Below are 61,144 nucleotides of genomic sequence, written 5' to 3' on the forward strand. Positions count from 1 at the left end.
TATATAGAGATTTTTAAAATTTATTTATTTTAGTTGTAGATGAACACAATATCTTTATTTATTTATTTATTTTTATGTGGTTCTGAGAATAAAACCCAGTGCCTCACAGGTATGAGGCAAGTGCTCCACCACTAAGCCACAGCTCCAGTCCTGTATATTTTTTAAGGATCATCCTATTTCATAATACACATTGGGGATCTCCCTCACTGCCCAAAGAGACCCTTTTAAAGCATTGATTTTAATACTTTCTAGGTTGTTTATTTTTCCATGAATGGATCATAAATTAATTACACAGTCCCCTCTTGTTGGACAGCAAAATTGTTTACAAATGTTACTATTATGGTATTCCATGGGGTCTTTTAAAACAAAAATGAACAAATGTGACTAGAGTAGGGAGGTACAATGACCAAGCAGGACAGGACAAATGGGGCAGTGTACAGAAAAAGAAGTATGAGAAAAAAGAGTTGCTTTCAGAAAAATATTTCTGTCTGACATCATGTAAACCACACCTGGAGTCCAGGAGTTTTTCTGGGCTCTGCTCCCAGCTCTGTAGAGTTTCTGCTATTTGAAGGACATAAAGAAGCTTTATCCATCTGGGTCCTGTGGTGCTGGCCCTTTAGCTTTTCATTGTGTGTTTTGGTTATCTATTTATTACTGGACGACAAATAACCCTAAATCTTGCTGGCTTAAGGCAACTATCTTTTTTGCTTATAACTCCGTGGGCCAACCATTTGAACAGGGTTCTTTTTGTTGGTTTTTCTGTTCGACGTGCTGTTGACTGGGGTCATTCCCTTGGCTTCATTCACCTGGTGGCTACACAGGAAGGTGTCTGGCACCTCAACACTTCTGTATACGTCTTCTCTCCCTCCATGTAGTTAGCTTGGGCTTCTTTAACACATGGGACACGCAGAGCGGCCAGACATGGCAGCTACTTCCAAGAAGGACAATCTCGGAAGCTGCTATTTTAAGGCCCAGCCTTAGAAGTCACAAAGTGTTACTTCCAATGTATTCTGTTGGCCAAAGCCAGTCTCAGTGTCAATTTGAATTTAAAGAGAAAATGGACTCTACCTCTTGCTAGGAGGAGAGGCAAAGGATTTGAAGCTATCTTTGACGTACTCTCATATATATGATGAGGACAAAAGGATTATAAAATTCTTCTGCAATAAAGATACATGGAACATGATAGTGTTGCAAAATACCAAGTCCCAAGTATGAACTCAGCCAACCCAAAGAGAGGTTGAAGCCCAAGCACGATCCATAACTTAGCCTCAGTTCTGAGCAATGTACCAAGAGTGACACTGCCCAGGTGGTAAGTGGAAAACAGAGTTTCTACAGAACTCACAGCCCAGGAAATAGTGGTGATACCCTCCTGATCCATAGCCACCCCATGCAGTGCTGGAGAAGCCACTGGTACCTAGACATCCAGCCACACTCCTCCCGCTACAGTGGAACTTCACCAGGGTCCAGTGAAGCACTGGCTTCTCCTTGTGCAAATTTCCCACTCCCTTCTTTCCCAAGTGTATGGGATGTAAGTTAGGAAATCCTTTGTGAGAACATTTCTGCTAAAATAACAAACATCTGCTTCCTGAGACTGGCCAATGAAAAGAAAGTGTAGGTTGCCCACGAAAGTGGTCCATTTTTCAGTTAAGAGTTCATATTATGTTTCCATGGAGGGACTTGAAAAAAACCAAAGCTCTCTCTAGGCCATGCTGATCAACCCCATCCCTGACTGCAGTGGTACAGGGAGATTATGCTCATCCCCCGTCCCTGAAGAGAGCTGCTGGGATGTCTGGGCACTGACAGGGCCTAAAGTTAATATCTACTCATTCTTTGCCTGAATCCCACTTGATCACTGAATAACGCTAGTATGTGGTACACAGTGTCTCTGTGAAAAACCAGCCTCTATCTCAGAGCAAAGCTGTCCAAGGAAGGGACATGGCCTTTGTCCTTGGAGCACTCCTAGGCAAATTCCCACCCTGCTAAGTTGTTTATCTACAGGAGAGATCTGCTGTGCCAGGTGTCCCTGACTCAGTCAGGCTAGGTGGGGATCCATAGCAGCCCCCTAGCAGCCACCAATCAGCATGAGACAGGGAAATACCTGGGATGCCAGATAACCCTCCCAGTAGTTTATGGTGGTTGATAACATATTGGGAAACCATGTAGTTCAGCACGTACACCCTCTTGGCTTAAACCAATCAGTTCAAACGAATACCCCTTTTGTACTGACCAATCACCCCTACCTAACTTGTTCCCGCCAGTGAATGTGCTAATCATGTTTTAGAGTTGTTGTTTGATTTTCCCGCGGCTTGAGGTGATTTGTTATGCTGTATGTGAAGTCCCTGCCCTTTTCAAAGAATGTATATAAGCTCTGCTCAAGCTGTTCTCGGGGCTCTTTGCTCTTTACCTCTTCGAGGTAGGCTTGGAGCCCAGCATGCTGGACCCCCAATAAACCCTTTGCTGTTGCATGAGACAGTCTCTTGGTGGTCTTTTCCTCCGACGTTTGCCTGACCTTTACATCTGAAGCAAACCATTTGGGAGGTAGCAGGTGGGCAAATGGGCCACCTGATAGGCAGGGATTTGAACTATCTACAATCTATACACAAACTAGGCCCAGCTGTGAGGTCCCCCTTTTCTGCAGGGATATATAGATTGTGGCTTTTTTTAAAAGGGCTCAGACTTCATGTCTTTATTTTTACTAATCTAATCAGATAAAGGCAACCAGATCTTAAATATTTAATTTTTTTTTCACAGCTCAGCCTGAAGCCCTGTGCCTATTTGATTTATACAACTCATGTCTGGCTGATATTGGTGGATTGAGACAAATATTTTTTTAGAACTGAAAATGCCTCCATTTTTTTTTTTTCTCTCTCTAAGCCTTCTTCCAAGAACAAGCCAGCAATCTAGAAGCTGGGAATGGACAGAGCCTCACCTCCAAGGAGAAGGGATTAAGGCTTGTCTGTATCTTAGTCCTCTTTTATTTTCCTAGACCAAATGGGAAGGAATCAAGATATTACTTCACTCAATCAGGATCATTTGTAAACAGAACCACATTCTGCTTCACCGCCACTCACAATATTGAGAGTGAATTAGGGTACCACTGTCAGAGAAAGGAACAGTGCATAACACATGCCAAATCTTCCTTTGGAATCTATGCACACGTCATGACTATTGTTTGAGTATTGGGGTAAGTGCTTTGGGACTTGTATTAGAGGTCCTTGGACCTAGATACAATGTTCTGGACAGGCTGGACCAAATGTGGACAGAGGGGGACTGAGCTTCATGTGCTCCCCGCCACCCCACTGCACCCTGACACCTTCCGAACCTGGAGTTTAGCAGGTTCCATATACTGAACTTCACTCTGTGGCCTCAGAGAAAGAAAGTTCCCTCTGTTATGGAGGGATTTCTGTCCTGGGGAGAAATGGCTCCTTTACCATGTACCAGGGTGTTTGAAACAAACAAAAATACACACACACACACACACAAAAAAAAAAAACAGGAAAATTCAAAGAATTCCTGAACATTCCTCACCTCATTTGCTTGTCATTTTCTTTTTTTCTAAGTACTTTTTTTCTGAATCATCTGAGAGTAAAATATAGATAAGCATATATTTTCTGAAAAATATGAACATTCTTTCAGAACCCCATATATTACATCAAAAAATTAATATTTCCAGGTGTGGTGGCACACGCCTATAATCACAGTTGGCTCAGGAGGCTGAGATAGGAGGATCACAAGTTCAAAGCCAGTCTTAGCAACAGTGAGCACTAAACAACTCAGTGAGACCCTGTCTCTAAATAAAATACAAAATAGGGCTGGGGAGTGGCTCAGTGGTTGAGTGCCCTGGGTTCTATCCCCAGTTCCAAAAAAAAAAAAAAAAATTAATACTATTATCTAAACAACACATCTTTTTCTAATTTCACCAATTTTCCTAAGAATATTCTTTATAGCCAAAGAGAAGAAAAAATGGATCCCAACTCCAATCTAAGATTATATGTTGTCCTGTCTCTTTAGGGGTTTTCAATTAGAAGAATTCTTCAGACTTTGTTTGTCTTTCATGAGACTGACATTTTTGAAGAATAAAAGCCATTTATTTAAGCCAGGCATAGTGGTGCAGGCCTGTAATCCCAGCAGCTCAGGAGACTGAGGCAGGAGGAACGCAAGTTGAGACCAACCTCAGCCACTTTAGCAATACCCTGTCACAAAAAATAAGAAGGGCTGGGGGTGCAGCTCAGTGGCAAAGCACCCCTGAGTTCAGTCCCCAGCATAAAACAAAAACAAAACAAACAAACAAAAAATACCTCCACTGTCAATTTACTATTTCTGTCTTTTAAATCACTATTTTGTTGGAGATACTTTGAGATTGTATAAATATATCATTCCTTATTAAACTTTGACTATTACTGATTACCTTATACATTATTACTATAAAAGTCACCAATGGTGATATTCTAATTCTTTCATTTTTCCTATATTTAGTAGTTGAAACTTTACTGTAAGAGCTTTTTCTTTTCCTCCACTTATTTCTTTGTTTATATCACTATGGACTTTTCTTATTTTATTCAATGGGTTATTAAACTACTACTATCATCATATATATATATATATATATATATATATATTTTTTTTTTTTTTTTTTTTTTAAGTTTAGATGTCCCAGATTTCTCCAGAGGGAACTCCTTTCAGATGTCTCCTTTGTCATTTTAACATATCTGGATGGGACTATTTTGGAGGGAGGATGCTCCAGAATTCTGTCCAGAATATTTCCCCAAATAATAAGTTTTTAAAATAGCATTCAAAAATTTCACTTGTTAAAATTTTGACAAAACATACATTATTTGCCAGTGAATTTTATAAGGTTCTGATGGAAAAACAAAATGTTCACCAAATACATTTTTATCATACTCTTATCAGACTCACCTGGTATGTCAAAGCATGACCAGGACCTCTTGTCCTGGTCCTGCTGAGTGGTCAGTCCATTTCACAGTGGACCCACTGAGGAAGGATAGAGAAGAGTTGGAGATCTGAAAGAAGATGGGAGGGAGATGGAGAAGAAAAGGAAGGGGAAAGATAGAAGGAAAGATCTCCTCCCTCCATCTTCATTCATTCAGATGGTTCTGGCACCTACAGCCTCCTACATCCCCAGCCCCACTGCCCTCTCCAGGAAGTCAGCATCCTGCTGCAGAACACAGGATACATTTTCAGAGGTTAGAAATGATCACCTTCATCTTAGTCATAAAAGGGACTGGGACCTGTGTGTGTGGAAGGAACTTAAGTTCTATTTCCACAGAAAAATCACTGGAAGGGACAGAGAAAACACAGAGCTTGGGACAGCCCTGTCACCTGCCACCGCAACTCACACCACAGGCTGAAGGCGCTTCAGGCTGAATTGAGTGCTGGGGAAAGCCTGTGATAAATCAGCTCTGCCATTACTAGCCGAGGGTTGCTATGGCAATGGGAATACACTGTAGGTTTTAAGAGATGTAATTTTCTGTGATTCACTGTATATTTTTAGCCATTTTTCTTCCTGTATTATCTCCCTGTGGCAATTGCCTATTAATGCTGGTCTGCATTAGGATTGGACTAAATGGTCCATTCTCCAAAGTGACGAAAACCCTGGAGATCAGTAATTACAGGAGGGGTATGGCCCATGGACTTAAGGGTAAGCTGGTAGAACAACCAGATTGGTTCCAGACATGAGTTAATTACCATGGGCCATGCCACACCTAAGGAAGAGAGGAAAGAGAATAAAAGGCCTCAGAAGTGTAGTTCTGGATGGCTTGAAAGGGGAAACTGAGTCCTGCCACTTGATTCAATCAGTATGCTCAAATGGTGTCAAGGGCAGCCCATGCAAATCAAAACCCAACATCCCAGGCAACTAACAGCAGATTTCTGAACAAGGAACTATACAAGCATACAAAGCTTTTAAAAAACTTGGCTCATCTTGCTATTATTTTTCTTTCTCTCTTTCTTTTCTTCTGGCTCTAATTTTACTCTATGTGTGTGTGTTTGTGGTGCTGGAGATTAAATACAGGCCCTTGCACATGCTAAACCTAGGTACCACTGAGCTACTACACTACTAACCCCATAAATCTAGTCATTTATTGCACCATCACATTTTAGGGAGGGACCAGAGGAGACGAAAACAGAATCATTCCACTTAGTTACTTGGTAGTATGGTCAGGTGTCAAATTGCTTAATGATGGGGATATACTCTGAGGAATGCATCGTTAGGTATTTTCATCACTGTGCAACATCATAGTTTATTATATCCAAATCAAGTTGGTGTACCAATACACAGCTAGGCTGTATCATACAGCCTATTGCTCCTGGATTACAAACCTGCACAGCATGTCACCATACTGAACACTGTAGGCGACTCTATTCGTATTTGTGTATCTGAACATAAAAAAGATACAATAAAAATGATAGGATTTTTCAGGCTAGGGTTGTGGCACAGTGGTAGAGTGTTTGCCTAGCATGTGTGAGGCATTAGGTTCAATTCTCAGCACCACATACAAATAAATAAATCAAATAGAGGTCCATCAACAACTAAAAAGAAGAAATTAAATGATAGGATTTTTCAACTTCATTATAATCTTGTGAGACCCCCATCGTATATAAAATTCATCTTTGACCAAAACATCATTATGCACAAATGATCAGGAGTTGTATCTGTCTTTCTGTTTCAGGCAACAGAAAACTCAAATTAAGCAGAGAAAGAACTGGCCATCTCTAATAACCTAAAAGCCCAGGGGCTGGGGGCAGTCTCAGGCCCAGCTAAATTCAGAGCCAGAGGACATCATCAACATCTGGGCTCTCTGTCACAGCATTAAGTCCCACTGATATTTTGGCTTTGGGGCTATAATAGCAGAAAACTCAGCTGATAGAAGCCTCAACAAAGTGTAATTTACTTTTCTCACATATGAAGTACAGATATGGGTTTTCTTCTTATAGAACAAGTAGTCCAGAATAGGCATAGATGACATTTCTGTGTTGCAACTCAGTAATGTTACTGAGAACCCAGCCTCTTCTTTTCTGCCCTGCTGCACTGTTAAAGTCACATTTAAAGATAGGTAGTTAGTGTAGCTAGGTAAATCGGGTCTGATAGTGAGTCTAATAGAGAAAAATGGAGTCAAGTCTAATAAAGAAAATGGAGTCTGATCTGGGTCTGAGAAATCAGAAACTGCACCTGGAATATTGAAATGCTAATGTCCCCAAGGCCTGGGCCCATCCTAAAGAGGAGTTAGTGAAGCAACTCCCAGCAGATAGGGAAGTGCTAATCAATTCACCCTAGGCAAGAAGGGCCTAGGGTGATCACTCCTCCCCTCCACCCCCATCAGCCCACCTGTTTCCCACCTTTTGGCCTTCCCACCTGCATCCCCTATCACACATGGATAAAGGGAAATAAGCAAGATAAAGGACAGGAATGTAGAAGGACAAAGAAAACCTTAGATGTAAAAGGGAAGGGACTTCCTCCTTCCTGGGTGTGTGTGTGTGTGTGTGTGTGTGTGTGTGTGTGTGTCTGTCTGTCTGTTTCCTGCTATCCTTTAATAAAGCCTCTTAATTTCTACTCCACACTTGCCTCAGTGCGCTTCTCTGGTGTTGTACTTCAGCAATGGAGAAGCAAGGACTCAGGTAACCAGTGGTATCACTGTCTTCAGGGTTACTGAAGGATTGTTCAAGGCAGAAAAGAGAGAATAGCTGCCTCTGATTCTCATGTCTAGAAAACCAAATCCTTCCCCAAAGCCCCTAGCTGATGTCTGCTTGCAACTGAATGGATACATCAGTGCCATATGGCTACTCTATCCCCTGCAGAGGCTAGAAAGTGTGTTTTTAGAGTTTTCTAGTGCCTAAAGTAGAAGCAGTGTTTTTTGTTTTGATTAGTCCTCATATAATAGTCAAAGAACAAGTCACGTTCAAGACTGTGGGATGGTTCTGCCTCTTCATCACAAGGTCTGATCAGTAGCTGCACTGTCATTGTGCAACCAAGTGGGCAGAAAGTAGAAGAAAATGATAAGAAGCTTCCTTTTAAGAATGTGATACAGAGGGGCTGGGAATATAGCTCTGTTGATAGAGTGCTTGACTCCCATGCACAAGCCCTGGGTTCAATCCCCAGTACTACCAAAAAAAATAAAAAATAAAAGAATGTGATACAGAAGTTACACTCACCATTTTTCCTGCTCAAATCCCATTGGCCAGAATGGAGTCACATGATCACAACTAACTGCAAGGGATGCTGGGAAATGCAGTACTTGGGTACTCATGTACTAGCTAAAATTTGAGAAGCTCTGCTACTAACGTGAAGAAGGGGAAAAGTATTGTAAGGGACTGGCAAACGACGGAGGAAGAGACCACCAAGAGACCGACTCATGCAACCGCAAAAGGGGGTTTATTGAAGATCCAGCTAGCTGGGGCTCCATGCTCACTCAAGAAAAGAGAGCGGACAAGAGCCCCGAGCAGGGGTTAAGCAGCGCTTAAGTACACTTTTTGGGGAGGGCAGGGGCTTTGCATACATCAGAGCAAATCATCATGAGGCGCGGGAAAATCAAACAACAATTCTCAAACATGATTAGTACATTCATTGGCGGGAACAGGTCGGGCAGGAGTGATAGGTCAATCTTAAGGAGGGGGATACATTCAAACTGATTGGTTTGGGCCCCAGAGTGCCTACGTGCCAAACTGCCCTGGGTCCAGGTTCTTAAACAACTAAGTGGTCAAGGGGGGGGGAATTTCGTCACATATCTAATGGACAGTCCCGGGTATTGTCTTAACTACCTCAGGAATTTCAGGTTCTGTGTGCAGTTCAGAAATTTTACAATACCTGGTCCTTTACATTTTAACTCAGGCTTTGCAGCTTAGAAACTTTACCCTTTCATCCCCCACTCCTTTTTCTGACTACTTTTAATCTTAAAAGTGATGCATCATAATTATTGAAGGGTTTCACATTTCATGAGTTGTTCTGCATTCCCTGGAATCATTCTCAGCATGGCCTCCACTTTAGATTTCACTCGATATTAGACCGGATCTAACTACACTGACTACCTAACTTTAAATCTGGCTTCATTCCCCACTCTAATTTGGGAACTCCTTACTGCTGTAAGGAAGGGGGCGAAGAAGATCTTTCTGGCTTCTTCAGGCTGAAAAGGGACGGTGTGGGGCAAGCAGTTTGGAGTCCCCCTTTAAAATCGGGTCTATCGAGTGGTCCAAGATAGAAGACTGATTGAGAAGTAATAGACTGGAAGGCCATTTGAGTGACGGGTGGTCTATAAGAGAAACAAGAATTTATTAGTACTGGAACCATATTGATGCAGCATTAAATCCCATAGCACAGGAATATGCCAATGAGTATGATGGCAAAGACAAAGACTAACAATGTTTTCCACCAGGAAGTACCAAGAACCAGGAGCTAAGATATTGTTTTCATGACAAAGTTGCTGAGGACATGGCTTCATCTGAGCATGTAAATCTTTAAGGATATTTGTCACCTTGTCAGAAATGTCAGGGATGTAAACACAACATTTAACTTTTAGGGTTACAGATGTCCTTTTTTTAAGATACAGTTTAATAATTTAATGTCATCTGATCTTGCAAAATCCTTTTACTAGTATGACCTATGTCTAATAGAGAAATCTTTAATTCTGTTACTAGGGCTAAATGATCATACTAGTAAACACCAGGCCTACCTGTATAGGTTAGGGATATCTGTGGGCCTTAAACTAAAACTACTCTGGCAGTCCATTTTGGTAGTTATCAGGCATTCCTGTCTGAGAATCTCTTTTGTAGCCTCCAGTTTACTTATTTATAGAAGTTACATTTAACTATTATTATCATTTAAAATGTCCAGGAATATCTGTGTTTTGGCTTTGACTGTCTTTCCTAAGTGTTTAAGATGAAGCAAGTCAAACTGACTTTTATTTCTATCTATTGTTAACAGTCAGCTGAGTTTCCCTGGGAGTCCTCGGGGAACTTACAGCAGCTTCTCAGTTCTGCTAGTGCCATTTGCACTAGGATGGGTCCAGGCCTTGCTTGACCATGTGGCTTCCCTCGGAAGCATCAGGGATATCTCCCTTCTTTGATGACCCTCCTCTTCACAGCAAATGCACTGATTGGCTTTCTGTCCTCCACCGGTCTCATTAATCTCCCTGATCGGGAGGTTATTCGGCCTAGAGTTGCAGAGCTCTTTGGAGAAGTCCCCTATTCCCTGATTCAGACTGACTCAGAGGGCAAGAGCCAAATATTGGTTTTCTTGGCCCTTTTAATTTAACTAATTTTAAAACTTAATCTTAAACATCCAGCAAATAAGTTTCAACAGCCTTATATTAAGAGTACTGGGCTTTAATGTCTATCTCTCTATCCTGTAGGTGGTAACTCCTTATCTTAAATTAACCCAGGTTGTGTGTTCTTAAAGCAGTACCTCTTTAAAACATTAACAGGCAATCTTAAATCATTTATAAGAAAACTACAAAATACAATTATCAAGAGTAAAAACATTTAGTTTATATAATAGCTACCTTGAATTTTGGCAGGGTTATACATTATAATCCCCTGTTTGAGATCCTGGTAATCGTGACAAAAACCAACTTTTGGACACAACTTTATTATTTTTTTTTAATATTTATTTATTTATTTTTTAGTTATCGGCAGACACAACATCTTTGTTGGTATGTGGTGCTAAGGATCGAACCCGGGCCGCACGCATGCCAGACGAGTGCACTACCACTTGAGCCACATCCCCAGCCCTGGACACAACTTTAAATGTACTGAAATCTGGCCTACTTTTTTTATAGTTTCTTTCACATGAGGTGGGACATAGAGCCTTATCTCAAGTAAGGCGGGGCTCTTCATAAATCTTAAGTACTATAGTTTTGAAGCTGATCTTTGCTTTTTAGACATCATTTTACAAAGTTTACATAAATTGTTGTTCAAGTATACATGAATATTAGCTAACACAACATAATATCACATCTAAAACATGAATTAAAGAAAAGTTGAAAGCTTTTAACCTCTTGTAGAAAAGTAGCAAAGTATTTTTGTGTTTTGCAATAAAACCTTCACACAGATTAGACTCTCATTATCTTAAAAATACATTTAAATTGTATCTCAGTGTAAAAAGTAACATGGAATTTTATATAACTTATTGATAACAAGTCCTGTTATAGAACACAAATGATATAAATAAATCTTCAACATGTTTTTCTTTTTAAGCCTAAAATTACCATACAATTTTAGAACACCAGCTTGATATAATGCTCTTTTGAAGCTTTTACCTTACAGACTTGTATACCTGGAAGATATGAACACATTAATAGCACAATTACATTGATGTTTTTATGTTAACCAAGTTTAGCTTTTAAAGAAATAACATAGCACAATTTTCTAAAACAACAGCACTTGTTTAACCAGCTGTTTAATTTTTAAATTTTTTTTCATCTGTTAACCTCCTTTTGTTCACATTTTGAAAGAATACTTATAAATTTTTGAATTTAGACAGATTATTTCATAGACATCAACATTTTATTAGGGTCTTTTTGAACACCTAGAAAAACTTATAAGCTTAATTTTAAAGACATCTTTACTTTTATCTGTTTACCCAATTTAAATTGAACCATTTGAATCACGTGAATCAAGGATATTTGGATCCATTTTTAAAAAATTTTTTTTATGAGCGCTCCTCATATATCTGCCAATTGTTATATAATTGCATGATATATGGACATACACACATACAGACATACTGACATACAACACATAACACAAGTGTGCACACATACACAAGGCCTTGAAGTTGTTTTTTTTTTTTTTTTTTAGGTGAAATCTCACAGTGTTTAAAAAAATTTCAGTTGATCAAAAATAGAACTTATCAGAAAAACATTAACTTGCCTGTAGGATCAAAATTATGAGCTCAAAAAAATACAGAATCTAAGGAAAAGCAAGAGTCCTAAAAAAAGATGACTGGCCAGTAATTAGTAAATACCATACAATTTACTTTTTTGGTTTGGTCTAGTTTGAGTTCAGGTAAAAAGACACTTTTACTCTTTTTTTTTTCCTTGGATCTCAGATCTGTCCTCTACTGAGCCCCAGGCTTCTTCTATGTGCATATCAACTTAAGTCCTGGCTGAGGTCTGGAAGGAACTGGGAAAACTGGAATTCTGAGCAGAAACCTCATGTTTAAGGCATTTTATCTATAAGTCATCATAATTTACTATCCTTGCCCAAGTTAATGCACTGGTATACCTAGTGAAATTTTTTCAGGCTACCCAGTTCAAAATTGATGAAAAAATAAAACTGAATGATTGGGAGTTACTTGCCAACTTGGAAGTAGAGTTTTTTAATTTTTTATCCTAAGTATTTAAGTTTTTTAGCATGAACTATCTGAAATCTCAAACTAAACAATTACTTAAACCCAACTTTTAACTGCAAGATTGTGCAATGTTTTAGAAACCCATTCAGATACCAGATTGTTACAATAAAAAATTATCTTTTAAATACACATTTAGCCAAGGTCATCCCCAAGAAACAATCTATAATATCAACACTTTTCTGCATTCATTGTCCCCTTTTTTTAAGTAGACAGAGGTGGAGTAATCCTTAAAGTGCAGGTAAGGAAGAGGGAGTTCCCCAAGGCAAAATGGCCTTGGCAGCTGCTGGGAGTCCCCCAATCCCACCTTTTACTTACAGGATTAGTTCCTCTGGTCTGGTCTGACCCCAGGCACCAGGCATTTCCCACATCTCCTAACTTTTCAGCAGTCAGCTCCCAAAAAGTTCATCCTCTGCTTGCAGTTGTTTCGAGTGCTAGGCTTCCCCAAGAAGGCAGAGTGGGGACTCCTCTAAAGTCCCCTCTGGGGTGCCAAAATTTGTGACTGAAAATTCGGTTCCCATTCCCAAAGCCAATTAATGCCAATTTAATAATGAGGACAGGGTTTTGAGAAAAGTTAAATCGAGATATCAAAGTTCTTAGATCCCCAGCACGTATTTCCCTGTGCAGTGGGTGGCTTTGTCCCATAATGGGAGTTACTCAGGCAAAGACAGGGACAATACAAACGTGACACAGACAAAGACAAACAGTAAACGTTTAACATGAGTCCAAGACAAAAATTAGAACCAAGTAACTGGCAAAACCTGATGGGTTAGACCACAAAGACAGACAGTAAACTCAACCTGAGAAAATGAGTAGCCGGCAAGACCAGACGGGTTGGCAGCAGAGTACACCTGATGAGGGCACCTCCGGCCCTCTGCCTGATGAGGGCACCTCCGTCCCTCCCTTTCGGAGTCCTCCAAGGCGTCCCTTGGGGACGTGGCCTGTGGCTTCAGGACACGTCTGTCCACCACCGCCAGGGGGAACTCACCCTCTCCGCTGGCAGCCACTCTGCCAACCCTTAAACCGAACCTGAACGAAAAGCTCTGAGCGATCGCAAGAAAAAGAAGAAAAGGCGCCTTACTTACCCCTAGAGGAGTCCGTTGGGGTCTCCTTGTCCGGCGCTGCGGGATTCCCGGTCAACGCACCAAATGTAAGGGACCGGCGAACGACGGAGGAAGAGACCACCAAGAGACCGACTCATGCAACCGCAAAAGGGGGTTTATTGAAGATCCAGCTAGCTGGAGCTCCGTGCTCTCTCAAGAAGGGAGAGCGGCCAAGAGCCCCGAGAAGGGGTTAAGCAGCGCTTAAGTACACTTTTTGGGGAGGGCGGGGGCTTTGCATACATCAGAGCAAATCATCATGAGGCGCGGGAAAATCAAACAACAATTCTCAAACATGATTAGTACGTTCATTGGCGGGAACAGGTCGGGCAGGAGTGATAGGTCAATCTTAAGGAGGGGGATACATTCAAACTGATTGGTTTGGGCCCCAGAGTGCCTACGTGCCGAACTGCACTGGGTCCAGGTTGTTAAACAACTAAGTGGTCAAGGCGGGGGAATTTCGTCACATATCTAATGGGCTGTCCCGGGTATTGTCTTAACTGCCTCAGGAATTTCAGATTCTGAGTGCAGTTCATAAACTTTACAATACCTGGTCCTTTACATTTTAACTCAGGCTTTGCAGCTTAGAAACTTTACCCTTTCAGTATTTCTGAACAATTAGCTATCTCAGTGGAGGAGAAAAGGTTTGAATAAATGTTGGATTAGCCAGCCAACTACTTCTGCTTCTGCCTTCTCCTCAGAGTCTTACCTTTGCAGAGGTCAGACAGCTTCAACATCATCAGCCTCACATTCTCCCGGGTCCCAGTGCATTAAGTGAAAAAGCCCAACCTCTCTGCAGTCACCTGGCCAAAATTAACCAAGGGAAGCCATACAATTTTTCCGTTGTTCCTAAGTTACCTGCTCCACCAAATCACCAAGACCTTCTTGGGCTTCAGTTTGCTCCTGTGTAGGATAGACATAATAACTGAAACTACTTCACAGCATTGGTAGGAGAGTGCTGCTGGTGGCCATTGTCCATAGTGCATCCTCACTTGAGCTTTAACAATATCATTTATTGAGAAGACCTCAATAAATCAAAGTGAATGCTATTGCACAGCAGTCTATATTTCATCTCATAATACATTTGAAATTTAAAATATTTGCTTAGCACTTGCTAGGTACCTGACACTGGACTAAGCATTTTATATACTTTCTATTTTAACTCTTAGAATAATTCTGTGGGAAAGATACTTTCACTGTCTTAATAAATAAGGAAATTTAGCTCCTTGCCTAAGGTCCCAGTCAGGGCAGTGATGGCCATGAAGCCGAGATAAAGTTTGAATCCCCAACTCTGCTTCCTCTTGTGTACAAATAAGTAAAATCCACATATATGGGATCATGACGATCTTCCTGCTGACCGTGGCATCATGAGAGCACTGCTCAGCTCCCCCTTGGGGATAAAAGCTGCTGCAGTAATAGCAGGCTGATAGCTGCTCTGCCAGCAGTGGCACCTTTTAGATCCTTGGAGCCTTTGCACTGAGCTCTTACCTTCCCCTGGGCACAACAGGGGCCCCAGAACCAGGCCTGTGCTGCCCAGTGGTGACTCATCTGCTCTGAGGCTCCCCATCAGCCTGGCCAAGATGTTTCTGGAGCTGCGTTGCAGTCCAAGTTTCTTCCAACCCAGTCCTCTTTCCTCCCTCTCTCCTTTGGCATGTGTCAGGCCTGCACTGTTGCCTGAAGGCTCTCCCCACCTTCTCCCACTCCCTCACTTTTATCCTTCTGAGACATTCTCTTTTTTTTATTTTATTTTATTGTTTTAAGTAATCAATAAGTTTGACCATTTTTTTTAAGAGAGAGAGAGAGAGAATTTCAATATTTATTTTTCAGTTTTTGGCGGACACAACATCTTTGTTTGTATGTGGTGCTGAGGATCGAACCCAGGCCGCATGCATGCAGGCAAGCGCGCTACCACTTGAGCTAAATCCCCAGCCCCCTTCAGAGACATTCTCAACATTAGAGGTCTTGTATGCCTGGTTTCATCTTGGCTTCTGTTTCTCCAAGGACCCAAAATGACACACTTCTTGTAGCTGCCTTGACTCATTGCATGGACTACACCATTGGCTCATAAGTTTCCAAGATTCTCAAGTATTAAAGAATAAGTGAGAATGAAAATACTAATTTAAAGTAGGACACAATGGTGCACATCTGCAACCCCAGCTATTCAAGACACAAAGGCAAGAGGATCACAAGTTCAAGAACCCACCTGGGCAACTTAAAGAGACCCTTAGCTTAGTGGTAGAGCACCTCTGAGTTCAATCACCAGTATAAGCCACCACCATGACAAAATACATATATAGAAATACTTATATATAAACTCAAATTAGGGGGGTGGGGAAGGAATATCTAATGTAGGCCTATAAGGAGGTTCCTAGCTTGGCTTTTAGAAACTAAAGCCTCCTCGAAGCAAGTTTCTACAGAGAGGGGAAAATAGTCATTGCTGATCTTAAAAGGGTGGACACCCTTTTACGTTTTTTAAGGGTGTGTTGGAAGAAGAGGAAGGGAAGGGTCTGCTGCTTCTTGCCTGGGGTCACTCTGCAGGGTTGCTGATAGATTCCAGTCATTCTAATTCTCCATCCAGAAGCCTCCAAAGCTCCTTAGAAAAGGAATTGATTATTTACAGAAAGAGCAAAGACTGCTACTTAACTCTGCCAAAGGGAGAAATTGATCAATTATACAAAATTCACTGGCTTTGATGAGGATCTACAGACCTAAGTGAGATCATTTTTACGTGCCACGAACACCCTGTCCCCTCCTACCCCACTTCAAGGCCTATACAGGGACTGTTAACAGTAGCCACAGAATGGAGGCGCCCTACCAACATTAGTTATTTGCACCCCATAGTCTTTATCATAAAACTTAAAATTAGTTAACAAGATTTATTGATTGGGATATTTCACATAAAAATCTGGAGTTCTTGCTTTTCTTAAAAAAAAAAAAAAAAAAATCAGAAAATCTGAAATGCTAGACCTGCATGCCAAGTTCTTGTTTTACACAGTCAATCTCTATTACTCCCGTCCTAGGATACCCACTGGCACTGAAGTCATTTGAGTTCACAACACCAGTCTTAAACTACCCAGGACAGTGAACCTACTTGATTTCAAACACTCAGATTGAGATCATGAGGCCTGGATAGCACTTGGCTGAAGTTAACTGTGAGCTCTTTAAGAGAAATTAGTTACTAAGTGAATTAATAGTATAAATCAGATTTCAAGAGGGTTTTTTTTTTTTTTTTTTTTTTTAAGGAGTCTTCAAGCACTCCAGCAGGAATGGGATATCAGCACAGCTGGAAGCTTTGTCCACTTTGTCAGGAGAGGTGGTGGCCAGAGTCAGAGGCCCTGGGTTAGACATAGTAGGACTTCTGTCCTGGCTTTGCCCTTACTAGTGACATGACCTTGAGCATTTCCTTCACTCCCAGCTTAGGTACCTGGTGTAATAACAACAATAAGTAAGAGCCAATGTCTGCTGAGTGCTATTCTACGCAAAGCAGTGTGTTATGTGCTCTTTGTATATTTTCTTTTCATTTCACACCAAGCCCTGGGGTCAGGTACTAGTATTATCCCCAAAGCAGGAGATAGGTTTTGTAGTTTGTTCAAAGTCAGAGAGTCAGTCAGAGATAGAGCCAGTATTTAGAGGACAGACCCTCTAACTGCAGAACCCACCCCTCTGTTTGCTGCCCTCTTATGCCTACACCTGGATTGGATTGTTGCAAGATTTAAACAAAGACAGGCAGGACAAGTGTAAACAGCAATATAGTAAAGCGATGTTTATTATTATCACTTGAGCACTGCAGTTCTTTTTCAAAATTAATGCTTTACTTAAAAGGCACCAATTCAGTTCAACCCCTTCCTAATTCATTCAAATTAATGATTTCCCCCCATCTTTTAGGGATTATTAAGGAGCGGAACTGACACATCATTAGTCCTGTAGTGCCCTCTGCTGACAACAATTAGGAAAATTGTAAAGTCTCAATTGCAGGTGATATCAATCCCCCAGGTCCACCTTGAACAACTATTTTTGGTTTTATGAACTTGTACTGGGAATTGTACCAGCAACTATCAGGTCTAGGAAGATGAGGAGAGTGCAAGAAATTTGGCTCTAGCCAACCCTGTTCTGCATGATTTAGGTACAGGAGAAGGAAAACAGAAAGCCAAAGACAGAATGACCTACATTTCATCTCAGAATTAGCATTCCAAAGTAAAAATATTTATTCAGCACTTGCCGGGTGATTCTCATGGTGACATTAAAAAGAGAAGGCCAGGACTGGGACTGTATCTCAGTGGTAGAGCACTTGACCAGCATGTGTGAGGCACTGGGTTCGATCCTCAGCACCACATAAAAATAAACACATAAAATAAAGGCATGCTGTCCATCTACAACCCCCCGCCCCTCAAAAAAAGGCCAAAGCCAGACATCATGGCCATCCTCCTCTTCACAAGGCCACAGTGAGCCCAAAGTTACCAGGAAAATGCTACTCCTTGCCCGGGGTAGCAGGGGCAAGTCCTACGTTGTATTGTTTGCAATGTTTGTGGTATAAATACTCACATAATGACCAATTACAAGCAACCAGCACGATGATTCTCAAGTTTCTTGAAAATTTAACAATTGGTCTCTTGCAAGCTACAGGAACTGGCTCCAACATACTACTTCTTTGAATTCTAGAAAAAAAAATGTACCTTTGCATCTTCCTTCCCACTGGTCTGGACTCCAGAATTATCTCAGCTGTTACACATCTGACCAGCGGGGACAGATCAGCCTCACTCTAGCAAGGCTGACCCCAAGTGAGAAATGGGGAAGGCCAGCTGGAGCAGCCCCAAGCATCCTCAGGGGCTCTGGCCAAAGGCTCACATCTCCTTCCTCCTACTGCCTCTTCCCACTCTTTTTTTTTGTGTGTGTGTGTGTGTGTCTAATCAACTGAAGAATGAGCAACTGTCAGAACTATCATTCATAGCATCTGTAAAAGAATCCCTCCTTCTGCCATCCATTTCCCTGCCCCATCTCCAGTTCCCTCCCAAAATTCTCATAGATTTGGTCCACAGTCTTACCTCAGTCTAGAGCCCCATCCCAGCAGGATGGAAGGACCTAAGATTTTCTTTTCTTTTTCTTTTTCTTTTTTTTTAAAGAAAGAGTGAGAGAGAGAGAGAATTTTTCAACATTTATTTATTTTTTTAGTACTTGGCGGACACAGTATCTTTGTTTGTATGTGGTGCTGAGGATCGAACCCGGGCCGCACGCATGCCAGGCGAGCGCGCCACCACTTGAGCCACATCCCCAGCCCACCTAAGATTTTCTGATGTGAGAAGCTGGCCAGCCCTGGACCATGTGCCTCTCACTATGTCCAACTCACAAGGAAGAGCGCCCTGCCTGGGCCCAGCAAGAAAGAAGGAATGGGGGTGTGGGGGGATGCATGGCGGTGTCTCCAACTACAGAGGTGAGTCAGACTGAGCAAATCCAGCTGCCAGGAGCCAGACAGGACCAATCTCCTGCACAGGTGCTTTCGACTCACGCCCCCCTCCCCTGCCCCGCCCAAGATCAGCCACCAATAAAACCAGAAGTTTGATGAACCCTGTTAGCAGCAGCTACAAACCTCTGCCTCCCCAGGGGCTGGCAGCTCCCCTAGCTTGATCTCTCCCAACCTGCCCTGATTTCCTTCTGCAGCTTCAATCCACTCATCCCAAGGTCCCACTGACCCCAACTGAATTGGAAATCTGTAGCAAGAAGACTGAGTTCCACTTGTGACTCAGTACTCAGAGTCCTATGTCCTCAGAAGGTTTCTAAACCTCCTGAAGGTTCTCCTCTAAAGCCCTCATGGAAATAAACATCAGAATGCATTGTTGTGTGGATTAAATTAGAATGTAGTGGAAAGGACTTTATAAATCCGAATGTTTTTGAGACAAGTCTTTACAATTTTTTTTTGCCCCCTCTCCTTATGAAAGGAATATGTGTTCTTTGTGGAAATTCTGAAAAAATACATTTGAGTATACAAAAATTAAAATCACCCAGCGCTAACCATCCATATATGATGTGTTTCCCCCCAGATTTCCCCCCATGTTTACACAAATAACACCTTCTTTGAAAAGATGGTATTTATGTATCAAGGGCAGTGGTCCTACCCTTCAGCAGGGAACCACAGGCCTCCAGATAAACTGCCAAAAAAAAGAGAGAGAGAGAGAGAGAGAAAGACACACACACACACACACACACACACACACAGTATATCTCCATTCAAAAACAGTGGAAATTAAGTTCTACAACAACCTTCCAGACCCCCCAATAAGGAGACCTTGGAGATAGTTCCTGTTTTTCCTGATAGAAGCCTCCAAACTTTTGGTTCTGCAAGCCACTTTAGAAAAGCAACCTGGGGGGCTGGGGGGCTATGGCTGTGGCTGTGGCTCAGAGGTAGAGCACTTGCCTGGCATGCCTGAGGCACTGGGTTCAATCCTCACACCACATAGAGTTAAAATAAAGGTATTGTGTCCACTAAAAAAGAAAAAAAAAAGCAAGCTACCCTTATGGATCACCTTGTCTGCCTATCCTAATTTGTAAAATATTTTTTAAAATTAAAATTGGACTACTCTTCATTTAGTAAAGCCCATATCATTGTAGTGGTATTGTTAAAAGGCACATTCTTAGGCTCTGATTTGCTATAGGAAATACTTCTGAAAACCTCACATTTTTTGGTGGCTGATCGACAAAGCACCATGTAGAACATAAATGCCAGTTTGTTCCGCTGAGTTCTCCTGGTATCTGACAAAATGTCATCTTTCCATCAATGGTAACAAGATCATGCCTTGCATCTGCCCTAAAACAGGTGTTTTTTGACTGTCAGAAACTTCCTCAGCCTCTTCTTCTTTATAATGATAACAGCTGGCCCCTCCTGCCTGAGCCCATCTCAACCTGGACTTCCCCAATATCCCAGTCCAACCTGGGGGAAGAGTTGAACTCCAGGGTCCCAAGAAGATGCTCACATGACTTAAAGGACATTGTCAGGGAATATGTCCTGTAAAGTCCCAAATGTCCCCTGAGTGGCTGCCTGCCCTAGAAGAGTTTGTGGAGAAACATTACCAGCCCAGATGTTTCAGGCTGGATCGTGGCAGGACCTAGGGCAGGTGCTCTTCCTTTAAATGCCTACAACAAGCCCAGCAGCTTCCTGCACTGCTGCTCAACCCTGCTCCTCTCCAGACACACACAAGAGCAAGGAGCAAAGAGCATCCACTCCATCAGGATTCTCTGCTGAGAAAGAAGTTTCTGTGACTCCTGCCTCCAGAGATAATGCCTAGCCATATCCAGAGGACAAATCCTTCAGCATCTTTCTCTGGGCATGAGAGGTGGTCTGGTGTTCATGGTAAACACCTGGGCTTTGGAGTCAAGGGACCTGGGCTTGAATTCTGGCTCCATCATTTCCCAGGAAGTTTGGCGTCGGGCAAGCGCCTCTCCCTTTGTGAACCTGAAGAAGGGGCAGCGACTATACCAAGAGGTCATAGGTAAAAGCATGCTGTGTGGGTGCCTGGGGCATAATAGGCACTCAGGCAATCCCAGAGAGGCACCAGGGTTCCTGACCAGGTCCCTTTGCTCTTTGCTCTTTAGCAGAGCTGCAGCAATAGGATGAGTCAGTTCAGAAGGGCGTCCTGACTGCCCTCCCATTCCTGTGGCCAACTGCCTTCTATTGGTCCAGGTCTTTCCAGAGAACCAGAGCCAACAGGAGATATAGAGAGATATGCAAGAGAAGATTTATTATGGGAATTGACTGACACAATAATGGAGGCCAAGTAGTCCCATGACCTGGTGTCTTCAAGCTAGAGAACCAGAAAAGCCTGTGGTGTAATTCACTCCAAGATCAAAGGCCTGAGAAGTGGGAGCTCCAATGTCCAAGTAGACAAAAAGACGGTTGGACCAGTTAGAGAGAGAGAATCCTCCTTTCCTCTGCCTTACTGTTCTGTTTCACCCCTCAGAAGATTGAATGATCTTAACTCAGTGTATACCAATGTCAATGCTACTCTCTTCTGGAAACACCCTCAGACACACACCCAGAAATTCTGTTTTACCAGCTATCTGGGTATCCCTTAGCCCAGTTAAGTTGACCCATCATGTGCCTCTTTCCACTGAACTTTCATATTCCTGCTATAGCCCTTCCAAAGGCAGAAACCAACAGCAGGACTTGTCTTCTAGGCTAAGCTGCACTTCTGAGCAGCCAACCCCAAGGCCTTCATCCACCTCTCAACCAAGCCCCCACCCCCATCTGATCATCTGCCCAGGTAAGAGTGTTGGACCAATGCTGAGAGCCATTAGCCAAGTAGGTATGACAATTTCCTTGCCAGCGTACCCCATGTTGCTTAGAGGAAGGACTCGTGGAAATGGACTTGCCTTGGACATTTTGCAGTGACACTGCATGTAAGGTGACCTTGCTCAAGGACCAGGGCAGATCCGGGTTTAGGGCGGATCAGGGTTTAGGGCTCTCCTTGGGTTTAGGGCGGTTCCAGGTTTAAGGTGTACCCTGCTGGGAATAGGGCGTATCCTGCTGCCTCAGGCGTGCCCGCTCCTGTAGTTCCCGTTGAGTTCTCCCGGGATTCAGAGAGTATTTGGGATTTTCCCCCAGAACGTGTTTGCCCCCAGAATGTGTTTTGTAGATGGCCGGTGTGAGATCGGGAATAAAGAATTGCTGTTTGAATCTACAAGGCTGTGAGTGGCTCGTGATTTTGTGCCCAGCCAGACTGCGGCAGACCATCTCAGCTCATGGTGGAGCAACCACCTTCTTGTGGTCTCCTCTCACCTCCCAGCATTCAGGAATCCAGGCCAGGGCTCGAGAACCTACTTCAGATCAGGAAAAGATCCCTCCTACTCCCCACAACTCACACACAGCCCTCGCTTCCAGAGACAGAAGTCAGTGTAGAGGCAGGAACTCCAAACTCTTAGACCATCAGAGAATTTAATTAAGTTCTTCAAATGTCATCACCCAAAACCCAGGATGCCCAGCTCATCTCTCCCTCCTGATCTTCTTCTCCATAAGCCTCAGTTATCACCTATGAGTGAGGTGATACCAGCGAGTCACACCTACCCCACTCATGCCCCATCCAGTTCCCTGCTTTTCTTCCCCACTTCAATAGAATGTCTCATGCCATATTTCTCTCTAATTTATTTTGCTCACTTTCTGGCTCTCTCATTAAAATATAAATTCCACAAAATTAGGAATCTTTGTTTTGCTCACTGTAGTTTCCAAATCCTAGAACACAGGAGCAGGGTGCAGGGGGATGAGGGGTCGGGGGGTTACATTCTCTTGAGAAGGGACTCAGTGTTGTCCTGCCAGCTTCTTAGGACCCTTCCAAACCCTTAGAAAACCAGACCTCCATCCCTGAGGGCACTGTGGGATCAGTAGGGTCACTGTGGAAGCAGCATCCCTCATGGGTTCACCTCTCTGGGGGGGGGGGGTGGGCATGGCAGCTACTGCAAAGCACTTCTCAAAGATGGTGGTCTGACAGATGGGAGCCTCTTGGTCTGTCATCACCTTCCCTTACAGAGGACCCTTCGACCTGCAGACAGGCTTGCCCAGTGGGAAATTTGCAGAATCCAGAGACACAGCCTTCCGAGTGGGAAAATGAAAGGATCCTAAAGCCAAAAAGCTCCGATTACTTACAGAGGCTGATTGTAGAGGCCACGGCCAATGCCTTCAGCTCCTGGAGGAGAGCAGTGAAGACCGGGAAAGTGAAACCCAGCCCTCCTTTCCCTCTGGCACCCAGAGCCGTTAGCTGCTGCTAATTGCATCTGCCTGGAAGACTTCTGAGACTGTCATCTTAGATGTGACCACAGCTCCTGCCAGGCCTGCCTAGGGGCTAGGAGTGGACCTCAGGGGCCTCTTCTGCCCCAGTGCCCAGAACCTCCAGGCCAAGAGCTGCAAACCCAGAAGGCAGCTGGGACACACAGTGAATGCAGCAGGAGTGAGGGGAGGCAGGGGCCACGTACCACAAGAGTAAGGGCGTAGAAGCATCTGGGGGTCATGCCACTGTGGATGAGGAGCAGAACCCGCACTCTATGGGACCTACCTCACCAGCTTGTCAGAGGGAGGATTGATTTGCACAGAGCCTGCACAGGTTTGGGGAGAAGGTGGGCAAAATGGGATTTAAGCAAGAGACAGGCAGGGAGGAAGGAGAGAGAATGGAATATTTCCCAGCACAGCTGCCCACCCTGATAATAGGATTATCATGAAGCACTTCACAGGAGAAAAACCACCTTTTCAGGTGGCCTTATGGTTGAGAGGCAGGGATCTGCAGTTAGTCACACCTGGACTCAAACCCAAGTTCTACCACTTCCCCTCAGAATCACCTTGGGTAAATGTCTGAACCTCACTAACCCTCCGATTCTTTACCTACAGAATGGTGACAGTCGCTTGACCTCTTAGACTGGTTGTAAGGATTAAGTAGTGTTTTTAAAGCACTTAGCACAGAGCCTGGCACACGGTAAATGCTAAATTCCCCGGGGCTGTATATCTAGGCTCTCCAGTGGTGACAGCGTCAACATTCCCACGATCAGCTACTTTTTCTGCAATTCCATTTATATTAGATTTGAATCCTGCAAAGTTGTTTGCATGGTGGGATAAAAGTCAATGCTCCGTTTCAACCTCAAGCAGATTTCTGTGTCTGGTGCAACTGAAATGGAAAGATGTTGAAGTGACTCCATTTTTTTTTTTTTTTTTTTTTTTTGGTACTGGGGATTGAACTCAGGGCCACTCAACCACTGAGCCACATCCCCAGCCCTGTTTTGTATTTCATTTAGAGACAGGGTCTCTAAATAAAATGCTTTACTGTCTGAGCATGATCCCAACAACAGAGATGCAGAAACTAAGCACCAGCAGACTTCAAAATAAGTGCCATGGTTGGTCATGGATTTATGACGTGCACCTGTTATTTAGGTAGCAGTTTGTTGACTAAAGAGCTAGCAACAAAGTTTACGCTTTATGTAATTACTTGTAACTGATATACCCTGATCACTGGAATTTGAATCGTGTCATTAAGGACTGGTGTTCTTTACTGAACCATGGTAACTAAAGTTTGTGTGTATTGGAACTGTGCAAAACAAGCACTGCCTGCTGTGATGGTAGATGTGTGACTAGTGCTCTATGCCAGGTTCTGTTCTAAGCAGTTGAACTCAGGTAATCCTGCCCATCCCATGAGGAAGGTAGCATGATGAATCTCCATTCCACAGATGAGAAGCCTGAGACACAAAGAGATAACACACTCAAGGTCACGCAGTTGGTATGGAGCTTGTTCTTTCAATGAACAAACTTTCTGTGATAGAGATGAGGATACTGAGGCTTAGGAAGTGGTTTTCCTTTGGGGATTATAGTTACATAAATGCCAGTGCACTTGCTATTCTCTCACAGCTGACTCTCCCCCCAACCTACCTGGCAGTGGGTATAGGGGGAACATTCCTACACAAGGGGCCAGCACCACTTCACCAGCTCAGGGAAAAGGGATGCAGCCTCAAACGCCACCTTTGTCTCTTGATCTTATCTGTTTATTTCAGAATAGGTTATACATGCACACTAGCCAAAATTCAAAAGCTACAAAGACAGCACCTTCTCCCTCCCTTCAAACCTCGCATTCTCCGTCCACTAGGTAACCAGGGATACCAGTTTCTTCTCCCTCCACTCCTAAGAATGCTCTTGGCACCTGCTCCCTTCTCAGATCTCTACCCAAAGTCAAGTTTGATCAGCGCCATGCCCACAGTCCTGGGGTGGGGGTAGCTGGGGGGGAAGGGTCCCACGATGTTGCCCAGCCTAGACAAGAACTCTTGAACTCCTGCCTCAGCCTCCTGTATCTGGGATATCTGGGATTATAGGTCTAGAATTTTCTTAAAGGAAAAACATCAAAGAGTCAAAATCCTTTCAAAGTTACCTTGGGGTTAATTTGTTTTGTTTGTTTCCAGGAGCTTGAAAGCCACTGGAACACCGGAAGTAAAAGCACTGCGGAATCAGTGGAGGGAGGGGCAGAGAACAGCCGCGACCTCCTGATTGGCTGGACGAGCTGATGTTTCTGGACAGGTGTTCAGGGAGGGCCTGGCCTCCCAGGATGGGGCTGGGAGGTGGGGCAGGAGGTGCCCTCGGTAGCTCAGCCCGCACCCCGACCCTCAGACCTGTACTATCTCTATTTGGAAAAGGACTTAAAGGCAAAGAGAAAAGAAAATCTCCATCTGCTATTCTAGCCTTTCCAGAACAATATTTATTTCAAATATTCTCTCCTGCTGTCCCCTTAAGCTGAACAAATGTTTCCGAAATCCCAACATTGCAGAACCTAAACCACATCTTCACAAAATTGCCTCTTTCCTTTAAGCCTCTTATCTTCTGCAGCACCCTTTCTCTGAACATCTATCTCAACTTTGGGGTGCAGGCAATGCAATTATCATAGAATACGTGAACAGAAGGAATTTGCCTTTTAAAGGAAGAGGGAGGAGAAGCAAACATCCAAAGATATACAAATACAATGATAGCTCATCTTTACTGATGGTCCGATTGTGAATGAGGCTGTGTGACCTGGACAAGCAAGTTAACCTCTCTGTGCTTCAGTTTCTTTATCCAGTAAAATGAAGAGAATGCTACTTGGTTCTGAGGGATTTTCTGAGGATTAAGCTTGTTGATACAGGAACTTGGAACAGTGCCTGAGACAGAGGAAGCACTTTATACGGATTTGCCCTTGTCCCTGAGCCCTGGGCTGAGCTCTCATCTACTCACACAGATGAGTTCATTTAAACCTCACAGAAGCCCTCAGAGGTGGGACTCCTGGGTATCTCCCCTAAGTGCTTGAAGAAACTGAGACCCACAGGCTGAGTGACTTCTCTAAGTCACCCACCTTGGAGTCAGAGGAGCCAGCCTTCAATCCTGTTCACCACCAGCCTGCACACTGCAAATCCAGCCGGGCACACAGTGAGGGAGATGTTTGAAGATGGAGAGGGTCCTTCCTTGTAACTCAATCCTCTCCTGGTATTGCCCACCTCCCAATATCAGCTCCTGTTTAGTTCATACCCACTAGACTTCATTTAAACCCCGTGGGGCCCAAATCAGCCTTCTACCTTTTTATGGAGGAGCACCTTCAATGGACAGGAACAGCCAGGTGGGGGCCACAACACACAGAACTCACTCTGCCCTCCAGCACCATTTCCAGAAAAAAACCATAGCAAAGTTTATCCCCACACTGGCATCTAGAAGGGCGAGGGGGATGTGGATGGAAGACAAGCCTGTGAGAATATGTAACAGCTCGGAAAGTCATTTGAAGCCTTTGGAAATTGTTAGTGTCACTGTTATTTGGGCCACATTTCCATTACTCAATATGCCTAATTCATTGGTATCAAACTCAGGTGAGTTATTAAAATATACATATAAAGATCGCAAACAAGCACTTGATGACTATTGATGAGAATATTCATCAGAAAATAAACAGTAAAACATAAAGACAATCAGGCTGGAATCACCCAAATGAATTCAATTAACTGAAGTCAATGGAGTGCTGCTAGAGCTGACTGCTGGAGCCTGGGTGACTTTAGGCAAGTCATGGAAGATCTCTGAGCCTCAATTCTTCATTTGAAAGGAGAGTGTTTGCTGAGTGCATTGGTGCCCTCCTGTAATCCCAGCAACTCGGGAGGCTGAGGCAGGAGAATCGCAAGTTGAGACCAGCCTCAGCAACTTAGGGATACCCTGTCACAAAACAATAAGAAAGGATGGGGGTGCAGCTCAGTGGTAAAGCACCCCCTGAGTTCAGTCCCCAGCATAAAAAAATAAAAGAAAGAAAGAAAGACAGAAAAGAAAGGAGAAGTGGAATGACCAGAGATGGTGGAATGAGGACTAGAAACTGGGAAGAAGGTAAAGGAATATTGTATATTGGGATTATCAAAACCAGGAACCTCAAGCCATCGAATATTTTTGGAGCATAGTGTAAGTGAAAAGAAACAATAAAAACAAAAATCTGGAGCAAATGAGGAAGGAATGCAGTTGATAAGTCAAGATACCTGGATGAGTACCTTCTCATGTGGGCTTGACAAGGACCAGAGCCACACCCCCTCTGAAGCTGGTAGTGAGGAAGAGAAGAGTTCTGAGTGGGAGGGAGTCTTCTGGCATATTCTTTAACACAGGGGTCAGCCAGCTTTTTCTTTCTTTTTTGGCAGTACTAGGGACTAAACTCAGGACCACACACATGCTAGGCAAGCACTCTATTACTGAGCTACATTCCCAACCCTTCTTATTTTATTTTTGAGATAGGAATCTCACTAAATTGCTGAGACTGGTCTCAAATCTGTGATCCTCCTGCCTCAGCCTCCCAGGCAGCTGGGATTACAGTCAGACACCACCACAGCCTGCTAGCAGACTTTTTCTCTAAAGAGCCAGATAATAAAAATAATAATAATAATACAAAAAAAGAGCCAGATAATAAATAATCTTGACTCTGTGTGAATAGCAACTATAGACAATCCACAAATGATGTCCAATGAAACTGCATATGGACATTGAAATTCAATTTAGACATAATTTTCATGGATCACAAGATATTCTTCTTTTGATTTTTCCTCTAACCTTGTTTCAAAAATACAAAAATCCTTCTCGGCCCACAGGCTGTACAAAGCAGGTGGTGGCCTAGATTTGTCCTGCAAGTCATAGTTTTCCAAACCTTAGATATTTGCTAAGTTTCTACTATGTTCTGGGCGCTAAGCCAGGTTTTAGGGATACAAAGCCACTATCCGCAGGACTCACAGAGTGGCATAAGAGCAGGACATTAAAAACAAGTGATGACAGTGATATGGAAGCCAAACCCCAGTGACCCACAGTTGAAGGAGTGAAATGAATGACGTGTATAGGATGAGTTTGGAAGGTGGCCACCAAGAGGGCTGCATATGTCAGGTACAGCACAAATCCAGAAGGTGTCCTGGGCGGGGACTCCGGTGTACACCATGCCCCCTGGAGGGGAGGGGCGGCCCTGGCAGGAGCCCAGAAGAGAACTCTGAGCTCATCCTGAGTTTGTGCAGATAATAAATATGGGGGAGGGGGAGAAGAAATGGAGGTGAGTCTTGAGAGCTCTCTAGGAACTTTGTCCTCCTTAGGCAAGCAGGACAGGGCATCCCAGGAGAAGCAATAGCATGAACAAATGTAGTGTCTGGATATGTGGGAGGGGAAAAAGCTAGAGCCCAGGGGTGAGCTGTGGAAACTGAGGATGGGAAAAGGAAGTAGGGACAAGAGGATAAAGGGCCTTGTGGACTTTTCGTGTGAATCCAGATCTGCACAGTCCAATAAAGTAGCTCTTAGCCACCTGTTGACATTTAAATTAAGTAAAATATAAAACTCAATTCCATAGTCACCTTCCAAATGCCCAGGACTCACATGGCCACTGGCTGCCATAGTAGACATTTCCATCACGGCAGAGTTAAACATGTTGTCTTAGAAACATCACACACACGTGGGACAGATGCATCAGAGCATCGGAGGCTCCTTCAACAGTCCAAATGAGAAGGCAGGTTCAGAGGGATGAGGAGAGAGATCCTCAGATGACAGGATCGTGTGGCAGGATGCGTGGAGCTGGAAGGAGGGGTAGAGTCCAAATTTCTAGACGGAGTCTGAGAAGGTTCCAGTAACCTTTGTGAAGTAGAAGGCAAGGTCAGTACAGAGGCTTGGATAGGAGACTTAGATGGGCCATTTGTCCTGTCTGGGTTTGTTACCTTTCTGGAAAAAGAAGAGGGTGAACTGAAAACTTCTTAAAAATGTTCACTTTTTCTATTTTTTTTTTTTTTGTTTTAATGGTGCTAGGGATCATAAGCACTCTACCACTAGACTATGTCTCAACCCTAGTCCTAAATATATTTATTGCTTTATTTCAAATCACCTTTACTTAAGTATCATTTTGTTTAAGTGCCATTTTGTTTTATTTTATTTTTATTTTTAGGTGGACACAGAATCTTTATTTTACATTTATGTGGTGCTAAGGATCGAACCCAGTGCCTCATGTATGCTAGGGGAGCGCTCTGCCACTGAGCCACAACCCCAAACCCCATTTTGTTTTATTTTTTTTTTAGTTTAGGCAGATACAACATCTTTGTTTGTATGTGGTGCTGAGGATCGAACCCGGGCCGCACGCATGCCAGGCGAGCGCGCTATCGCTTGAGCCACATCCCCAGCCCCCATTTTGTTTTAAATTACACATTAACTCTTAATAACAAAGCACAGTCAAATTATTCCTTATAAGTTACCATCTGTCCTGAAATGACTCTTTATCATGATAGCTACCAAGTTTCAAGATGAACAACAATCTTAAGGGTCTCTCTAATGTTTATTGACTGACTGCTATTTGTGAAGGCATTAATGATAAAATGAGGCACAGGAGATATGATCTCAGCCCTCAGCCTTTGATTTAAAACATGAAAATAAAAGGAACAATGCTTAGATATTGATGCCCCTCCATTGACTCTCTTTTGTGTCTAATGTTTGGGCAAGTGATTCATCTTAGATTACTACTACTCATAAAATTCCTAAGCAGCTTCAGACTTCTGGATTTGGACATTTTTTTTTTAAATATGGAACTCTTCACGAATTTGCGTGTCATCCTTGCGCAGGGGCCATGCTAATCTTCTCTGTATCGTTCCAATTTTAGTATATGTGCTGCCAAAGCGAGCACTGGATTTGGACATTTGAGGGTAAGAAGAGTTTTATCACTTGGCAAAAGCCAGCCTAAGGCCAGGAACGGTGGCACACACCTATAATCTCAGCAGCTGGGGGCGGGGGAAAGGGGACTGGGGAAGGAGGATCACAAGTTCAAAGTCAGCCTCAGCAACTTAGGGAGGCCCTAAGCAACTCAGTAAGACCCTGTCTCTAAATAAAATATATAAAGGGCTGGGGATGTGGCTTAGTGGTAAGCACCCCTGAGTTCAATCGTGAGTACAAAAAAAAAAAGAAAGAAAAAAGAAAAAGAAAATATGCTCACTTAGATGTAATTAAAGAGGTTGGACATTGCGGTCAGACAGACCTGGGTTGAACTTCTGATTTCTGGGTATGTGATCTTATACAGATGTGACTTATCTGAGCTTCAATTTTCTTCATTTGGAAAATAGGTGATAATTCACCTTGTAGGATCAATGTGGCAGCTAAGTGAGATTGAGAATGAGTTGGTAGAATACCTGATACTTGGAAGTGTTTAATAATAGTAGTTTCATCATTCATTTATTTCTTAGTTACTCAATACCTTCAACCTAGGTAGGCGAGCCAAACACGGCTACTACCTATCTTTCCCGGTGTTCTCCATCATTCTAATCTGATCAAAACCAGGTTGGTTGAGCAAAAGCAGTTCTACACCCCCAGGCTTGGAACTTTTTTTTTTCCTGTAAAAGATACATTATATGTTTTCTGTTTGGTGAGAGGGTCTCTTGGTATGTGCCACCCTCTTTCCAAGTCCCATGGGGCTAGATTTAAAGTATCCATGATGATGCCTCCTGTCACCAGTGATTAATAGTGACAAATTAAAGAAGCACAAGCCACAATTAGACTTAATTCTGGTAGAGAGAAATGCATACAGTAAAAATAGACTACTGGAGCTGGGGTAGTGGCTCAGTGGTAGAGCGCTTGCCTAGCATACATGAGGCACTGGGTTCAATTCTCAGCACCACATACACATAAATAAAATAAAGGTCCATCAACAACTAAAAAATATTCTTTAAAAATAGACTACTAAATATCTTTAGATTATTTTTACATATTTTTTTAACATTTTCTCGTAAAGCATTAAGTCAGACTGTGGGAAACCTAAGTGTTGGCCATCTGACTATCTCCAGGTCCTCCAGCTGGCACTGGTCACTCGCATGGCTGGAAACCCAAAATGTCCATATGCTCCCAATGGGAGTGTATTCTCCTGGCCACTGCTCATCCATTTTCTTGTTTGTGTTGAGCTCTAAATAGCCTCACCTTGACTCCTGGTAACTGTTTTGTTCCTTCAGCTGGCATCTACCCAGACAAGGAAATCAGTTCCTTTTGCTTTGAATTTCCCAAGGCAACTGCTGGCCCAACACAATTTTTCTTTTTTTCTTTTTTTTTTTTTTTTTTTTTTAATGCAGGAAGTTTTATCTGTGGTGTATAATTAAAGGTGTGGGGATGATTTCTTCTTATTTAAAAAAGTAAAAGTGATTAGACATCATCAGGGCTGGATTCATGGGTACGCAATACAGTCCACAGAGCCCTGTATTAGTCCGCTTTTCATCACTGTGATGAAATACTTGAGGCAGGCCACCTTTATAAAGAAAAGAGGTTTATGTAGCTTAAAGTTCTTGAAGTTAAAGGCCCACAACTGGTGATGGTCTTCTTGCTGGCAAAGTCCCAAGGTGGCACAGGGTAACACATAGCAAGAAACAGATAGCACATGTGTATATGTGTGCGCATTTCTGATCTCTCTTCCTCTTTATAAAGCCACCAGGATTCAGTCATTAACTTTATCTAATTCTAATCTAATCACATTCCAGAAGCCTCACCTCTAAACACTACAGTCAGATTAAATTTCTACCCTCTTAATACCTTGCATGAGGATTAAATTTCGACACATGAAGCCTTGAGGGACACTCAAACCATATCCAAACCATAGCAGGACCTGTGTTCAGAAGGGTCTAACACTTGGGTTTTCACACTCTGTGAAATTCTTAATAATTTTCCTTTTAAATTTGCAGGTTGTGAGTGAAGTCTGACCCGGTAATGTGACATGCATCAGGGACCTGGAGCCTGGACTCCTTCAACCAATCCCCTGCCTAAGTTCTCAGCTGTCCCTAAAATCCTACCACCGGCTCCCTCCTCTGAGTGGTATTCCCTTTCCCTGACTCTTGTTCATCCAGCATGGGGTGGAGTGGCTGGCATATGGGAAAGGGAAGATGCCTGTTCGAATTCTCCACCCTTGGCTAGGAGGGCTGATGGGAGGGAAAACCTGTAGCTGGTGAGTGGCACATGCATACTCAAGTCGCAGAGCCGTCCACTGTACCCTCCACCCCACTCCCTACCTGCAGGGATCTGCATTCCTGGATCTCCCTAGGCCCAAGGGCGCATGATATTAAATAGCAAATTAAAAGCAGTATAAAAAAATCAAGAGAGAGACACCAGTTGAAAGAGAAGAGCTTTGTATTTTAGTACCTCTAATGGCATATTTTGCTGCACTTGGGATTTTTTTTGTTTGCTTGGTTTGGTTTGGTTTTTGTTTTTATGAATACAGGGCATTGAACTCAGGGGCTATCAACCACTGAGCCCCATCCCCAGCCCTACTTTGTATTTTATTTAGAGCTGCTTAGTGCCTCACTGTTGCTGAGGCTGGCTTTTAACTCTCCATCCTCCTGCCTCGGCCTCCTGAGCTGCTGGAATTACAGGTTTGTCCCACCACCTTTTGTTTGTTTGGGGGGAGCAGGGTATTTGTTTTGTTTGGTAATGCTGGGGATCAGATTCAGGCCCTCACACTCTACCACTGTGTCACAGCCACACCCAAGCCCTAGACTGCATTTTGAAATTTTTCTCTTTCCCTCATCTCCATTCATTGTAGAACTCTTCTTGGTCATTGTCCTGCTGTTCTCTGCCACAGGGAGTTCTCACTGGCCAACTTACATACCAGGTTTCTTTGATTCTTCTTGAGCTCCTACAGCCCCTTCACATCCTGTCTTTTCCTGTCCTGTTCACCTCTCAGTGCCCCCTGGTCCAGCCCCAGAACCCTCCCAGTACTGTGCAGAATCATTGAGCACTCGATGCTTTCTATCTTCCACATCCATGACTGTTTTACTCAGCTTTTTCATTGCTATGACCAAAAGCTCTGGCAAGAACTTCAAGGAGGAAAATTTTATTTTGCCTCGTATTTCAGAGGATCCGTGCATGGTCGGCTGACTCCATAGCTCGAGGCCCAGGATGAGGCAGAACATCGGACAGAGGTGAAGTGGAGGAAAGCAGCTCAGAACATGGCAAACAGGAATCAGAAAGAGCTCCGCTCACCAGGGACAAAATAGAAACCCAAAGGCATGTGACCCAGTGACCCGTCCTTTCTAGCACACCTCACCTGCCCAGTTACACTGATTAGGTTATACTTGTTGTAATCTAATCATTTCACCTCTGAAAATTCTTATATTATCTTACCCATGAGTTTTTAGGGGATTCCTCATATCTAAACCATAACAGTGACTAAATGATCTACTAAAGTGCTTTGTGAAATAAAAAACCAGGCTTCACCCAGAAAAGTCTACTGCCAGTTTCTTTTAGTAGCAGAATTTTTTTTTCTCCCCATGGTGTATATATAAATCAGCAATTGCTTTTCAGCAGTACTTACCAACAAGTCATATTCTCTGGAAAATGAGTGCCACAAAAGAACCCATTAAAAAAAGAAAAGAGTTCCACAGCCAATAAGTTTGGGAAATATTGTCTTTCCCTCATCCCCATTCTTTTTAGATTTCCAAGACACATTAACTTATTAAAGGAACTGGTTTGATTTCTTTTTACTTTTTTCCTTTTTTTTTTTTTTTCTTTTGGTATCAGGGATTGAATTCAGGGGCAATTGATCAATAAGCCCTATTTTGTATTTAATTTAGAGATGGGGTCTCACTGAGTTGTTTAGTGCCTCACTTTTTTTTTTGGCTGAGGCTGGCTTTGAACTCATGATCCTCCTGGCTCAGCCTCTGGAGCCACAGGAATTACAGACATGTGCCACGGTGCCCAGCTCTTGATTTCTTTTAAAATGGTATTTCCCAATTTATTTGTCATCAAAACCCCTTCCAAGAAACAACTACAAACAGTTCATGTTTGGGAGCATGTCTTAGAACAGGAGTTGGCAAACTTTTTCTGCAAAGAGATAGTAAATATTTTTTAAGTTTTGAGGGCCAGTTCTGTGAAACTACTCACCTCTGTTCTTGTAGCTCAAAAGAAAGAATAAGCATGTTGGGAAGGTGGCACACACCTGTGATCCTAGCAACTGGGGAGACCAAAGCAGGAGGATGGCAGGTTCAAGTCCAATCTCAGCACCTAGCAAGACACTGTCTCAAAATAAAAAATAAAATAGCTCAGCAGTAGAGCACCCATAAAATAATAGACACCACATAAATGAATGAGTGTGGCTGTGTTCCTATAGAAGTTTGTTGAGCACCGATTTTGAATTCTGGATAATTTTCATTTATTATGAAATAGTCTTTTTTTGACTTTTTTTCAACCATTTAAAAATGACATTCTTAACATAAGGGTCAAATAAAAACAGATGGACCAGCAGGCAGCGGTTTGCCGATTCTTAACTTAGAGGGAGACAAAGAAAAAAGTTACTCATAAACACAAATTGGATCGTTAACTCTTGTTAAAAAAATATTCAGTGTTTCTAGTTGATCACTATAGTTTACAACTTCTGGATGATTTAAAAATGAAAAGCATTGTTACCATTTGTGGCTTGGATGATTTCATCTAATAGTTAGGCTCGTGGTGGTAAATATTTTAATTATCTTGCATCTGCTACATATCTCAGCACATAACTCCTGGTCCAAGCAGGTTGCCTGTCTACAGCACCTGCCTTCTGCCGTTTAGTTTCCCTCTCCATCCTCCACACCCAGTCACCCAGACTGTTACTTGTTAAAAATGGAATTTTGTGTCTATTTTGTTTTGGTAGTGCTGGGGGTAGAACCCAGGGCCTCTCACATGGTAGGCCAGTGCTCTACCACTGAGCTACTCCCCGTCCCTAAGAATAGTCTACATGTAGCTGTAGTAATGTTCCTTGAAGTCTTCCTATTTGCAGGGAGCTTTTTTGTTTGTTTTGTTTTTCTTTGTAGTACTGTATTTTTTTTTTTTTTTTGGTGGGGGGGAGAGTTTTACTGGGGATTTCTTTGTGATTCTGGGGACTGAGCCCAGGGCCTCTGGCATACAAGCATCCCACTGGGCTACACCCCATCCTCCATTTGCATATTTTCAGATAAATATCCTCCCCTAGAGCCCAACACCAAAACCAAGGAACTAAACCACAAAGCCACACCTATATGCTTTACAGAGTAACTTATTCTGATTCATAATTACACCCCCACCCAAGGTCTTGACTTCATGCCACATCCCATGCTATTCTGTTCTTAGAAATACATGGATGCATCTATTTGGAGGCCAAAATGACTTAAAATTCATTTTCTGAGAAGTTCATCATTAAGATCCCCTAGCTAAGTGCGGTAATCCCAGTGACTTCAGAGGCTAAGGCAGGAGGAGGATCACAAGTTGGAGGCCAGGCTGGGAAAATTAGGAAACCTAGTCTCAAAATAAAATATAGAAAGGGCTGAGGATGTAGCCCAGCAGTAAAGCATCACTGGGTTCAATCCCCAGAGCCACCCAAAAAAAAAATATATATATATATATATATATATTATTCCCTAAAATAGCTAGGGATAGCCTTGGAGTTGAAAAACCCAGTATAGAATCACGTTGCATGACGTACACTTGAAGGTCCTAAACGATGTTGATGTTTTGCCTCTTTAAACTCCTGAATGCTGGCTGCGTGATGGGCAGTAGTGGGAAGCCGTGCTTGCTTTAGTGGCCATGTGTAGTGTTCTATCTATTCTAGAAACAGAAATTGAGTGGAATTTGTGTTTGATAAATTTCAAACAAACATGATTGATAAATTTCGTCACCTCTCGAAGACAAAGAAGAAAGCTTTCTCTTCCAACTGAGGGAAGTGCACAAATCTATTTTAAGAAATCAACATGAGCTGAGTTCAGTGATGCACAACTGTAATCCCAGTGGCTGGGGAAGCTGAGGCAGGAGGATCACAAGTTCAAAGCCAGGTTCAGAAACTTACTGAGGCCCTAAGCAACTTGGTGAGACTTTGTCTCTAAATAAAAAATAAAAAGTGCTGGGATGTGGCTCAGTGGTTAAGCACCCATGTGTTCTTAAAAGAGAAAAAAAAAAAAAAAAATCAATGTGAAAACATGAATGAGAGGTGTCTCCCCAACTAGCTTGTGAAGGAAACAGGAAACCAGCCACACTCAGTTAATAAACGTTTTGGTGTATTTTTTTAATTAATTTATTTCTTACATACATGACAATAGTGGAATGCATTACATTCATAATTATCCATTCACAGTACAATTTTTTGTAACTCTGTATATAGAGTGTGTTCACGCCAAATTATGCCATTATATATGAGCTCTCTTATTTTGGGGAGGGGATAGGGACTGTTTGGGATTGAACCCAGGGGCACTTTATCAGTGAGCTTCACTCTCAGCCGTTTTTATTTTATCTTTTGAGACAGGGTCTCACTAAGTTGTTGAGGTTGATCTTAAACTTGCTATCCTCCTGCCTCAGTCTGGCATCTGCCATGACAGCCAGCCATTAATAAACTCTTAAAGGTAGGTTTGTTGGGGGACTGAGAATCAGAAAGGTGACAGTGGGTGGATGAGTGGTGACACTCTTCCTTAGGCAGTTCCACACATGTGTTTTGGCTGATCTGTGGGAAGACAGATGAGGGACCCCATCAAAGCAACACTCCAGGAGAGAAGCCACAGCTACTGCCTGTGCCCACCAAATTCAAGACTCAGGCCTCCCTCTAAGAAAGGGGACGTTAACTACAGTACCTGATTCCCCGGTGACTTTCGGCATGACTCTATTGATTACACCTGCAACACAGCCAGAGGCAGGGGGACAGGGAGATCTGGTGATGATCGAAATAAGTAGACTGTCTTCTAGGCCATGCTATTGACTTTATGTGTGAGCTTGAATTTCCTCCTTTAGTTCTGCTTATGCTGTCATCGTCACCAGATGACCAACATCACCAGATGATGTGTTATCAGCACACCAAGGCCTCATAGTCCAGTGGTTGAGAACATGGGCTATGAAGTCATAATATATTCAAATCCTATCTCTTTCACCTAAAAACTGGGTGGCTTTCTTGATACTTAGCATTTATCTCTGTGTTCAGTTTCACCATCTGTAAACACTTGACAAATATTATCATGAAGATTAAGGAATGTCCCAACCCCTGCTCCTGGGGTTGGAGGAGTAGAGGAGTGGAGGAGTGGAGGAGCCAGGTCTAGACCAGTGGAGTGAGATTGTGGGGACTTGGGGATCACAGCAGAGAGCGTCGTCTGAATCAGGGGCCACCAATGACAGGAGGAGGCTGGGCAAAGCAGGTGGCAGCGCCAGCTGGAGCTTTGGGGGAGCTTGTGCTGTTCCAGGCACTGCCCTTTGCTTGTGGTATTGCATGACTAGAACAACCCTATGAGGGCTCTTATTCTTACTGGCTCCATTTTGCAGGTGATTGTGTCTTTAAAAGATCAGGTAGTAGCCAGGTGCAGTGGCCCACGCCTGTAATCCCAGTGCCTTGGGAGGCTGAGGCAGGAGGATCGAGAGTTCAAAGCCAGCCTCAGCCAAAACGAGGTACTAAGCAATTCAGTGAGACCCTGTCTCTAAATAAAATACAAAATAGGGCTGGGGATGTGGCTCGGTGGTCGAATGCCCTGAGTTCAATTTCCAATACCAAAAAAAAAAAAAAAAAAAAAGATCAGGTAAACTGTTCAAGGCCCCAGGGCTAGTGAGGGGCAAAGCCAATGCTCCAACTCAGGTTTTGGCTCTTACACAAACTGAAGATAGAAACACTAGGATATGGAGAGTTATTGTTTAATGGTCCAGAGTTTCTGTTTAGAGAGATTAAAAAAAAAAAGTTTTAGAAATAGTAGCAATAGTTACACAACATTGTGAATGTACTTAATACTGCTGAATCATACATTTAAAAAATTTTTAAATGGAATGAGTTTGATCAAATTATGCTATCTGTATATATAAATGTGGCATAACAAATCCAACTATTTTGTATAATTATAATGTACAAATTAAAATAAAATAAACCAAGCAGTATACCAAATGCTTGTAATCCCATGCCTTGGGAGGCTGAGACAGAAGAATTGCAAGTTGAAGGCCAGCCTCAGCAACTTTAGTAAGGCCTTGTCTCAAAAAAAAAAAAAAGGATCGGGGATGAAGCTCAGTGGTTAAGTGTCCTGGATTAAACCCCAATACCAGAAAAATAAAACAAAATAAAATCAAAAAATATAATTAAAATGGTAAATTGTATGTTATATTTATGTTATATGTATATTTTATACACATACACACATAAACACACATGCATGTGTGCATGTGTACAAAATACCAGGAGAGAGGATGAAAATCTCATCAACTCCATGATGTTAAAGACAGATGTGAAAACCAGATACAGTAGCACATACCTGTAACCCAGGGAATCAGGAGGGTGAGGCAGGAGGATCACAAACTCAAAGCCAGCCTTAGCAACTTAGCAAGGCGCTAAGCAATTTAGGGAGACCCTGTCCCAAGCTGGGGATGTGGCTCAGTGGTTGTGTCCCTGGGTTCATTCCTTGGTACCAAAAAATAAAAATAAGTTTTTTTTTTTTTTTTTTTAAAGCAGGGTTTAGGGGCTGGGGTTGTGGCTCAGTGGTAGAGCACTCACCTAGCACGTTCGAGGCTCTGGGTTTGATCCTCGGCACCACATAAAAATAAAATAAAGATATTGTGTCCATCTACAACTAAAAAATAAAATATTTTTTAAAAAGCAGGGTTTTGGAGAGAACTGGAGATGTAACTCCATGGTAGAACAGCCCTGGATTTAATCCCCAACACCACACACACACACACACACACACACACACACACACACAAAGACAGATATAAGTCAGGGACAAAACTAGGCATTATTGACTGAAAAAAAATCAAAACTATAATATAGTTTTGCCTTTTCCTTGCGAAGAAGACAGTCTGTAAAACTTGAAGCAATAATAAACTTGAGTTTATTTCTTGAAGAAAGCATTTTGCAACCTTGATTGCCCAGGCTCAAACAGATACCATTCCTAGGGAAAATTTAAAGAGCTGAAGAACCATCACAGAAGTTAGAACTACCTTCTAAATTAAGAAAACCTTAATCAATACAGTAAGGACTGTGTTTGTTGGGCAATATTTCTTTCTTGTATAATTAAGACTTAGAATATAAAATGTTTTCCCCAAATAATGGATAAAGCTAAATAAATGTGTGAAAGAGCCCAGCAAATAGAAGAGGCGACACTTCTGTAAATCCCACAAGAGAGATTTACAATAAGCAGGTTATTTCTAGTCATAAAACAGTCTATAAAACAAAGAAGCAGAATGAATGCTGGTCCTTTTTATCAAGGAGGTGTGGAATATCTAGGGAAAATCAGAAAGTCTTATGCAAGCCAGCAGGGCCCTCTTGTTTTCTTGGCAGAATAGCAGGAATACCCTAAACAGGTATGTGAGGGGATGGTTGGGAGGAGGGCAGAGACATATCAGGATGTTCTGATTGTGCTCCCCTATCTAGGGAGCAAAGCTATCTGAAAATGAACGGCCCAGACATGATTAACAGGATTCCCCCATCTCCATTCCATACATGGCATTTGGCTGGGAATGCCCACTTTACCCCTGGGGAGTGGCTTCTGTCCAATGCATTGGTTATTAGCAATTGTTAGAAGCCTGGGAGCTGATAAGAAATCTGACCAGCTGATGAGAAGGTGGTTTGCTGAACTGCTTGTGGACATGTGCAAGTGGCATTGACCTCTGAACTGCTACCTCCCTACTGGCTTCCTCCCTGTGGGAGGAGGGTCAGAGGTGAGGGCAAGAACTCAGAGAAGACTGAGTCTCCACAGAGGAGGAAGGTTATGGAAGAGGAATTATTTATTCCTAGCAGTATTCTCATATACCTCTGGGTAAGAGGTACCCTTGCCCCAGACCCGTGTATTAAAAGTCTGCTATCTGGACCAGGCACAGTGAATGATACATACTTATCATCCCAACTGTTCAGGAAGCTGAGGCAGGAGGATCATAAGTTTGAGGCCCACCCCTGCAACTAAGCAAGACCCTGTCTCAAAATAAAGAGGAAATGATCTGGGCACATAGCTTAGTGGTAGAGCCCTTCTCCAGCCTGCACAAGGTTCCAGGTTCCATCCCCAGCATTGGAGAGAGAGAGAGAGAGAGAGAGAGAGAGAGAGAAGAAGAAGAAGAAGAAGAAGAGGAGGAGAAGAGAAGAGAAGAGAAGAAAACCACCACTCATTTTGATTTGAAAAACTCCAGGGATGAAGTCACGGAAGCTCAACCATTAATCCCCAAGTTAACTGAAGGGTGCAAGTTCAGTACTTCCTACAAGAGTTCAAAAGTAATGAGAATCCCAGTTTTCCCTGGGGCTGGTTGCTGTGGATCCAGACATGTGAAGGAGGCCAGACCTCTGTCTGCAGCTGGGATACAGCCTGCCTTTTGTTTCAGCTCTAAGGAAGACACATGTGCAGAACACCTGTTGACTGGAAGCTCAGAACATTTTCCTTTTTCTCTCCCTGGGGAACCTGTCTTCTGCCCTGGAGGAAATGGGAGGTAAATTGCTCAGAATAACAAGCCCAGTGAGGCTGTCTAAATGGGCACCAGCCCGTGTTACTTGTAGAAGGGTGAGGGAATAAAATGTCCAGCAAACGTGAAGATGGAGACAGGTTTGACAGTGGTCTACTGCCTGAATGTGCGGGCAGGGTGTCAGGTGAGGCTCCTTTCACAGTCCAGGCGTGTCTCAAAACACTTAAGGAAAGCACCTAGGTCAGGCTATTGACATTTATGGTGGAGAGGGAGGAGGCAGAGAAAGCAGTGAGTCAGGCCCAGCTGTCAGGCCAGGTTTGGTCTGGGACCTCAGAATGGCAGGAAAGCTTAAGTCTGCAGGAGGCTGGCTCCTGATTGCTCCCAGTTCAGGGCTGGGAAGGAGGTCCCCTGTGCAGAGCAGCTGATATTCTGGGAAAGGACCAGAGAAGACAAGCATCTCTCTTCTAAATCAAAAAGCATGTATGATTTCTAAACAGAGCTGATGTGACAGGAACTTTGTAGAAACTGTTCTCTTCTTTATGCAACTCTCATCATAACTTCTAGGAAGGGCATTCAGACCTTGGAGTCCCCCGCTTCATCACAATACACAAGCACCTTAATTTGGTGTTTAAAGATGCAAGCCCTGAAGCCCTGAAGTCTGGGTTCAAATCCCAACTCTACCACTTAGTAACTGTGAAGCTTTAAGTACATCACTCAACCTATCTGTGTCCCAGCTCTATGGAACTGACAGTACCCATATCAGAGGGCTGTTAGAGAAGCATGAGTTCCTACTTGTATAAAACCAAGCACAAAGAAAACGCTACAAAAGAGTCTGTAAAATAAATATATAATTACAAGTCTAAGGTAGGGGTGTAGCTCAGTGGTAAAGCATGAGTTGAGCATGCGCAAAGCCCTCGGTTCAATTGCCAGCACCAAACAAACAAACAAAACAAGTCTATTCATCTTATATGCCCTGGTCCAGACCCTTACCTTAGAAAAGTCTACAAAAGAATCACCCTCAAACTGAATTATCCCTGAAAATTGTATTAAGTTGTTGTTGTTATTATTATTATTATTATTATTTTGTACCAGGGATTAAAACTAGGAGTGCTCAACCACAAGCCACATCCCCAGCCCTTTTTATTTCTTATTTTGAGAGAGGGTCTGGTTAAGTTGCTTAGCGCCTTGCTAAATTGCTGAGGCTGGCCTTGAACTTGTGATCCTTCTATATCACCCTTCCAAGCTGCTAGGATTATAGGTGTGCACCATCTAATTATTTTAACCAAAGGAATTTAAGTTACTTATACTTTGAGATGGATTTTACAAATATCCCCATGTTGAATTGGAGATAGATGTCATTAAAAATAATTTATTGAAATGAAATTTGCACAATTATTTGTTAAATCTCAAAGAAAATAGCTCCAAAATAGAATAGTTCAAGAAGAGTACCTCAAGCCCTCACCTGTATACAAAGTTACTCCTGAGTCTACCGGACATGTGCCCTGAAGGCAAGATTTTACCGTCTCACTTGGTAAATAAGCGTGACCTTCCTCATATTGTAAATGCACTAATTCATACTTCGAGAATGGTGTGTTTATTATGTGGTTATTATGTTGTGAAACAGTAACAGGCAGATTTTTACAAGACCCTCATGTGTAGGACTTTATTTGAGTGAATCATCACAGAATGTTTCTGAAGTGGGTGAAGACAAGATCCTAAGTGGGAAGGGCCTAGAGATGTCATCTGTATTGCCCAACAGCTCAGCTGTGGACTAGGTGGGGCCTTTATACTAACTGCACTAGGAGAGAATGAGAGGACTCCAGAGGTTCCAGAGGTTGAGTTTAATAGGCTGGAGTTTGTCCTACACGGAACAAGATGTATTTGTTGGACGAGCTTCCCTGGACTAGAAAAACAAACGGCACAGAGACTACATGGCTAAGAGGCAGGATAAGAAGCCAGACCAGACACCTGCAAAGTGTTAGCATGAGATCATTTTAGGAGCAGGGAAACCAAGGGCTATCTACAAATCTTGAATATTTTCACAGAATTTTTCTTTTCTTAACGTTTTCTCTTTTGAGGCACTAGGGATTGAACCCAGGGGCGGTCAGGGTCTTGCTAAATTGACCAAACTGTCCCAGAACTTGTAATCTTCCTGCCTCAACCTCCTGAGTTGCATATTAAAGATATGCACCACCAAGTCTGCCACATAATCTCCTAAAATTAAAAACAAAAAAAAAACAAAAAAAACACTTAGCTAGAAGTGGCTTAATTGTGTTCATGTTGTATTATCAGACATTTTATTTTCTTTTGTATTCCTTTAGTTTTTTCATAAAATATCTTTTTAGGTCAACTCTTTTGGTTCCATTAAGGGAGTTTTGCTTGTGTTTTCCTTGGAGTGAATAAGGATACGTTTACCCCTGAACAGCAAAGGAAGTGGAAATAAAAAATGGAAGAAATTTGGCTTGGGGTGTACCTTAGTGGTAGAAAGACAAAAACTCAGGAAGAAACTGCCCATCCATCCTGCTAGGTTGAGTATTCCAGCCATCCTTCCACCTGGCTAAAATGTCTAAACTGAGGACCCACTCCCCACCCTGCCACTCTTGGAACACAGCCTTCTCCCTGTCTCCCATGACCCTCCCTTTATCAGAGTCATCTCATAGCCAAGACCTCCCTACAGTGCCCCATTCTCAGCCTCTTCAAGTCTTCTAGTATCCGTCTTTTTTTCTCATTTCCTCCAATGTTATTTTTTTCTTTTTTTTTTAAAGCTGACCTTGCCTCTTTATTTACGTTTCTTCTGTGTTGTTTTGTTAGGTATTCCATTTCACGTATAAATAATTTTTACATTATCCCTGCAGTGATTAGGATGTCTCTTCCAAAACTCATTATGAAATTTAATTGCCACTGTGAAGATATTAAAATCTGGGACCTAAGAGTGGCTAGGTCATAAGAGTTCCACCCCTAACAGTCCCTTTTCTGTTGCTATCACTGATTACCATTGACCGAGTAATTGATCAAGGATGGAAATGTATTTCTGATAATTCTGGAGACTGGGAAATTCATGGTACCAGTATCTCCCTAGCCTCTGGTGATGGCCCTTCAGACACAGTGGAGGGCGTCACCCGGCAAGACAGAGTAAGGGCACCGGAGAGCTCACTTATATAAGAAAGCCACTCCCTCAATAACCCATTGATTCATTAATTCATGAACAGATTGATCCACTCATGAGGCAGGATGCTCATGACCCAATCTCTCCCAAAATTCACACCTTCAAATATTGTTAACATATAGCTTTGGGCCTGTTTAAATTCAATTAAACTGGGCATGGTGGTGAATTACTATAATCACAGGAACTTGGAAGGCTAAGGATCTCAAGCTGGAGATCCTCCTGGGCAATTCAGCAAGACCCTCAGCAACTTAGCAAGACCCTGTGTCTAAATAAAAAAGAAAAAGGGCTTGATGGTAAAGTACCCCTGGGTTCAATCCCCAGTACCAAAAAGAAAAAAAAAAGAGAGAGAGAGAGAGAGAAAGAAAGAAAGAAAAGAAAGTGACTTTAGCTTCCCATCTAAATACTTCCCTGTACTTTTGAAAACTAGAAAATACTGCAGAGAGGAAAGATGGGGAACTATAACAGAAACAAGCATAGCTAATTTCCTTGGTGGGGCGGGGGAGCCTTCTAGAGAAGAATAATTTTCTGCCCGTTGAGGTTGGCTCCCAGCCACGGATCTTCAGTTACTCTTCACTTCCTAGTTCCCTAAGAGCACCTGGGCACCAGAGAATAATGGAGAAGCACCTATAGGAGACTCAGCTGTATAGGGAGAAGGGAAGCGGAACTACCAGAAGGCAAGTACCAAGAGGCCATGAGTAGCTGCCACGAAGCTCTGCTTCAGCTGGAGGGTCTGGATCCAAGTCTGGACCTCAGGGCCTATCTGTCCTACCTGAACGAGAACACAAACGGCACACCACCCAGACACACTGCTACCACAGGAGACCTGCCTGTCTCCTTCAGATGGAGCCAGGGAACTATAAATGAGTAAGAGAAAACAGTGAGAAAGTCCTGGAATGGCAGCTAGATTATGCCAAGGCCTTGAATCAGGCCGGAGAAGCCTTTTTTCATCTGCAAAAATTAGAGAGACTAGAGATGCCAATGTCCACTAGGGGAACCTCCAGCTGACACTGATGGCACTCAGCAGCTGCACAGGGAAGAGAAGTAGCTCTTATCTGGCATGTTTGGTTAATAAAGAAGAAAGGTAATCCTGAACTTGAACTTGGGTGGACCACTAAGGACTCATCAAGGGGAAACCTGAGCCTCAGCAAAAGAAATTAACATTGGACTTCTCTTTTTGTACCAGGGATTGAACCCAGAGGCACTTAACCACTGAGCCACCGCCCCAGCCTTTTTTTTTTTTTTTTTTTGTATTTAGAGTTGGGGTCTCACTGAGTGGCTTAGAGTCTTGCTAAATTGCTAAGGCTGGCTTTGAATTTGTGATCCTCCTGCCTCAGCCTCCTGAGCTGCTGGAATTATAGGTGTGCACCACTGCACTCAGCTGGACTTCTAATCCTGGTTAATTTCTGTTTTGTTTCCTATTCTACATAAACTCTTTGCTACTTATACCACCCATGTCGTTTTTTGTCTATTCATCTGTATATTTGAATAGCTCTCAATACATATTATTGCTAAGGGTATTTACCTGAAAAATACAATCAGAAAACTTTCATAAGCTCTGGGTGGGCCACTAAAGAATTAATCATATCTCTGGCATAGATTTTAATGGTAGATGTTGTTAGATGTGTTCATAAAGAAGGCTAGAAGAGGATGAAATGGTAAGGATGGGGAGAAAGGAATTTCTCCTTTTGTTTTCTCAGATAAACTGGGAAATAAGTTTTAAGTGAAACTAGATAATCATAAATTTGGCCAAAATGTATTAAAATGGAATATTAAAAATTACACATACACACACACAAACATGTGCATGTGTGTGTGTGTGTGTGTGTGTGTGTGTGTATGTGTGTGAGACTTTGGGAATTAAGTTTCCAACACATGAATTCCAAGATAAACATTCAAACCATTGAAAATCTCATGAATGGATTAATGTCATTATTGTGACAGTGACTTCATTATAGAAGTTCTCTCTCTGTTTCCTTCTTTTTCTACCCTTTGTTCCCTTGCTCCCAACCTCCTCACTCTCCCTCTCCCCCTCCCTTGCCAGAGGATGCCCTCTGCCATGTTACGATGTAACAAGTGGGCCCTCACTGGAGGCAGCTCTTGGATCTTGGACTTCCCAACCTCCAGAACTGTGAGATCTAAATTTCTTTTATTTATGAATTACCCAGTCTGAGTGTGTGGGGAGCTATACCCCATCAAATATTTGTTGCAACAGAAAATGAACTAAGACAGTCTTATCAAATTTGAAGTTTTTTGAAGATGAATAGCTTTTATTTCCTTAATAAGTCTCTGCCACAGCATTTGTTATTAAAAATTTTCTTCAAAAGTAATATTGCCCTTGTTCTTTTTAAAAATGTTTGGCTGTTAAAAAATTCAAACAGGACAGAATTAAAGAAAAGTCATAATCTCACCCCAAAGAGAGAAAAGATAACAGCTTTAAATACATCCTTCTCCACACCTTGGTCTGTACATGTATTGACATGTACAGACAAAAATTGACAAAAATGAGATCTTCATATTCTGTTTCACAACTCTCTCCTTTTATTTTTATGTTGCTATGGAGGCCTACTCCATTCCTCTGAATAGCAATATAATATCCTAAGGCACAGATGTTTCCTAATATCATTGGTCTATTAATAGATACTGAGACTATTCCAAATGGGCTTTTAGGTTGTAAGAAGGTTGTCAAGGATGACTCTCGTTTCAAGCTTGAGTTTCTGAGTAGATAGTGGTAATACCAGCTTAGGTAGAAAATATCAGAGAAGTAGCAAGGGTTGGGTAGATAAATAATTGTTTCTTTTCCATGAGTACTTTCTCTCTTTATTTACTTATTTTTGTAGTTGTAGATGGACAGCATGCCTTTATTTTGTTTTTTCATTTTTTTTAATGTAGTGCTAAGGATCTAACCCAGTACCTCACATGTGCAAGGCAAGCACTCCACCACTGAGCTACAGCCCCAGCCCCAGTATTTTCTCTTTACAATAATATAATAATAATTAAAAAGGGAACCAACATAGATACATTACTGTTGTCTAATATGACTTCTACTCAGGCTTCACTAATTGTCCCAATAATATCCTTTATAGCAAAAAGATTCAATCCAGGATCATGTATCGGATTTAATTGTCATGGCTGTTCGTTTTGCTTTAATCTGGAGAATTCTCCAGTTCTTCCTGATCTTTTAATTTTTGAAGATTACAGGTGAGTCGTTTTCTAGAAAGTTCCTAATCTTATGTTTGATGTTTCCTCCTGAATAGATTTAGGTGTCAGAAATATCACAAAAGTAATGCTGTGTGTTTTACATTAATCGGTCTTTGATTGTTTTTTCTTTTGAGTGGGAGAATACTGGGGATCAAACCTGGGACCTCACATGTTAGGCAAGTATTCTACCATTAAGCTACAATCCCAGCAGTTGGGTGTTGATTTGTTCATTGCTTATTATGTTAATCTTGGTCACTTGATTGAATTGTGTCTTCCAGGTTTCTCTACTGTACTGGTACTTCTTTTTTCCCTTTGTGATTACAAATATTTGTTGCAAGATACTTTGAAGTTACATAAATGTCCATTCCTCATTCAACTTTCACCCACTGCTTGATGGCTCTTGGTTGAATTACTACTGTTGTTGCCAAAGTGATTTTTTTATTCCATTTTCATTCTACATTAATTATTTGACATTCCATAATCAGAAAAAGCTTTCTTGCCACCTCACTTATTGTTCTTTTATTTCAGTATAGATTCTATTCCCATTTTATTGAGTGGATCAGAATTTCTGTTATTGTTAAACTTGATGCTCAAATTATCTCAGATTTAGCAAGCAGGAGTCCCTTCATGCTGACATCTGTGTCCTTTTGACATGCTTCTAGCATTCTTGAAACAAACAAACAAAAAAAAGACATTTATTTCCATTACATTCTGTCCTTTCTTGGCCAAGTCTTATAATCAGCCATTTCTCCAAAAAGCTTTTGTTTCTTTTAGTAGAGAATTGTATTTAGAAGCCAAAACCTGGGTATAAGCTGTGCTCATTGCTATTGAGTTGTTGCTCCTCCTGCCCTCTCAGAGGATAGAGCTGGAAAATCTATTATTTATTTCTGCATCTGTTTTTACGTACAAGGCCATAAGTTCATGCAGTTATCTTTAATTCTAATCCACCACCACAATTAATTCTAGCTATCTTCCCCTCCATATGGAATTTCTCGTTGATAGGCAGACACCCAACTTCATACATTATAATTCCTATGTACTTACTTATTTTAATCAATGCACTTCCTAGCCCTGTGTGTAACCAATCTCTTTTCAATCTGTTTCAGCTGTCATAGCTCTGCATAGGCACCCTCTTCACTGGTGTAGATTCCCTCCTCACCCTACGCAGACCCTGACAACACTGTTGGGCCACCACCACCCCCATTCACAGATGCTCCCTCACCCCTCTTGGGCCACTGTACTCTGTGACAGGCCACTGGAACTTGCACTCCTACTGATGGATACTTTTTGACCCAAGCTAATGGCTTTAGACTAAATTATTCAGAAAGAAGGGAACAAGGAGAAGAAGACAAAGTTTCCTTGGTTATCTTTAAATTTACAAATTAATACAAATATAATGATAAAGAACATCTGAGGAACTCTCTCAGAAGGAAACCAAAGAGACATGACAACTAAACGCAATGTGGAATCCTAGGCTAGAAAAAGGACATTAATAGAGAAAATTATGAAATTTAAGTAAGGTCTCTAGGTTAAATTTTAAGACTGTTTTAATGTTATTTTCCTAGTTTTAATTACTGCACTATGATTATGAAGTACGTTAACACTAGGGGATTTGGGTGAAAGATATACAGGAACTCCCTGGATGATTTTTTGCAACTTCTCTGTATAAAATTATTACTAGGAATTGAATCCAGGGGAGCTCTACCACGGAACTACATCCCCAGCCCTTGTTAGTTTTGAGACAGAGTCTTGTTAAGTTGCTGAGGCTGGCTTTAAACTTGCAATTCTCCTGACTCAGCTTTCTGAGTCACCAGGATTCCAGGCGTGCTCACTATGCCCAGCTCTTCCAGATGTTCTTCTATGTGCACATTTATATTTGTGAAAACTTGTAAGTATGATACTATGGTAGGTACCATTTTGTAGTCTGCTTCATTTATGTCACTTTTCATGGTAAACATCATTCCTTTCTTTATCAGCAAATCTCACTGTAAGGATGTAATGAGCTTTCCCTAAATGTTGTGACCATTTCCACTTGCCATGAGTCAACTGGCCAGAGGGTCGGCCTGACCTATGAGAACAGACATTCCAGAAGCTATCAGTATCCAAGGGACACTGTGTTCTTTGGACCTGTTACCAATCCAGCCAGGTCAGTTTCTCCTCCTATTTCAAAGCAAATTTCCTCCCATTCTCTTGAATTGCTGCAGCATTTGGCCTATAAATTTCACCAAAAGTGGTTGGCACGGGACCGAATTGTGGCCTAGAAGAAAGTATTTCTAAAAATACAGGGTCATTGTTCATATATTATAATTCCTATTTACTTACTTCTTTTAATCAATACACTTAAAGCTTAAACAGTTCTGATCCTTGAGAGACTTGTTCAAGTAACATAAGCCACTGGCAGTGACGGAAGAGAAGAGGGTAATATGGCCGTGGTATCTTCGGCCAGCAGACAGTCTGTACCAGGCACTGCCATCCCTACCAAGCCCAGACTGGAATGCCAGGAGCACGAGGCTCAGCACTGGCAGTTGAAAGTGACAGCTGGACTTTGGAAAGTTATATGACAGCTTTGGTGGCACTTGCCCAACTCACCCCTAGAAAGAGCACCTGAGTGTTTACCCAAGTGCCTACTTCACAGACACTGCCCTTCATTAGCCCTTGAATTCCCTTCAGGGTCAAGTGCATGGCAACTTCAGACCGTGCAAACCACATAAGGGTCTCAGTCCACCTAAGGAATTCTCAAGCCAGGGTTCTCCAACTCACTATTCTACAAACTGGAGTGAGCAAGGCACTTACATAACTTGGAGCTAACGGCAGCTATGCTGTGGTTGATCAAGAGGAGTGGTTTGAGGTCATGTGATGAAGTCATTTCTAAGGGCCCTTCACATTCTAAAGTCTTTCATTATGTTCCTAAGCTGAGGCAGCAGTGCTGTGGTGAAGAGCACGTATTTTGGCATCAGAAAGACTTGGGCTCAGCTCCCGCTTCTGTCACCTACTGGCTAAATAATATTGGGCATAACAGTTACTTAGCCTTACCTAACTTCAGTTTCTTCCTCTTCATTGGGTTGTTAGGAGTTTTCTGTGGCATGATACAGGGCCTAGCATAACTCCTTGGACCCAGCAAATACCCAGTACCATGGTTATTAGTAGTACTACTATTAAAACATTTTTTGGCAGGTGATACAGGTCAGTGGTAGAGCATGTGTCTAGCATGCATAAGGCCCTGGGTCAATTCCCAGCATGGAGGAACAAAAGAAAAGAAATTTATAATTCTGAAATAGGTAAAACTATTAAGCTAGATCAGTGATGGTTTTCAGGGGGCTGGGGTGACAGGAGGGGTTGATTAGCAAGGAGCACAGGAGAATTTTAGCAGATGATGGAACTGCTCTGTATTTTGATTGTGGTATTACGTTGCATAACTGCATTTTTCAATATTTTTACTTGATGTAAATTATATCTCAATTAAAAGAAAACAAAGGGGGCTGGGAATGTAGCTCAGTGGTAAAGTGCTTATCTAGCAAGTATGAGGCCTGGGTTGGATCCCCAGTACCACAAAAAACAAGAAAAAGAAAAAAAGAAAGAAAGAAAATCAAGACTAAGAGCAAGAGTGCATACCTGTAATCCTATCAACTCATGAGGCTGAGACAGGAGGATCACAATTTCAAGACCAGCCTCAGCAACTTAGTAAGACCGTGTCTGTAAATAAAAAATAAAAAGGGCTGAGGATGTGGTTCAGTGCTTGAGTGCCCCTGAGTTCAATCCCTGGCACGCACACACACACACACACACACACACCCACACACACACACACACACAAAAAGTGGTGGGGGGGAGCTGGGTATGTAGCTTAGTGCTAAAGCACCACTGGGTTCAAATCCTAGTAACAAACAAAACAACAAAAGAAAACCAAACCAGAATATTGCTGTATATCTGATCACATTTCATTCCCATGTCTCCATTATCCAGGGAAAATTCTCTCCTTTGCAGGGTGGGAGGGTAATTTGTGGAGGGCAGCAGAACTGCAGTGGAATGAGGAGGACCTTTCGACCTTTACCTGGAACTACATCCATGTGTCACTTATAGACAAAAGCACATGGTGAAAACGCACCCTTAGTCAATTTTGCCTTTGTGTGAACATTATGGAAGGCACTTCCACAAACCTAGATGGCCACAAGCCCTCTGTGTAGCCTCTTGATGGGATCCAGAGAATGGTAAACTTGAAATGTAACATGGCATGCTGTTTTATGGTAATTTCTTTTATATAACTACAAGGAGTATCCTCTAAAATAATAATAGAAAGTATAGTACAGTAAATTCATAAACCAGTAACAGTCATTTATTATCATTATCAAAGGTGTACATTATGTGCTGTACTTTTTAAAAATATATATATTTATTTTTTAGTTGTAGGTGGACATGATATCTTTATTTTATTTTCACGTAGTGCTAAGGATCAAACCCAGTGCCTCATGCATGCTAGGCGATCAATCTACCTCTGAGCCACAACCTCAGCCCCTGTGCTGTAATTTTACACTACTGGCAGCACAATAGTTTATTTACACCAGCATCACCACACACGTGATCAATTGTGCTATTACACTGTGACAGCTGTGGTGTCGTTAGGTGATAGGAATTTTTCAGTTCCATTATACTCTTATGGGACCATTATTGTACATGTGGCTTGTCATTGATGGGAACGTCACTACGTACAGGTGGCTGTGTTTCTATCCTACTGGGGTGGGGTGTTCCAAGACATTAGCCCCTGAAGTCACTTTTCTCTCCCATCTCTTCTTTCCCATAAATGTTTAATGTTTAAGTCATTGATTTAAAAGACACCAAGAAAACGGATAAAGTCGTTTGTTAACTAAAGATTTGGTGATGGATATTTGAATTCCACAAAACTTCAGAGGGCCCTCTTCCTTCCAGGATGCCTTTTTTTTTTTTTTTTTTTTTTGGGTCACAGATTGGAGACAGAATATTTCTTAGGAGAAAGCAAGTGCCCCAGGGCATATTCCTCCAAAATAAGAGGAACTTGGTGGTAGAGTGTGTGGCCCTGGGTTCAATCTTTAGCACCAAAAGAAAATAAACTAAAGGTTTATAGACAAAAATATTCTTGCTATAGTAGGCAAGAAGCTGGGCAATTTATCACAATTCTTAGCAATGACTTCTAAATCATCTCTTGGAACACATTTTGCCTTTTGGAAAGTGACAGAACAGGGATCCCAATTAATTTATTATTTTAAATAAAAGTTATTGTCCATTCAACCTTAAATATCTCTGTTAAAGATCTGTCTTTTGGAGCTGGGGTAGTGGCTCAGTGGTAGAGCACTTGCCTAGCTTGTGTGAGGCACTAGGTTCAATTCTCAGCACCACATACACATAAATAAAATAAAGGTCCATCAACAACTAAAAAATATTTTTTAAAAAAGAAGATTTTTCTTTTGTGTTGTTTGTGTGTGTTTGTTTTTTGACTATATGATGGGACATACTATAATATGTGCAATATTATTCCATTATAGTAAATGTCTTCTATATCACATAATGTCTATTGTATATCACTAACAGTAGCCAAACCGATCAATGGAAAAATTTCAAACAACAAACTTTGCATGCATATCAGGAAACTAACCTCAGTGTTAATGAACAAAACATCCTCTACTGGTTCTTGCTTACCAAAGCTATGAACAAGTGTCTTTGGTTTTCTGACAAAGGAGTTAAATTAATCAAGGTATAGGCTAAACAGATTGGCCCTTGACATTAACCTCTTCCTCTTCACCATGACCTCTAGGTCCTCAGGATTGTTGGAACACATTTTGAAAATAATTCAAAGCTGAGCATTATAAGCAGGGGCTGCCCCACCAAGCATTCTAATATGGAGTGGAACCCAAACAAATAGCTTCTTCATTTTCTATCAACCCCCAGATGTTAAGTCAGGAAGACTTTTCAGTCCCCTGACAAAGGTGTAACAATGTTCATGACTTAGTCCCAGGTACTTCAAGGAGTGCATTAACATTTATCCATATAGCCTATAAAATAGGATAGAATTGGGGGCTGGGGTTGTGACTCAGCGGTTTAGTGCTCGCCTAGCATGTGGGAGGCCCTGGGTTCGATCTTCAGCACCACATAAAAATGAATAAATAAAATAAAGGTATTGTGTCCAACTACAAATAAAAAATAATTATTAAAAAATAGGATAGATTCATGAGGAAGTAAAGGCAAAGATACCCGAAAAAAAAAAAAAATAGGATAGAATTGAAATAAATAGTTGCAAGGTTCAGTTTCATAGTATTTGTTGTCTTAGTCCATTCAGCTTACTGAAACAAAGATCTCATATATTGGGTGACTTATAACAAGAGACATTTATTTCTCACAGCTCTGAGAAAGTCCATGATGAAGAGTCTGGTGAGGGCCCAGTCCTCACAGATGCTGCCATGTGTTGCATTCTCACATGTTAGAAGGGGCCACAGAGCATCCTGGGCCCTACTTCATAAAGGCACTAATTCCTTCCTGAGGGAAGAGCCTCTTCCCCTCTCCAAAGGCCCACATGCATTCAACACATGTATTCTCGAAGGACACAATCATTCAGACATAGCACACTGTGTGCCTACCATGTGCCCAGCTACCATGCTAAGAGTCAGGGAGATGACTAGCAACAAAATAAACAAGGTCCCTGACTTCATAAAGCTCCTGGTCTAGTGGAGCAGTAGCCAATACAAACAAGCACTGAATGAAAATAGTGACAATGCTATTCACAAGACAATGATGTTTAAAGTGCTCTCAGCAGGGTTAATAGTGAGCAGGTCACTCCCAGACTCAGGAGACAAGCATCCAGCCAGGGGAACAAAGACCCTCACTGGAAGGAGGAGATGGGGGCTTGGGCAGCCTGGGAGTTGTGATGAGAGCAATCTGGGTGAGAGCTGAGTACAGAGAAGTGGGCGGAGACCAGATTACAAGGGGCCTCACCAGTTTGGTAAGGAGGTGGGAGTCAGTCATTGAAGGCTGAGTGTAGAGAGACATGATCTGATTTACCTTTATGAACAATCATTCTGGTTGTTTGAGTGTAGAACAGTTTAGAATGGGGACAAGTCTGCAAGGGGAAAATTATCTTTTTATTAGTTCAAAACCTTTCTATTAAATGCCTTCTGTGTGTCAGACTCTTGACTACGGTGAGATGGTAGAAAAGGAAGAGAGAGTTAATAACCTGAGTGGCCTCTGTTCTGGAGGTAGAGCCAATAGGACTTGCTGATGGACCTAGGGCCTCATGCATGCTAGACAAGTGCTCTACATTTGAACCACATTCCCAGGCCTTTTAAAGTTTTATTTTGAAACAGAGTCTTGCTAATTTGCTCAGGTTGGCCTTGAACTTGCAATCTGACTGCCTCACCCTCCTGGTTAGCTGGGATTACAGGCATGAATCTCCAAACCCAGTTCCTCAAGAGTTGTTTTGAAGAGATGAGCTTTAGATGCCAAAGTGACACCTAAGAGGAGATATCAAATGTGGTAGATGAATGAAGGACTTCAAGGTGGGGGGGTCTGAACTAGAAGGTTTTGACCTATAGATGACCATAAACATAAACAGCTAGGGAGAGAATAAACCCCAAGGGTCTTCATCAAGCAGTCAAGAGAAGTCAGCAAATCAGGCAGTGAGATGGAGGAAATCCATTCAGTGCCAAGCCTTGAGTACTTGAGTAAAGCCACATGAGACACAGAGAGGCCTGGCCTCAGGCATCTTACAGTCAATGTAGTAGGGGAAACAGACATGCAAACAGAAGTCAGAAAACAGACCAGGTGCACAGAGAACAAGTGCTATGGGAACAATCAATGGACATTTAATCCAGCCTTGCAGAATCCAGGAGGACTTCCTAGAGGAGGTAAAAGGTGAACCCCAAACAATGAGTAGAAACTAGAGATGAGTAGAAATAGTTTGGGAGAGAGAGCCATAAGGGAGAAGGAGCCTAGTGTGGGAATCTCTAGAGGCAAAGGAAAACATGGCCCTTTGGGAGAAAGACAAGAAATTCTGCACAGCTGGTATGCAGAGAACGAGTGATCAGGAGATGAAAGCTGAGGTTGGAAAGGGAGCCAGATCACCCAAGGCCACATGTGCCAAACTAAGGAAGCTAGGTCTATCCTGAGGAAATCGGGATTGAAATGTTTAGTCAAGAAAGCAAAGATAGCCAACATGTTGGCCTATGTCTATAATCCCAGCGACTGGAGAGGCTGAGGCAGAAGGATCACAAGTTTGAGGCCAGCCTCAGCAACTTAGCAAGGCCCTAAGCAACTTAAGAAAATCCTGTTTCAGAATTTAAAAATAAAGGAACTGGGATGTAGCTCAGTGGTAAAACACCCCTAGGCTCAATCCCTAGTGCCAAAAAAAAAAAAAAAAAAAAAAGAAAGAAAGAAAAAAAAACAGACAAAGTGAAAATCTTTCATTCCTAAAAAATCATACCAGCTCCAGAATGGAGAAGAGATTAAGAGTGGGCTTAGAGGCAGGGAGACTCATTAGGAGGCCATTTGCCAGGTGAGATATGGGGCTAAAGGAGGCAGAACCTGCCATGGGAGATAAGGTCATAAAAGGCCTGAAACTAACCAGACTTGCTGATAGAATCGTGAGAGAGATGGGTGGGAAAGGGAGGAACACTGGGGTTTAAGAAAGCTGATAAATAACATTCAGGTCTCCTACCCTGAATTTGGAATCAATTCAGAGAGAGAGGGGCTGGGGATATAGCACAGAGCGCAGAGACTTGAGTCAAATAGATGGAGACCAAAATAGTAGCTTCATTTTCAATAAGATTAAATTGGAGAAGGCTTGACCTGTGTGTCCCGCCTGACACTTGTCAAATTACCCTAAAACCCCTGCCCGCCCGCCCCCCAACCCACCAGTCTGGGTTCAGACTCCCTACAAAAGAGGAGAACAGAAAAAAGTCATCCCTTGTGCTCAGAGAGACAGGACTGGGTTTCTCCTCCAAAGTCACCAAGCTGACCAAGGAGTTCAGAAATCCAGTCCCCAAATATACCACCTTGATGTGCTGGTGATTTCAACCTGAGGGCACTTAGGGAACAGCCAATTCAGGGAGGGGCTTCTCTGAACTCCCTGTATCTGCCTAAAGACAGATCCTCTAAACGGAGCTCAGTTGCCATCAATCCCTTCTCCCAACTTCCGTCAACCAAAAAGGATTAAACTCCCATCATAGGAAAAGGGACTGGAGGTTGACACCACTCCAGACAGACTCTGTCACAGGCTGACACCTGTTCTTCTGAGAGCCCCTTCCTCTTTCCCAGAAATTGTTTACTTTCCCCTAAATTGTCCATGTCCCCCTTTCCTTATGAAGAAGATTCATAAGCTAGATCTCACTGGGCACTGGGGTGCTTACTTTTCTAACTTGTGACACTCCTGGGTGACACCCTGTATACCTTTTCTCCTCTTGGCCTGCCTACTGTCAGTGTATTTTGTAGACTTAGTTGTCCAACCCTCAGAGAGTAGAGGGAAAGTTCTCCTGTCCTTATACTCTAAGGGTAAATAAAGGAGGGGGCAGATATTTTTGCCTGATTTATCACCCCCATATTTTTCCTTCCCTGCAGAGTGAACTGGACATTCCCTGTCTTCTCTGGAAGCATGAGAAGTGGAGGAAAGAGATCTGTCTTTTGGTTTTCCAGATCCAAATACTCTGGATCCCTTGGCCTATGCTCTTGTCCCAGGTCTCTCTCTGCACAGCCCCTCCTTCCCAGTTCTGGTCACCACTCTGTCTCCTCTCCCCTATGGGGTTGGAGGTAGGAACAGAATCCCAACGGAACTGGGCAATCCCTCCTAGTTTCTTTATACCCTGCCAATACTCTGGTCAACAACCTCTTCATTTTAAAAATTCATTTAAATTAACACATTATTTTGAAGGATTTGGGATTGAACCTTGGCTTTATGCATGCTAGGAAAGTGCTCTACCCCTGAGCAACATCCTCAGCCCCCAATCAATCTCTTTATGAAAAACTCTTCGAATTATCTAATTTGAGTGTGCCAGCTGGTTCCTTTGGAGACCCCAATGGTTACCCACTCCCCAAGTGAGAGAGCTGGCACAGCTGACAAAGGAAGAGGACTTGCCCGTCTTCCTAAGGGTTATGGCTTGACAATTTTGCTGCATAGGGAAGATAACAGACTTATTGAGATAGTGGTTTTCTTTTAATAGCCTCTATTTGGCAAGAATGATGCTGCACACTTAAATAAAAAAGTCATTAGAAAGTCTTTCCCAAAGAAATACCACTAACATTTTTGCTGAATATTTTTCTACATATTTCTCTACACACACATACTAATACAGATATGCTCAATTTTACATGAATGGCTCACATTCCAATGCTGTGTCAAAACCTGATTTTCCTGCTGGGCACAGTGATGCTTGCCTGAAATCCAAGAGACTTGGGGGACTGAGGCAGGAGGACCACAAATTTGAGGCCAACTTCAGCAATTTAGCAAGGCCCTAACCAACTTAGTGAGATTTAAAATAATACATAAAAAGGGCTGGGGATATAGCACAGTTGTAATGCCCCCTAGGCTAAATCCCCAGTACCAAAACCCCCCAAATCTACTTTTCTTTATTCATCCATAAGCCTTGAACTTTGAGTTGACAGTGGAATAATCCACATAAGTGGGTCTAGAAATAAGCTGCATGTAACAATATAGTTAGAGACATTTAGTCTTGGATCACCATCAGAGAGATGGTGGGCAAAGACTCAGGAGGTAAAGGATCCTACCAGGCAAAGGGTAGAAGAGTCAAGAGCCAACCACAGAACCCCAGGAACTTAAACAGTAACAAATCAATGGGAACCCGAGTAGGCACAGAGAAGGGGCAACCAAAGAAGTAGGGGTGAGGTGTCACAAACCTGGTCATTTTTTTGCTATTACTCTACATTAGCTGCTAAGATCACCGTCCTTCGAAATGTGCCTTGAGTGCTTGAAAATAAAACATATTATAATTGTTGGAAGTGTTTTTTTCTATTCAGTCAGACTTACTTTTCCAGGCTGACAAGTCTTCATGAGATAAGAATTGGGAGAGACTAAAAGAGAGACTGACTCTCCAAAGAGAGTACGGAAGAGCCAATTGGAAAGCAGGAAACACCCATGAACCTTTGATATGCAAAACAAGCATGTGTGAACAACTCTGCCCAGTCCTCAGCCCTCACCCTTGGCCTGTGGCCTTGACCTTGCAAAAAGTAACAGGAGAGCAATGCAGGAGTGGCTCAATAGGGTAACTGCCCTGGGTCCACCTCTAATGCAGCCCCTAACTATTGTCCCTCTATAAATATTAACACCCACACCCAAGAGTTGCTATCTCTCCCTCTGGAGATGGTCAGCATTCTACCTTGAATGTTTATTCCTTGTTTTACCACAAGAGCTTCTTACTGTCAAGATGGCCAGCATTCTCTCTTGAATGTGAATTATTATTTTACTCTAAGAATCTTTCCCTTGAGATGGCCCACATTCTCCCTTGAATGTGTAACTATTTTCCTAAATGAATTTGTCTCTGACTGGTAAGTGTTGAATCTTTGTGTATACCAAAGATTCCACTTGTCCTGAGCCCAGGTCCCCCTCTTCTGGAACTCCTGGTTACATTCATATTCTATCAATTACTAGAAAGAATGTTAACATCTCCAGTCTCTCCACTCAGGAAGCCTTTACCCCCTCACTTCAGCATGCCAGACTTCCTTCCCACAATGGAAGGTTCATGGTGAGTAAAATCTGGCCTGGTCTCTGCAGACACAGCACTTGCCCCTGTGGAGCTGACAGCCTGATGAACACCTCCCCTCCCCACCTCTGACCTGGCACTTTCCCCCAACCTGTGAGCTCATACTATTTGACACATTGTCTGTCTTCACTGCATTGTGTTTACATCTTGTCAGGTTTTAGATTCTGCATGAGCAAAGATTATTTTTCTTGTGTAACAACTTTATTAAAATATAATAATTATTGATGTACTATAAAATCTATACTTTTAATTCAGTGAAAGACTATCCCATTTATTTTTTATTTTTTAGTTGAACATGGACACAATACTTTACTTATTTATTTATTTTATGTGGTGCTGAGGACCGCACCCAATGCCTCATGTGTGCAAGGCAAGAAGCACTCTACCACTGAGCTACAACCCCAGCCCTAAGACTATCTTATTTATTTTGGCATCCTCTATAGTTGTACTTTTCAGTCTTGGGTGCACAGTGAAATCACCTGAAATGGTTTATAAACTAATGCTGATTGGTTCTCACTCCCAGACTGATTGATTAATTGATCTGGGTTGTGGCCTGGGCAAGGGAACACAACCCCATCCCCGTCCTCAGTGGGTATTGAACCTAGTACCTCCCATATGCTAGGTAAATGGTCTACTATTGAACCATGTTCCCAGTCCCCCTTCAAAAATTGTTTAGGGCTGGGGATACAGCTCAGTTGGTAGAGTGCTTGCCTAGCATGCCCATGGCCCTGGGTGCAATCCCTAGCACAAACACAAAACAAACAAACAAACAAACAAAAAAGACAAAAACTTATGCTTAAAGTTTGAAGGCAGGCTGCCCTCATATTTGAGAGATTCTCCTGCCTCAGCCTCCTGAGTAATTGGAACTACAGGGCATACCACCATGCTGGGCAGTGTGGAAATTTTTAAGCCTCCAGGTAAATTCAACTAGGGGTTTGTGCTTTGTACATAGCAGCTATTCAACCAGTGTTTGTTGTAATCATTAGTTAGTCCTGACTTACTCAAAATGTGTCATCCCTGTCTCCCTTCTAGCCCAACACCTCTCTTATTACACAATGGTCTTCTTATGACCATCTCCCCAACACTAGCAGACAAAACATTTATTTAGAAAAGATTAAATTCATTTGCAAAGACTGCAGACATCAGTAGAGCTGGATCACTAAGCAATAAACAAAACATATTTAAAGGAAAAAAGGAAAGTCTACCACATTTACATTTGTCTCTTTGGCAAGAACTATCTACAGACACAGGGATATATGTCACAAAGGCTTATATGCTAAAACCTCAAATTTCCAATTCAAAAGTGAGAGATAAAATGGTTTTCATTCAGGGAGCAGTAATTCATGGGAAAAAAACTAATTTCATTCATTTTAGAGACCAGATGCAAGAGTAGTTGGTTAGTTTACCTTTGTTGTTTTTTTTTTCTCCCATTACTGGGATTGAACCCAGAAGCGCTCTAACACTGAACTTCATCCCAAGCGCCCCTGCCACCTTATTTATTGAAACAAAGTCTCACCAAGTTGCCCAGGCTGGCCTTGAACTTTGGGATCCCCCTGCCTCAGCCTCTTGAGTCGCTTGGATTGCAGGCATGTGCCATATTGCTGGGCAGTTTATCTGACTTTGGAAAGTGTCTTTGTTATTGTTTTCCCTTCCTGTGGGGCTTGATACACACTCCCAAAAATGGCGGCAGGGCAGTCTCACTTTTTAGTCCACAGCTGTGAGTTTCATGAAAACAGGGGCAATTTCCAGTCTTATATATGATGCCATTCCTATGCTGCTCCATGTTAGTTGCTCAGTAAATACTGGTGGGATGGATGGAATTGCACCTCATGCCATAGTAAATAAATATGATTTTAACTGGATAGGGAGCTGCGCAAGTTTCTCGTTTTGATCTTTTTTGCAACCCTTAATTACGGTTCTCTGAACTGGGGCACTCCCTAAACTGCACGGGCGACAGCAAACTCCGAAAGGGCTTTTATTTCCACGTACATGAGGTCCTGGTAACCTATGAGCCTCACGCGAGTAACCGAGTAGCTAGGATGGTCACTCGCGGACATATGAAAGCAGACCCACCGCGAGGTCGGTCCTCTACCACGTCCTGCAACGCCACTTAACACCTCCTATTGACACTCCACAACCAGATGCCGATGGTCCGCGTGGGCATCCCGAGCCGCGCCCCCTAGTCAGCAGCAGCACGGTTCTCTCCCAGGCGGGTTACGCCCCAGGGCGCAAAGCGGAGCGACCCAAGCATCA

General features: G+C 42.5%; 1 non-coding gene and 1 pseudogene across 1 annotated transcript; one reads left to right on the plus strand and one right to left on the minus strand.

The window, feature by feature from the left end:
- Positions 1-29,991: 29,991 nt before the first annotated feature.
- LOC143395964 (U6 spliceosomal RNA) lies at positions 29,992-30,098 on the minus strand. Its single transcript, XR_013090869.1, has one exon. It is a non-coding gene; the product is annotated as a U6 spliceosomal RNA (small nuclear RNA).
- A 14,475-nt stretch (positions 30,099-44,573) lies between these two features.
- Positions 44,574-45,030, plus strand: LOC143393832 (tetratricopeptide repeat protein 9C pseudogene; annotated as a pseudogene).
- The last annotated feature ends 16,114 nt before the right edge of the window (positions 45,031-61,144 follow it).

The sequence above is a fragment of the Callospermophilus lateralis genome, chromosome 3 (genome assembly GCF_048772815.1).
Source record: "Callospermophilus lateralis isolate mCalLat2 chromosome 3, mCalLat2.hap1, whole genome shotgun sequence".
Classification (NCBI taxonomy): Eukaryota; Metazoa; Chordata; class Mammalia; order Rodentia; family Sciuridae; genus Callospermophilus; species Callospermophilus lateralis.